Source organism: Salvelinus namaycush, chromosome 15, assembly GCF_016432855.1.
Source record: "Salvelinus namaycush isolate Seneca chromosome 15, SaNama_1.0, whole genome shotgun sequence".
NCBI lineage: Eukaryota > Metazoa > Chordata > Actinopteri > Salmoniformes > Salmonidae > Salvelinus > Salvelinus namaycush.
This window is the reverse complement of record NC_052321.1, coordinates 9,173,133-9,245,073: the sequence shown is the minus strand read 5'-3', so window position 1 is coordinate 9,245,073 and position 71,941 is coordinate 9,173,133. Positions and strand designations below refer to the sequence as shown.

General features: G+C 42.7%; 4 protein-coding genes across 5 annotated transcripts; 1 reads left to right on the top strand and 3 right to left on the bottom strand.

Annotated features, from left to right (window-relative positions):
- Positions 1–21,521: 21,521 nt before the first annotated feature.
- Positions 21,522–28,382, bottom strand: mtfr1l (mitochondrial fission regulator 1-like). The gene is made up of 8 exons (XM_039009302.1): positions 28,279–28,382; positions 27,218–27,366; positions 26,893–27,000; positions 26,640–26,752; positions 26,200–26,411; positions 24,811–25,186; positions 22,963–23,113; positions 21,522–22,767 (listed from the first exon to the last, which is right to left on the bottom strand). The coding sequence occupies exons 2-7, from the start codon at positions 27,230–27,232 to the stop codon at positions 22,990–22,992; spliced, it is 948 nt and encodes a 315-aa protein (XP_038865230.1). The 5' UTR covers positions 27,233–27,366; positions 28,279–28,382; the 3' UTR covers positions 21,522–22,767; positions 22,963–22,989.
- Positions 28,383–28,894: 512 nt separating this feature from the next.
- On the top strand, positions 28,895–57,513 carry si:ch211-15d5.11 (nuclear receptor coactivator 7). The gene is made up of 16 exons (XM_039009300.1): positions 28,895–28,983; positions 30,486–30,699; positions 32,914–33,104; positions 34,513–34,592; positions 39,509–39,619; positions 40,211–40,384; positions 41,056–41,187; positions 46,440–46,624; positions 47,995–48,407; positions 48,555–48,717; positions 48,944–49,127; positions 49,709–49,825; positions 52,279–52,431; positions 52,771–52,866; positions 53,333–53,406; positions 56,593–57,513. Exons 2-16 carry the CDS (start codon positions 30,635–30,637, stop codon positions 56,726–56,728), a joined length of 2,274 nt encoding a protein of 757 aa, XP_038865228.1. The 5' UTR covers positions 28,895–28,983; positions 30,486–30,634; the 3' UTR covers positions 56,729–57,513.
- A 1,081-nt stretch (positions 57,514–58,594) lies between these two features.
- On the bottom strand, positions 58,595–64,543 carry selenon (selenoprotein N). The gene is made up of 12 exons (XM_039009301.1): positions 64,081–64,543; positions 62,770–62,887; positions 62,521–62,651; positions 62,007–62,219; positions 61,628–61,752; positions 61,405–61,542; positions 61,153–61,234; positions 60,122–60,310; positions 59,852–59,957; positions 59,465–59,577; positions 59,005–59,106; positions 58,595–58,803 (listed from the first exon to the last, which is right to left on the bottom strand). The coding sequence occupies exons 1-12, from the start codon at positions 64,300–64,302 to the stop codon at positions 58,636–58,638; spliced, it is 1,707 nt and encodes a 568-aa protein (XP_038865229.1). The 5' UTR covers positions 64,303–64,543; the 3' UTR covers positions 58,595–58,635.
- A 2,242-nt stretch (positions 64,544–66,785) lies between these two features.
- On the bottom strand, positions 66,786–68,888 carry znf593 (zinc finger protein 593). Of its 2 annotated transcripts, none has more exons than XM_039008871.1 (4): positions 68,793–68,888; positions 68,226–68,443; positions 68,058–68,120; positions 66,786–67,876 (listed from the first exon to the last, which is right to left on the bottom strand). In XM_039008871.1, exons 2-4 carry the CDS (start codon positions 68,423–68,425, stop codon positions 67,750–67,752), a joined length of 390 nt encoding a protein of 129 aa, XP_038864799.1. In that variant the 5' UTR covers positions 68,426–68,443; positions 68,793–68,888; the 3' UTR covers positions 66,786–67,749. The 2 variants fall into 2 exon arrangements, with proteins under 2 accessions (XP_038864799.1, XP_038864800.1); XM_039008872.1 differs by having other exon boundaries at positions 68,736–68,879.
- Positions 68,889–71,941: the final 3,053 nt, after the last annotated feature.

The following is a 71,941-nucleotide window of genomic DNA, read 5'->3' as shown; positions in this document are numbered from 1 at the left end:
TTTGCCAACACATGGCTAACCTTTGTTTACAGTACTGCTTATTCTAATTGTGTCTTGTTGGTCAAATTCAGTGTCAGACCCCATATTCATTTGTGGATAAATCAAGCACATAGTTAACGTGAAGGCAGACACAAACACTCATGTAGTAGGTGATGTCACAAAAGCATGAATCATCTCTGACTGGAAATGACTTATTTGTGTTCTGATGCAAGAAATTACCAATTAGTCACCAGTAGTTATTATTTATATTAAGACTAAATGGGTTTATTTGTGTGTACGACTCTGGAAGCTATGACTGAATCATCAGTGAGGAGGGGAGTGAATCTGCCACATGCACTGAATAATCATCATTTGATTGGTTGCTGAAGAAAGAAGCATAAATATTTCCACTTGGCTTCTGTAATTGTTTCTTCATTAACTCAATTTACTCTCATTTGTTGTCTCCAGGTAGCATCAATTCTCCTCCCATGTCATCTTCTTCCCAAAGAAACCTCATTATTGTTTTGAAAGAAAGTGTTATTCCTATCTGACAAAGAAGATGAGAAACTCAGTCGCATGAAACACATTATTTTGGCAATGATCCACAATCACACTTTAACTATACCCTAAAAAGGAACTATTTAATAGTGAGATGACACTTCAAGAATATCAGATCGTTCTCATATTTCCCGCCATAAATGTGATCGGTTTATTAATTTGGCCTTTAGTATTGCGGCAACATATGGACTTCTAACACAGAAGCCATGTTGCAAGAGTACCTTATGTGGAAGGCAACTGCCTCGCATCAATTTCTAACCAAAACGTGACCCTGAGCTGAGGAGGAGGGGAAAAGACTTCACAATTACTCCCATTCTCTCTCTCTCTCTTCTCTTCTCCCTTTTATGAGCTATGGGAGGCAGCTGGGAGCAGGAACTGGGCCCCAGATCAAACCGTTTGCTACGAAGGTGGCAGATTAACGCCAAATGCCCCCCACGAGAAGATGACTGCCTAGAACAGGACTTTGATGATGACATGCTCCAATTAACGGTATAACTGATGGTTTTGAGCATCCCAAAATATATGAGTAGGTAGTTATTGTTTTCAAACAAGCCCAGCAAGCCCTAAAACATACAAAAACAAAATCAAGCGTCATGAACACATTGTGAATCTAATTGAGGAATTTTAGGCAGACTTGGGGTCAATTTAATCTTACGACGGAACTTCCCTGACTGTCCTGAGACCTTTGACTATTATTGGTCTAGAAAGGTAATTCATGATGATACCACAAAATACTAAAGTTATGAATCACATGTTTGGTTCAAGTGATAATCTTTATCAAAATGTATTGATTAAATATTGCACACCTATACAGAAAAGATAAGAAGTATGGAATACATGTTCAAAATACTTTCAAATCAGGAAAGCCTTAAGGCTATGTAGTGAAGAAAGCACTGTTAATTTCTGAGATCTCAGCACAATTAACATGTAATAGGAGGATTAATGGAGCTCTGAAGAAAAAACTATGAGTTATTGTGGCTGCTTCCAGCCAAGACTGAGTTACAACAGCTATTTGGAAGGTCAACAACATTTGCAATATACAAAGCAATATTTTGCGATAGTTGCCTAGTGTGAGTCCATTTCCTGGTTGCTATGGACCTGATCCAGATATAGTAATGTATGCTTTTCCTACACACCTCTCAGTGTTTGGTATTCAGACTTACATGTACCTTATTCAGTCCCGTAACGCGCTCTGCAGGTGTGGCTACCTTGTGCGCTCGGAATGAATTTCATTCAACCACTGAAAACCCTCCCACTTGCTGGCCAACGGATTTTGTCATGGAGTTTTCATTAGATGGGGTTTTCAGTACATTTATCTTAAGCCATTCCTTTAAATACAGTGTACCTTTAATTAGAATTTTCGTGACATACTCAATAGAATATATTGAGAGAACGGGGTCAGATTATAGAGATCAATGAAAGAAAGCCATCTATGCATCTTGGTCTCCGTTTCAGCACCAACTGATAGATAATAAAAATACTACGATCTTGTTGATTATTTTGGCAAATTTTAGGGTTAGGAATGTCTGTATAAATAAAAATAAAAAACAGTTTGGAGAGCTTTTAAGCACTAAATACTGTACTATTCCAAAATGATTCAAATAGCCTACATGTCCCAAATTATTGCACAACGTTAGCCTAATATGATTCATTAATGCTCGACACCCTCTTGGACAACTTACACAGATGTGACAGAGGAAAGAAAAGTAAACGGAATGGAATGATGCATAAATAAATGAATGTGGGTATTATTGACGGTGGCTCTTGATAGTGGCTAATATTTAACATGCTAAAATAAAATGTAGAAAAGCCTGGGCATATAAACAAAACATTCTAAAGCGCATACATCACCTCGGCAGGTTCAGCCCTACAGAAGCCTATAGCTTGGGTCTCCAAATTTCATCCACGCAAATTATGAAGCCACACATTTAGAATTCAGAATAACGGCAACAGCTATTTATATCCTACTTCACTGTGGAAAAGGGGCTGTAATACATAAAATGTTGATACGATTTTCAGTTTGCTTCCATGTGGCTGGTTTCACATTCGTCTCCAGGGATCATAAGGAGAAATCATTTAAAACAACTGCTATGTGTATTTGCAATCCCCTTCTCCAAACAGATTACTCATTTACCTAGCTCTTATCAAATTATAGTGCATGGAGAATGGTGTTATTTCTATCGGAAAAAAGAAACTAGATGCTTTTTCCACTTGGAACCGGCAGGTTCGCTTGACCTTATTCATTGCACGTAAAGGTGGTGGAATTATGATTTTTGTTATTTGATTTATTAGGATCTCCATTAGCCGACGCCAAGCTAGTCTTACTGGGGTCCGACACGTAATGAAAAAACATTACAGACAAAATATTTAACAATTTACATACATTTAAAAGCATTAACATATAGTGTGTGTGTGTGTGTGCATCTATCAATTACACATACACACAACAAGTAGGTCACATGGGGGAGAGGTGTTTAAGTCATGAGGGAATTAAGTCAAGGTCAGAATATGGTTTATCTGTAGACACACCTCCACCTCTGCTTCATTTATTCCATCTCCACCCAAAATGAATAGCATGCTATTCTCCTGCTTAAGTTCAAGGTCAGAATACGCATTGAGAGAAAAGCGCATAAAAAGGGAATTCTATTCCATTTACCCTTAACACCCTTAACTCGGGTCAGAATCGGGAATATCCGAGTATCAACAGAGACACTTTATTTTCCATTATAAAGCATCAAGAGAAGGCGGCAAACACATTTTCAAAAGCAGGAGAAAACAGTACATTCAATATGGAGATCCTCTTTGTTGTTGAGGCTTTCTTGTCTTGGCTGTGACTCACAAGCATTTAGTGTTTTTAGGCGGCTGAGGTGGGAGCTGAGGCGGTGGGGTGTGTTCCACAAGACTGTTTTCCTCCATTTAGTTTAACAACATCCAATTGGCTGTTCCTACAATACCTCCTCCGATGTGTGATGTCAAGAGGAAAGAAATGACTCCTCGGGCAGACACATAAATTACTGCCAACTTTTCATACTCATCCTGGGAACCTTTTATTGCATGGCAACAGACCTGCTCATCACGCACATCTTTGAATAAGTCATGTAGGCCTATCTGTTTGAAGCAAATGGGGGGTGATCTTGATTCAAACCAGTCCATAGTGTATAATCTTGTCATTATAAGAATCTAGAAGTTGTGCCAACGAGTCTGAACCCCTTTGAGGGATTGTTTTAGTTATAATTCTGGCATTTTAGATATTGTTAAGTGAGTGATTACTTTATGTAACCCATGGATGATAGCACTGTATATTCCTGCGCCTCCATCTAACCCAGAGAGGGGGGGGGGGGGTGATTCTTTTAGGAACATCTATAACCAGATAGAAAGTATGTAGAACTCATAATGGACATATGTATTTTTAAATAACTGCTCTTTTTTTGGGCCGCAAATTGATTTTGACAAACAAATTGGTCAACAACAAAAAAATATGTGGCCCTCGGTTGAATTTCAAAACGTTTCCCCACCCCTGAGCTAACCATTTAGTAGACAGCTGGGCCCTATAAAGCAATCCTAATAAGACAGAGGGCAGAAGCAAGGTGCTGTCAGTGGATTTAATGAATATGAAATACTGGCGGAGGGTGCGTTCTTGAAGGTAATGTTCTCCTGCTAATCTGTTGCTATGGGTATGGTTGAGACAGAGTTCAGACAGTAATGCTCATTAAGCTGGCAGCTCTCTGTCTCTGGTATTTTCATATTGGCAAGTCATTCATACTCATCTGGACAACGGCATCATTACAAGAGCATTGGATCCTACGGAAACAGATATTGTTTCCAATTATTGTCAGACGCAAGTGAATTTTAGCAATTGTTTGTATAAATCGCACTTTCTTATCGCTCTTTTGAGTTTGATATGACATTGTGATAAAAAGACAATATGACTAATTTACAAAAAAACAGAGCTAGGGTACATTAGTACAAACATCATGCACAGTTAGTTTCCGCTATAATGGGTATGAACCACGGATGAGGACATTCCACTGCACTGAAGTGACTTTCCCCGAAAGCCCAGAGAGGGTATAAATCTTCCTAAATGACACATTCCCTGTGACACCCGCCCTGCAGCTTGCAGTTTTACAAGACTGATGACCGTTAGGGCAATCTCTCTTCCCCTGGTTGGAGCAGAGACGTAGAGCAAATCGCTCTTCACCTCAGCCAAGCCTAGCAACGGCTCAGAATTACCTCTCTGCTCAGTCTGCTGCACTGCCGTGCCTCAACTCTCTACACATTTGTCAGAAAGATTAATCGAGGCTAAAGTTTCCACTTCATCACTTTGCTGAGCAAGTGTCTTGTTCCCTGGGCACATTGAAGACCGACAACTAGAGAACAACACTTACAGTCACAGTGTGGGACTGGGAGAAATGGACAACTTGTAAAATGGTAGTGGCAATGTCTGGGAAGCGAGGAGAACTTTGAGAACATTGGGAAAGTTTCCCGCTTAATGACTTGTCTGTTTATAAAAGGTTTCCGGCAAACGAAAGAGGCATTCATGAAAAACACTGTAGTTGAACAAGTTCAAAAATCATGTTGATTTATATGACAGATAGGAGCACTCAATTCTGGAAACAACTAGCTAGCCGCCTAGTTGAAATAGCAAAGGGAGTGTAGGAACAGTTACGGTGTTGGCTTGACAGTTGCTGGAGACAGGGCTACCCCCCGAATTCGCTACAATATACTTATAGCCCTTTCATTGACTCTCCCCTTTAACTGCCCCTAATTTACCTATTTTTAGCTACAACTGCTGAGTCCGTTGGAGAAGATCAGCTTGAGCAAATTGAGGTGTAGTATCACGGATCTACAAATAGTATTCCCTGACAAATAATAGGTTGTTGTTTGATTATGATTTGCAGAGCTACCCATCTCCTAGCTTAGGCAACCCCCCCCATAAACACACACACACACAACCAGACATTGATTGATTGATTGGAGACAGCTTGCATCAATTACAGAACATTTCCTAGGATTTCCTACCTGCGGCAACACTAGTGGACAAAGCTGGAAATACCGGTAAAAAAATTGGGGCATTCAAAAAGTGCCCCCAACCTCCTGGCCCTACCTATATGTAACATGGTGTCAAAAGTGGGATCCATAGTGATTTGGGCAAAATATATTGATGAGGCTGAGAGAGATGAGTAAAGTTAAGATGTTTAGAACTTTAACATGGATTATTCGAGAAGATAATATGGCAACAACACACGTCATGCATCCAAGTCTTTGAACGAATTGACCCTTTACAGGACAAGTTTAAATCAAAAGACCCAAAGCTCCATGTCACATTATTGCACCCACTTTGTGTAGAAGGCCTACCTGGCAAGGGAAATAAGTTTACTAGGGCAGACTCATAATGGGTTCCGAAGCATTTGGAATATCTCTCGTGGGACTTCTCATGTCACGGTCCGTTCATTTTCTCTCAGAAGCACAGTAAGCTTCTTTGAGGAGCTTTACATATATATTGGATTACGAAACCGTCTCAATGTCACCCTAAGGTCGATAATAATAGTTTTAACAATGCCACGTTGACACCGAGCCATATCAGATCAACTCTCCACAGACATCTCCCAGCATCTAAAATAGCTAGGAAGGTCTTAGTGGAGGTGAGGGAGGAGACAAAGTAGGCCAAGGATTAACATGGAAAATAGACTGGCCTGGATCATCTTGGGCATTTGAAAGAGAGAGAAATAACGAGGTTAACTAGAAAGTTATTAGCCTCCCTAGGGAATGAAGGAGAGCTTTCAAAGATTGTTAAAGAACTGACGGTGTCATGGTGGACAGGTTTTTAGGGCAGGTGACAAAAGATCATATCAACAACAGGGCAACAAGATCTGAGAAAATTACAACTGACTTGTGTTTTCCATCTGTAATTCTGCTCTAGTGTGCTACTGTCGCGTAAACAGAAACCACAGGAGATTTTAGATTGGGGCCTTGCCATTTCAGAACAAGTCCGCAGAATGTTTTATGTACAATGGTACTACTGTCACTATTTATTTTTTATTAGCATTGTGTATCACAGTACATGCTTACACGCTCAAGAAGAGAAAGGGGATATACATTATGATACAAAAGTATGTGCATTACCACATGTACCACCGTTACATGTAAGGGATTACAAAAACCCGGTAACTGTAATCCATTACGTTACCAGCTAAAATATTGTAATCAGATTACAGATACTTCTGAAAAACTAGATGATTACTTTTAAATTCAGAAAGGATGTTTGCGAGAAAATACATCTTTGACACTTCTGTTCTCAATGACATTAAAATCAGCATTGAAAAAAGGAGCAAGTTTAAGTTAGTTCCACCTGAGCGAGTCTGACCACAAGTCAGAGAACACTATGATGACACACCAAATGTGTTTGAAGGATTGCGGGAAAAGAGCAGGAATAGGCTTCTATACAGTCCAAACTATGTCTTCCAATGGTGCGACTGCTGTCGGCATCCAAAGATTATCCAACTTGAATAAGCGCTTGGAGGTAAGGATGACAGCAGTGGATATCTACATAGCGCATTGATGTGAATCACACTGCTGCTATCATTTAGCTATTTGCGCCTTAAGGATTGTGGTTGTTGTGGATGGCTGTTCACAAATCTAAATGTGTATTTGAACCCAATAATGGTTGAATTCAAGATGTTTAAGCTGCCTATCAATCATTATTTTTGAAACCAGTGGACAGCCAGTGAAAATGCGCTCTTACAACAGCTGCATAGTGCAATTCCCAGCCTATGGATTAAAAGTGGGGCTTTAATTGCACAATCTAATTCATGCTGATAACAAAAAAACATCCACAGGCCTAATGAACACATGCTCAAACTCGCATACTTTTGACAGACTTAAAGGGGCAATCTGTAGTTGCTACATCAATTTTTGGACTTATAAATTATATATACACACAATACCAGGCAAAAGTTTAGACACACCTACTAATTACAGGATTTTTCTTTATTTTTACTATTTTCTACACTGTATAATAACTGTGAAATAACACATGGAATCATGTAGTAACCAAAAAAGTGTAAAAGAAATCAAAATATATTTTATATTTGAAATTCTTCAAAGTAGCCACCCTTTGACTTGATGACAGCTTTGCACACTCTTGGCATTCTCTCAACCAGCTTCACCTGGAATGCTTTTCCAACAGTCTTGAAGAAGTTCCCACATGTTGGCTGCTTTTCATTCACTCTGCGGTCCAACTCATCCCAAACCATCTCAAATTGGGTTGAGGTCAGGTGATTGTGGAGGCCAGGTCATCTGATGCAGAACTCCATCACTCTCCTTCTTGGTCAAATAGCCCTTACAAAGCCTGGAGGTGTGTTGCGTCAATGTCCTGTTGAAAAAAAAATTATAGTCCCACTAAGCGCAAACCAGATGGGATGGCGTATCGCTGCAGAATGCTGTGGTAGCCATGCTTGTTAAGTGTGCCTTGAATTCTACATTAATCAGTGTCACCAGCAAAGCACCCCCACACCTCCTCCTCCATGCTTCATGGTGGGAAGCACACATGCGGAGATCATCCGTTCACATATTCTACGTCACACAAAGACACAGCGGTTGGAACCAAAATTCTCAAATTTGGGACTCCTCAGACCAAAGGACAGATTTCCACCAGTCTAATGTCCATTGCTCATGTTTCTTGGCCCAGGCAAGTCTCTTCTTCTTATTGGTGTCCTTTAGTAGTGGTTTCTTTGCAGCAATTCGACCATGAAGGCCTAATTCAGGCAGTCTACTCTGAACAGTTGACGTTGAGATGTGTCTGTTACTTGAACTCCATGGAGCATTTATTTGGGCTGCAATCTGAGGTGCAGTTAATTCTAATGAACTTATCCTCTGCAGCAGAGGTAACTCTGGGTCTTCCTTTCCTGTGGCGGTCCTCATGAGAGTCCATTTCAACATAGCGCTTGATGATTTTTGCGACCACTTTAAAATGAAGGAAAAAGGAAACCGCACACTGCTCTTGATAGTATCACCGATATTTAATAAGCTTACGTATCGGCCTCACAGCCTTCGTCAGAGCTTTTGTGATCAAAATTTTTTTTGCACCCTTATGTCGACCTGGCCCCACCCACATCCGTTCTACACATCGAAGGGGGTTGGAGGCAAAGGAAAAACAAATAAGTGCTACCAAATATAACAATATGCATTTCAAAGAAACATTCAAGAGTTCTTGAAATGTTACGGATTGACTGACCTTCATCTCTTAAAGTAATGATGGACTGTCATTTCTCTTTGCTTATTTGAGCTGTTCTTGCCATAATATGGACTTGGTCTTTTACCAAATAGGGCTAACTTCTGTATACCACCCCTACCTTTTCACAACACAACTGATTGGCTCAAATGCATTAAGGAAAGAAATTCCACAAATTAACTTTTAACAAAGCACACCTGTCAATTGAAATGCATTCCAAGTGACTACCTCATGAAGCTGGTTGAAAGAATGCCAAGAGTGTGCAAAGCTGTCATCAAGGCAAAGTTGGGCTACTTTGAAGAATCTAAAATATTAAATATATTTAGATTTGTTTAACACTTGTTTAGATACTACATGATTCCAAATATGTTATTTCATAGTTGTGATGCCTTCACGATTATTCTACAATGTAGAAAACAGTAAAAATAAAAATCCTTGAATGAGTAAGTGTGTCCAAACTTTTGATTGGTACTGTAAATATATCCATTGATTCGTGAAGACTATAACTTATAAATGCCTCATGAGCTTAGTTCAACTGTCACACTACATGATAACCCAAAATATAAACTTGTTTTTCTCCAATATTTGTAAACAGAAACACACACTGTATAGCCTCATAACATGGTTAAAACAATACTTTTGATATCATGGATAGTCAATCTTTGCATCCATAGCTCTGTCTAGTAATCTGAGAGTGGAAACATTCCTCCAGGCCCATCCCTCAGCTTTTTACCAAAACAGAAGCAGGGCGACTGTTTTGCTATTGTTTCATCTGTAGATTTGTCATTTAAACAGCTGCATATTATCAAGATGTCAAAGTGTCAGCAACAAAAAGGTAAACAATAGGCCTATAGCAAATGCAGCATATGGCATTCATTTTTCACATGTACATAGCACTTTTCAGTAGTGCTCAAAGCATGCCATTCCATGAGCGATGCATTTATTTTTCAACTCGAATCAATGAGCCCAATCAGTCCGCCATTATAACAAAATCATAATCAACAGAGTAGGGCTGGCTAATACGTCCTTAGTTTTGGGGTTATGCTCAGGTAAAACAATTTGGCTAATTTATACATCCAAGTCCTATTCTTGAAGATCAAGGGGTATTATAAGGGCACAAGGCCAGACCCAGATGCAGACACAGGAGGCAGATGGTTAGAGTCCAAGATGTTTATTAACAATCCAAAAGGGGTAGGCAAGAGAATGGTCATGGACAGGCAAAAGGTCAAAACCAGTTCAGAGTTCCAGAGGTACAGAATGGCAGGCAGGCTCGAGGAGCCGTACAGGCAGAATGGTCAGGCAGGCAGGTACGGAGTCCAGAAAACAGGCAAAGGTCAAAACCGGGAGGACTATTAGAAGAGAATAGAAAAGCAGGAGCATGGGAAAAACCAAGCTGGTTGACTTGAACATACAAGACGAACTGGCACAGAGAGACAGGAAACACAGGGATAAATACACCAGGGAAAATAAGCGACACCTGGAGGGTGTGGAGACAATCACAAGGACAGGTGAAACAGATCAGGGTGTGACAGTACCCCCCTCTAGGGGCTCCACCTGGCGTCCTACCTGGGCGCATACCTGGTTGACCGGGGTGTCGGCAGTGGAAGTTGGCGATGAGGGCTGGATCCAAGATGTCTCTAGCAGGAACCCAGCACCTCTCCTCCAGGCCGTAACACTCCCAGTCAACCAGGTACTGGAAACCCCTACCCTGTGGTCGGAACACTCAGGAGGCGTTTTACCTTGTATGCCGGATGGCCGTCAATGATACGGGGAGGGGGGGGTGTGTCTGGGAACAGAAGACAAAGAACAGTGAGACACAGGCTTAATCTTAGACACGTGGAAAGTAGGGTGAATACAGAAGGTACGGGGTAACAAGAGACGGACAGCAGTGGAACTAAGGACTCTCGAGATGGGAAACGGACCAGAGAAACGGGGGGGACAGTTTGTGAGACTCTACCAGAAGGGGCATGTCCCGTGTAGACAGCCATACCCTCTGCCCAATGCGGTAGCGGGGAGCTGGAGTCCGCTTGTTAACGATACCTAGAGTTGGTCTTGAGAAGTGCTACCCGAACTCTTCTCTAGGTACGTCGACAGCGGCGGGCGAACATCTGGGCCGAGGGTATGTTGACTTCCGTTTCTTGTCCTGGGAAGAGAGGAGGCAGATTCCCCTTTTGAGTGCTCCATGGGGTGAGTCCCGTGGCATAACAGGGAAGGGTGTTTCGGGCATACTCTACCCAGACCAGTTGTCGGCTCCAGGTAGTGGGATTGGTTGAAACCAGGCATCTTAGGGTGGTCTCCAGGTCCTGGTTAGCTCGCTCCGACTGGACGTTCGATTGGGGATGGGATCCGGAGGATAGGCTGGCCGACGCCCCAGTAAGGGTACAGAACGCCTTCCAAAACTGAGATGAGAATTGAGGACCCCGGTCAGAGACCATATCCACTGGGAGTCCATGGATCCGGAAGACGTGCTGCACCATGAGCTGGACCGTTTCCTTGGCAGAGGGAAGTTTGGGGAGAGGGATGAAATGAGCGGCCTTAGAGAACCGATCCACTACTGTCAGAATGATGGTGTTGCCATCAGACAGAGGAAGCCCAGTGACAAAGTCCAGAGAGATATGGGACCAGGGACGATGAGGGACCTGTAGTGGCTGAAGAAGGACAGAAGGAGCTTGCCGTGGAGTCTTGTTCTGGCGCACACCTTGCATGCGGCGACGAAAACAGAGACGTCAGGAACCATTGTGGGCCACCAAAAACGTTGTCGGAGTAATGCTAGGGTAGGGCGGGAACCTGGATGACAGGTTAGCTTGGAGGAATGAGCCCATTCCAGGACCCGGGACCGGACTGAGTTAGGGATAAACAGCCGATTAGCCGGGCCACCTTCAGGTCCAGGCTGGGAGCATTGTGTCTTGCGAACCAGGGTCTCAATACCCCAACCCACTGTGGCTGCAAGGCATGAGGTAGGGAGAATGGTTTCAGAGATCGAGGGTGTGGCAGAGGAACTGTATAGGTGGGAGAGAGTGTCAGGCTTCACCTTTTTGCACCCTGGGCGGTAGGAAATGGTGAAGTTGAATCTAGTAAACAAGAGAGCCCACCGGGCCTGCCTGGAGTTAAGACGCTTGGCTGTACGGAGATATTCCACATTTTTATGATCGGTCCAGACCAAGAATGGCTGTTCTGCTCCTTCCAGGCAGTGCCTCTACTCTTCCAACGCCATCTTGACCGCCAGGAGCTCTCGGTTGCCTACGTCGTAGTTCCTCTCTGCAGGATTGAGACGATGGGACAAGAAGGCACAGGGATGAAGCTTTTGATCGTGGGCAGATCACTGGGACAAGATGGCCCCCAATCCAACATCAGAAGCATCAACCTCAAATTGACGAAACAGGTCCGGATGGATGATGATGGGTGCTGTTGTGAACCGATGCTTTAGGTTCACAAAGGCTTCGTCGACAGCTGAAGACCATGTGAACTTTGGGAGAGGCGGGCCGCCAGGGTGCTATAACCCCGAATGAAACGGAGGTAGAAGTTTGCAAAACCTAGGAAACGTTGCAACTGCACCCTGGACGTAGGTTGAGGCCAATCCACCACTACTTTCACCTTTCCAGGATCCATCTGGGCAGACCCTCAGCAATGACATATCCCAGAAAGGCGATTGTAGAGCGGTGGAACTCACTTTTTGGCTTTCACAAACAATTGGTTCTCCAGGAGGCGCTGAAGGACCTGCCGGACACGAAGAACATGTTCTTGGGCAGACCGGGAAAAAAACAGGATGTCGTCAAGGTAGACGAACACAAAATGGTTTAGCATGTCCTGGAGAACATCGTTTACCAAAGCCTGGAAGGCAGCGGGGGCGTTGGTGAGTCCAAACGACATGACTTGGTACTCATAATGTCCTCTGGCTGTGTTAAAGGCTGTCTTCCACTCATCCCCTTCGTGTATCCGAACCAGGTGGTAGGCATTCCAAAGGTCCAGCTTGGATAAAATGGTGGCCCCCTGGAGAGGTTCAAAAGCCAGGAGAGGAGTGGTATGGGGTAATGATTTTTAACAGTAATGTCATTCAGTCCCGGTAGTCAATGCACGGACGCAGGGTCTTGTCCTTCTCCACAGTACAGACAACAGTTTGAAATCTGCCTACGTGAGCATTCCCCAAACGATAACCTAGTTCTTCCCAATTGCATAGGCTGAGGAGTATCCAACTAACCAGTCGTTAATTATTCACAAGGGAACTCGGGTGGCTTCGGATCCTCTTGGAAAAACTGCCTTCGGGAACTTCCGGAATCCTTTGAAGGTGAGCGAGCCATAGTGGAGGAACAAGTGTGCCCGAGGCCAGACCTCCGCTCACTCCTAAGTTCCCTTAAGCGTCCATCAATTCTAATGGTTAGGGTGATGAGGGAGTCGAGGTCCACCGGCAATTCCCGAGCAGCTAGCTCATCTTTGACCACCTCAGATAATCAGTGAAGAAAGGTATCAAAAAGAGACTCTGGATTCCTGTCACTCTCGGCAGCCAATGTGCGAAAATCAACCGCGTAGTCTGCCACACTGCGGGAGTTTTGACGTAATTCAAGAAGTTTACTGGCCACCTCTCTCCCGGATACCGGAAACTCGAATACCATCCTCATATCTGCCATGAAATCCTCCAGATGACAACAAATGGTGGATTGTTGCTCCCAAACTGTCATTTCCCAGGAGAGCGCCCTTCCCTACATTAGTGTAATAATATACACTATCTTAGATCAGTCTGAAGAAAACGAAGATGGCTGTAGCTCAAAAATAAGAGAGAAAGAAAACCCCAGCAGGTACCAGGATCCCCATAATATCGCTCCGGAGGAGGTAAGCGGGGTTCTCGGGGAGTCGGAGTAGGCTGTACAAACGCACCACAAATAGGGATAAAGTTACTGGGTGGTTGGGGTTTCTAACTCCCTGATTTGCTCCATTATAGCTTTAAACCCTTGGTCGTGGCGTTCCGTCAAGGAACGGAGCCCTTCCAGAAGGTCCTGTAACAGCTCCTCATGTCTCCCAATGGTGGCTGCCTGCAGGGAGACAGCGTGGTGGAGCTGGTCCAAGTCTGCTGGGTCTGTCATGGCCAGTTCGTACTATAAGGGCACAAGGTGCAGACACGGGAGGCAGATGGTTAGAGTCCAAGATGTTTATTAACAATCCAAAAGGGGTAGGCAAGAGAATGGTCGTGGACAGGCAAAAGGTCAAAACCAGTTCAGAGTTCCAGAGGTACAGAATGGCAGGCCGGCTCGAGGTCAGGGCAGGCAGAATGGTCAGGCAGGCGGGAATGGAGTCCAGAAAACAGGCAAATGTCAAAACTGGGAGGACTAGTAGAAGAGAATCGAAAAGCAGGAGCATGGGAAAAACCACGCTGGTTGACTTGAACGTACAAGACAAACTGGCAGAGAGAGACAGGAAACACAGGGATAAATAAGCGACACCTGGAGGGGGTGGAGACAATCACAAGGACATGTGAAACAGATCAGGGTGTGACAGGTATAACATTTATTGGAATGACTGGAATTCTGATATATTTACAATAAAAACCAAAGTCTATCATTTAATTTTGGATGACCTATATATCGGAATCAGCCGATTATAGCTAAAAATGTCTAGTTTAACGCCGATGGGCAAAACCAATGTCAAAGCTGACGTGCATACCTATAACGTAGGTAGATGAAATAATGACGCCATGAAAAATATAGCGCTACACGTGCAACACAGCATTCCTAACCTAGGCCACAACGTCTGCTGTGTGGATCGAGCAGTCAACAAGTCGAGCAATCATTTGAAAGATTAAGAACATTTCAGCGAAACAACTCAAAGGCAAAATCCATTAACAGCAAGATAATGTAATTCATAGCCCTTGACAATCAACCATTCTCTGTCGTGGATGATGTTGGCTTTCGCCGACTGGTCGAGCACTGGTACACACTACCAAGTTGCCGCTATTTTTCAGATGTTACCCTCCCGGAGTTACACAGAATTGTTGAAACTCACATCCATGAGCGTCACTACTATTAGCTTCACGACTGACATTTAGACCAGCGATGTCAGCCCCATGAGCATTATGAGTCTCACAGCACAGTGGGTCCACGAGGATTTCATACTGAAGAAAGCCGTATTGCATGCTCAAGAATGTGCTGGTTCTCATACCGCTGCTGCCATTTCAATGGCATTTGAGAACATGTTTGAAACTTGGAAACATGAACACTCCTAGCTCCATTCGAACAACTGACTGGCGAAATAAGCTCAACTGTGTCCGCAGCAGATGTGATACCCTGTCATGGCATTGAAACGCCTGCTCAACAAAAAATACAACACAGACCGTGGGGTTAACTTGGAAAATAACTCTACTAGAGGCTGTGAACAAGCGATTTGGTGGCATTCTCTCTGAGCCTCTACCGAGTCATGCTCGATGCTAGGTACAAGGACCGCTACGTCGATGCAGACAAGAAACAGGGTTTAAGTGAAATGTTAGAGACACAGCTGGACAAGATGGAAACGGACACAGTGACAGTGCGCACCGCGGAAGAGAGGCCACGGACAGCTGAAACTTCACTGCTTGACATGTATGATGAAATCCTGGTTGAGACTGAACAAATGAACAATGAAACAGCACAGCAAGTAAGTGAAAGAAATTGGTTTTGATTATGTTTTACGGGTAATGGGGACATACGTAAATGCCAACAACATAACTTTTTGGTCAGTGTGTGTGTGTGTGTTTAAACTATTTAACTGTACTAGAAAGCCTAAAAGGACGCATTATACCGATTTATCGGTATCAGTTTTTTTGGCAAGGAAAATATTGGATATCGGCCAAAATGTTTATATCGGTACATTCCTAAATTTAATCAAATTATTATATGTAGTAGAAATCGATGGGTTAGAAGAAGCCTACATAACCAACACAAAGTAAAATGTAACATCCAAATATGGCCAGCTATGTAAACTTTAACACTGATTTATCCTGCAATAGATGTCATTCAATTGGTAACATACATTTTTATTCTAATGCCTCTCAAGGGGAAAGTAATCTAAAAGTAACTGAATGTAATCAGATTATGTTACTGAGTTTGGGTAATCCAAAAGATATGTTACTGATTACAATTGGACAGGTAACAAGTAACTAATGGATTACACTTAGAAAGTAACCTACCCAACCCTGTTGGCTACATATGAATAATATGTATACTGAACAAAAATAGAAACGCAACATGTAAAGTGTTGGTTCCATGTTTCATGAGCTGAAATAAAAGATCCTATAAATGTTCTATATGCACAAAAAGCTTGTTTCTTTAAAATGGTGTGAACCAATTTGTTTACATCCCTTTCAGTGAGCATTTCTCCTTTGCCAAGATAATCAATCCACCTGACAGGTGTGGCATATCAAGAAGCTGATTAAACAGCATGATCATTACACAGGTGCACCTTGTGCTGGGGACAATAAAAGGCCACTCTAAACTGTGCAGTTTTGTCACACAACACAATGCCACGTCTCAAGTTGAGGTAGCGTGCAATTGGCATGCTGACTGCAGGAATGTCCACCAAAGCTGTTAGAGAATTTAATGTTAATCTCTCTACCATAAGCCACCTCCAACTTCATTTTAGAGAATTTGGCAGTACGTCCAACCGTCCTCACAACCACAGACCACGTGTAACCATGCCAGCCCAAGACCTCCACATCCAGCTTCTTCATCTGCGGGATCGTCTGAGACGAGCCACCCAGACAGCTGATGAAACTGAAGAGTAAATTTATGTCTGTAATAAAAACATTCTGATTGGCTGGGCCTGGCTCACCAGTGGGTGGGCCTATGCCCTCCCAGGCCCACCCATGGCTGCACCCCTGCCCAGTCATGTGAAATCCATATATTAGGGCCTAATTTATTTATTTCAAATTGACTGATTTCCTTATATGAATTGTAACTCAGTAAAATCATTGAAATTGTTCCATGTTGCATTTATATTTTTGTTCAGTATAAATAAATTTACTGAATTAATTCTTGATTCAGCATAACAGTTCAGGCAATAGTGAACCTACACTGCCACCCAGTGGTGATTTAGTGCTACTACAGTGAGCACCATAATTCATTAGACAGTAACCATTTTTTGTTATTTTGGTTCTGTACTCTAGCACTTTGAGTTTGAAAGGATACAATGAGGGCGAAGTGCAGACTGTCAGCTTTAATTTGAGGGTATTTTCATACATATCGGATGAACCGTTTAGAAATGTCAGCACCTTTTGTACATGGTCCCCCCATTTTAAGGTACTACAAGTATTTGTTGAATTGGCTTCACATAGGTGTCGTTAGGCAGGTGTATTTTTTGGTGTCGTTAGTGAATGCAGGAGAGCTGTTGATGAATAGTTTTGATTCTAGACTTTGCTATTGCCTTTGGATGTTGTTGTTGGGGTGTGACAACATGAGGAAGACAGCAGTGTCGATGCAAATGAAGCTGGCAGTCATAAGGCTCAGAAATGAAAATCAATCAATCAGGAACATTGCAAAACCCTGGGCAAAACCCAAGTCAACAATTTGGTTCATCATTAACAAGAAAAAAAACAACCGGTGAACTCAATTATGTCAAAAGACCCGGTAGACTGAGGAAGACCATTGTAGTGGATGACCGGAGAATACTCTCTATGGTGAAGAAATCCCCCCTGACAACAGCCCAACAGATCAAAAACACTCTCCTGGATGCAGGTGTAGATGTGTCAAAGTTTACCATACGTGGAAGACTACACCAGCAGGACTACAGAGGGTACACTACAAGATGCAAACCACTGATAAGCCTGAATAACAGAAAGGCGAGATTACAGTTTGCTAAAAAGCACCTAAAAGACCCCCAAGAGTTCTCGAAAAAAATATTGTGGACAGATGAGACAAAGATTAACATGTACCAGAGTGATGGAAAGAAGAAAGTGTAGGAAAGAAGAAAGTGTTTTTTAATTTTTTTTTAAAGACATGCCCATGATCCAAAGCATACCACCTCATCTGTGAAACATGGTGGAGGGGGTGTTATGGCTTGGGCCTGTATGGCTGCCCGTGGAACAGGCTCACTTGTCTTCATTGATGATGTGACTGCAGACAGAAGTAGAACAATGAATTCTGAAGTCTACAGAAATATTTTATCTGCTCAGATAAAACCAAATGCCTCCAAACTCATTGGACGGCACTTCATCATGCAACAACTCAATGACCCTAAACATAGTGCTAGAGCAACGAAGGGGTTTTTGATGGCCAAAAAGTGGAAAATCCTTGACTGGCCGAGTCAATCACCGGATCTGAATCCAATTGAACATGCATTTTACATGCTGAAGAGGAGACTGAAGGCAATAAGTCCCCGAAACAAGCAGAAACTGAAGATGGCTGCAGTACAGGCCTGGCAGAGCATCACCAGGGAAGATACCCAGCGTCTGGTGATGTCGATGCATCGCAGACTACAAGCAGTCATTGCATGCAAAGGATATGCGACCAAATATGAACAATTATTACTTTATTCTACATTATGTTAAACTGTCCAATGTTTGATGCCCGAAAATGGGGGGGGGGACCATGTACAAAAGCTTCTATAATTTCTAAACGGTTCATCCGATATGTATGAAAATACCCTCAAATTAAAGCTGACAGTCTGCACTTCACCCTCATTGTATCCTTTCAAACTCTAAGTGCTAGAGTACAGAACCAAAATAACAACAAAAATGGTGCTCACTGTATATAGAAATGCACAACTATACCAAAGGTTGTCATTTTGGCCTGTTATGTGTTTACAATCAACCATACAGCCAACCATACCATCAACCAACTGTCCACACTATTTATAGCAATGACAGCTTGTATGGATATATATATATATACACATTACAACATTGTAAAGGCAGCAACAAGAGTTTTTGAACAATGGTCAACTATCAAAGGGGGATGATAAAGAATGAGTCTGGAGTTTAAAACATCAGCCCATCTTTATTTACGTTTCAAAACAAGACAGACAAAGAGCTCTTTCTTCCATTTGGCAGAATAAAACGGACAAGTATGGTGGGCATATTATCAGAGACCATTATGTGGCATGGTCAATAGTTATCCAAAACAAAAATGGAGGCAAAGCAGAATAAAAACAAAGCTGGTGATTGAAATGTTCAGTAAAGATGGCCAGCTCTTGAACGCCGGTGCACCAAGAATAGTAATAAGTGCCCTGGTTCCGTTCCCTATGGGGTTCACAAAACGCCTGTAAAGACAGATTACATGAGTAATGCCAAACCTTAAAAAATAAATCTGAAACATACTTTGTGAAATGCTCAGCTCAAAGCTTTGCTTCTCTTGATTTTGCACACTTAAAATGTGAATATTTGTTAAAGACCTAAGAGGAGCCAGACACTGAAGAAAAAAAAAAAGACGAGATACAGACCTTAACACACAGCTGGGCACGTCCTTATTTCACCCCATAGATAACTTTGTGGGACCTCGCTTTCACTGCAAACTAAACTACAGTTCCACTGCCTAGACGCAAGTTGGTATTCACACATCTCAACAAAGAGTAGAGTAATAGAATTATCTTATCCTGATATGATAAGAACTCAAAATGAGTGGAGAAGCATTTCTTCTGTGAAGGGGGAGGGGTTTCATGATAAAGGAGAAGAAATTACACATGATTGGCTCCCAAAGCAGTCAAGTCAATCACTTGATGTATGCAAATGTCAAAAGTGTGGTTGTTGACAAAGAGATTGATAGAGGTCTCTAGATGGATAAAACACGTTTTTTCATGGACATTGCCATTGAGGGCTCCCATCATTTTAAAGTAGTAAACTGGGTGGGGATTCCTATGGCTTAAGGAAGGATCACATAATTAAATCCAGGTCACCAGGAAGGATCAGCCAATGAATTATACTTGTGCGCAAACATTCCATAACTGCAGGTGGCAGTAAATCGCCGAACCTCGTCTTTATACCTGTTCAAACACACTCTAGGCGGCAGTGTGCACCCTTTCAGTTTGTTTGCCAACTCATAGAAGTAGAATGACAAAATTGACTACTTCAAAATGGAGATGGCCTCAATGGCGCTGCCGGTGCTCTCACAGACGCCATAATGGGACAGATACAATGTGTCTATGGGTGGTTGCGTAAAAGTTTAGGGGCTCAAGAGGTGGGGCAAACTGAGGAAAAAGACAAAAACAGTGAAAAGTTACGGCACACCAACCAATAAATAAAAACAACAACTGCAATATTGGAAGAGGCAATAGGTTTTGTTATAAGGCGTCAACAGGAGACCGTTTTCAAAAAGACACAAGAGTCACTCATACTCGTATCTTTTAGTGTATCGTGACAGTAAACATGCACATTGTCACATTCCCAAGAGCCACGCATTCTACACCATAGGGAAATCTGACATTTTGTATCTACATAAAAAAACCTGTACAGTTGTTCTCTGGTGTCTTAACAGGCAGATATAGCTCAACATCACACAAGGAAAGAGAACTTTCATTCACATTTTACCGTAGATGTATAAGTCTTCCAAGCTTTCCTTGTATCACACAAGTCCGAAGACTACACATCAAAAACATATCATTCATATTTAGCCATGGCCGTCCACTGATTTTAATTGGGATTTATTTATCTGTATCATGTTTACCAAAGGGCCATCAATCAAGCTAAATTCTGAGAATCATTACCAAGGCCAGCAATAAAGTTTTCTCGTATTGATGCAATGGGTTAAATGAGTAGGTCCTGAAGAAGACTGCAAATAAATAAACCTATGTTGTACACATTGACTATGACCGCAAGGTCATTATTGTATTTCTAATGCAACTATACACTGAAAAACATGAGATTTTTAGCTGTAAATGAACAGAGTATTAAGTGTTTTGTAGTAATCCGTTACTCTCCGCAGTCTTATTTGTACATACAACTTCAAGTATGTATTATCACGACTATACAGAAACAAAATGAGAAAAAAATACAACTATCCCACTCCAACAAATGCATCCATCCACAACTCTACTGTTCAAAGTCTAAGCTTGTCAACAACAAAAAAAGAAGTGGGAAATGGTTTCTCTCGTGGTACTAGGACAGGTACTATATCCTAGAGAAACCCCAGCCTGTACATAAAAAGATGACTAGGCAGCACTGGAGTCAGTCTGGTGATTAGCGAGAGCCATCAAAGTAGGTGAATCTGTAGGGCATGTTATACAGCACCCACAAAATGACGTTGCCATGACGTTGCTCCTGAAGCAATGGGATAAGGAATCTACCTTTTTGGGAGGTGTGTGGGAGCAGACAGTGAGTGTAAACAGAGTGTTGATTGAATAACAGGAGGGGTGTGGTTTAGCTAGCATATTGTAATGGCTAATGTGACGCTCCATCAGCCGTTACAGGTTAGGTTCTGTTTGGCATAGCACATAGAATTTTCAACCAACGTTTACTTGGCGAGACTTCCTCAATTCCTGACTTGGAAGACCAAATGTATTCTAAAACATCCATATCTAGTTGCAGGGGGTTCGTTTGAATTTAGAATATGCCGTTATATATTTTTTGATCTATGAAGTAATCCAACAATGTGTACGCCACCATCTTGACTATTTCAAAGTCATGTGAGTTTCATCATGACATGCGGCACTACAGGGTGGACACCCACCTGACTTAATCAATGAGAGAAGATGAGCACGATGGCAGTGTACACATTGTTGGATTACCTCATGGAGCAAAACATGAATTCACTTTTCTTTCTTTTTTGTGGGGGGGGGGGGGGGGGGGGGGGGGGGGGGGGGGGGGGGGGGGGGTAGATCAGCTTTAATATTGCAGATAGATTGTAGGTTCTATCCATGAAATTGTCTGCATCATTTCCAATCTCCTTATTTGTTAATTTCCCTACTCTGATTGGAATAAACAGACTACAATACTTCTGCTATTTACAGCTGTTTCGCTCACATCTACGGTACCTGTCATTAAATAACTATACATTTATATTTCTAATTTAATCTTCAAGTGCTGGATTTTCAATCCACCATTCATTGTGACCTTAACTCCAACCCTCCGGTGTCCACAGATTAACCCATCTTTCACAGTATAACGCCATTTAGCAATTTCCTTTTGCAATACATCCCTCCATTTTACTATGATGTCTTACGAGGCTCCTGAACCTCCCTATTTGTAATATTTCTACCGATATTGCCTTGAAAATAAATACTTTACCCAAGACTACAATGATATTTCCCCATTGACTGATCGTGGTTGTTCCGATGCCATAACAATAGTCGGCATGTCCATCTGAACCCTGATATGACATAACCATTCCTGGACCTGACTCCAAAAGCGAGCCACTGATGGACAGTACCAGAACACATTATATAGATTCTGTTTCCTTGTGGCAGAGTCTGCACAAGGCTGACTGTTCTATTGATTCTGTTTCCTCGTGACAGAGGGTGCACAAGGCTGACTGTCCAATGCCCCATATATTGATCATTCTTTTGTAGTAAGTATTTTATATAATAGCTTAAATTAAAATTAACAGATTGATGTCAATAATTGTTTTATATGTCAGTTCATAGACTCGATGCCAAGGTATGGGACATCAAAAACCTGTTCCCAACTGACTTGCATTTTATATGGTACTGCTGTCAAACCTTTTGACTTTTCTTTTTAATCATTATTAATGGGTGGCAGACAAAATTGATTTTTCTAAATTCAAACCCCCTGAAACTAGACATGGACTTTTAAAAGACATTAGTTGTCTTCCAAGTCTGGAATTGAGGAAGAATCGACAAGTTAAGGTTGGTCGAAAATTCTCTGCTACGTCAAACAGCACCCATCTAATAGTGCCTATCAGCCAGCTGCTACCATGGTCTGACTTGGCAATATTTTTAATAGCTAGGGTATGGTTTAGATTTGGTTGGGTTCAGACTGACTGGGCCTGCTGGGAGGTGGTGGTTTGTTTTTCCAGACATCTGGTTTAACCGTTGCCACGGTTGATGAGGTGCAGCCGGGTCTCCACGGGACTGGGTCGTCAGGCACAGGCCTGGCAACAGAAGAGAGAGACGCAATGAGAGACAATCCTCTGTGAACCAAGAGTAAAATGCTGTCATGCAAATCACATTGGAAAGTCCACTGGCATTTGAACATTTTCAAAATAAAGCTTGATAGATGTTTCTGTCTAATCTTGCAAGCCTGAATGTCTGTGGAGAGGGACTACTTTCTGTGTGGCCTGACTTACGTGGGGAGGTGGAGGACTACGGGGGCTCTAGTTGTGTTTCTTCATCCCCCTGATGTCTTCATCCTTCAGGGTAAACTTCTTCCTCAAGGCCTCGGAGATGAGCGAGGCGGAGTCCGACTCCCCCATCAGGGAGGTGCAGCCTCTGTTGCACCTGCATGGACACACACATTAAGAGCATGGTCTGGTACAAAGACAAACTGAAATCCATGACCTAATTCAGCAATGGCAACTGGCAGCCAAGGCATCCCTGTTTGTAGGCCCACAGATTTTCAGAAACGGGATAAAATATATTAGTAGCTGTCAAAAGGTTGGAAACACCTACTCATTCCAGGGTTTTTATTGGTACTATTTTCTACATTGTAGAATAACAGTGAAGACGTCAAAAGTTTTTTTTTTTTTTTTAAACACATATGGAATCAATGATAGTCCCACTAAGTGCAACCCAGATGGGATGGCGTATCGCTGCAGAATGCTGTGGTAGCCATGCTGGTTAAGTGTGCCTTGAATTCTAAATAAATCACTGACAGTGTCACCAGCAAAGCACCCCCACACCTCCTCCTCCTCCATGCTTCACGGTGGGAACCACACATGCAGAGATCATCCGTTCACCTACTCTGCGTCTCACAAAGACACGGCGGTTGGAACCAAAAAGCTCAAATTTGGACTCCTCAGATCAAAGGACACGTTTCCACCGGTGTAATGTCCATTGCTCGTGTTTCTTGGCCCAAGCAAGTCTCTTCTTCATATGTGTCCTTTCATATTTGTGTCCTTTACTTTGCTGTGGCGGTCCTCATGAGAGCCAGTTTCATCATAGCGCTTGATGGTTTTTGCGACTGCATTTGAATAAACTTTCAATGTTCTTGAAATATTACAGGTTGACTGACCTTCATGTCTTCAAGTCATGATGGACTGTCATTTCTCTTTGCTTATTTGAGCTGTTCTTGCCATAATATGGACTTGGTCTTTTATCAAATAGGGCTATCTTCTGTATACCACCCCTATCTTATCACAACACAACTGATTGGCTCAAACGCATTAAGGAAAGACATTCTACAAATTTACTTTTAAGAAGGCACACCTGTTAATTGCAATGCATTCCAGGTGACTACCTCATGAAGCTGGTTGAGGGAATGCCAAGAGTGTGCAAAGCTGTCATCAAGGCAAAGGGTGGCTACTTTGAAGAATCTAAAATATATTTTGATTTGTTTAACACTTTTTTGGTTACTGTATACACTTAAATGCTGATACGATGTTATGCAATTCTCACGATTCTATATGCATTGTGATTTTGTGATTTGATTTTCCAAACATATGGCTCACTATATGTCTGCTGCAGAGACAAGAGAGCATGAGAAAAGGAGTTACAAGCTATAGGATGAAAAATGTCAGAGTTTTGGCTCAGATACAGCCGACTAGCACAATCTAACTTTACTTACAGTAGCAAAAATAGTTTATATTTTCAATTCGCAGTCAAATATCGGTATAATATCGTCCCAAAATAATATTGCGATATGTAACTATTGATTTCGTCCCCCATTACTAGCGGGTATGAATGTGGGAATGCAGACCGGCAAGCCACTGTGGCCCCTCATTATGAGTTCAGACATTTTGAGACGCCACCCATCGAAGTTGCCGATCCTTGACCTAATTGATTCCTCTTCCTTTTTTCTATCTGTGGAAAACAGGACAACGACCAGCTGTCCTTGTGTTTCCTGCCAATGCATTATCATACACCTTCTGCTGACATGGTATTTACACTGTGTGTGTGTGTGTGTGTGTGTGTGTGTGTACTAAGAGACATGAGAGGAAGCCATTTTCTTCCGTATCCTGACTCGCCCTTTAACCTACCTGTCCTTACTCATCTTCATGCGGTTCATGTCCTTCAGGATGTCCATGACGTCAGCAAAGCTGGTGGACTTGGACAGCGACACTGTGTCCTCCTCCGCCTCCCGGAAGTCCATGCTGGGATGGTCCAGGTCAAAGGTCGCCGAGGCCGTCATGGAGGCAGACATGTTTGCGGGCGGCATGGGGTCCGGCATAAGCTCCGAAACCACAGACACCACATCCTCCTCCTCATCTTCCTCCTCTTCCTCTTCCGTCACATCACTGATGACGAAGGAGGCTGAGGCGGCGGGCTGGTAGGGCGCCGTCTCGAAGGGCGCCATGGAAAAGCTCATGCTGGTGTCGTCGGGGGACAGGAGGTCAGGGGTCAAGGGGTTAGAGCCTTTAGGGTGACAAACAGAGCAGAGACAGACTAGTTATCACACTTATCAGATTTTATTATTTTCCCATAAATAAACCTCAGAATTGGGACAGACAGAGCCTTAAAGGGATGCAGATTGGCAATCAACTAATCTCCTGCACTGGGGTCACATGGTCAGGCTATTTAAAATACAGAGTCCTCTGATGAGCTTCTGAGGCATGGGCAGGCAGGTTAGTGTGCTTTCAGTTTTAATCCCAAAGCCCATCACTTTCAGTGGGCGAGCCCTACCCTCGTCTAGGAAAATCAGGTTATCTGCCTGATAAGAACTCCAGTGTCATCTAACAGCGCATGGCTATAGCATGTGACAGTGTCATCATAATTTCTGCAACAATGACTATATGCTAATGCATCCACGACATAAGACATACAATCCCAAGGACCAATAAGACACATACGTCTTCTAAAATATACACATGGTAATATCCGAGGTTGATTATTACAGGAGGCTCTTATTACACATCACTGCATGCGGTAGCCATACTGAAGATTATGACACTTTAAAAGCAACACATAAAGCCAAGCTACTTCAAGACAATCCCCTTGCTGCATAAATGACAAAGCGTCAGATACTGTATATAGGCACCAGAGGAAGCTAGCGGGAGGAGCGATAGGAGGACAGGCTCATTGTAATGGCTGGAATGGAATAAAATGGAATGGTATCAAACATATGGAAACCACATGTTTGACTGCATTCCATTGATGCCATTCCAGCTAATACGATGAGCCAGTCTTCCTATAGCTCCTCCCACCAGCCTCCACTGATAGGCACTTAGGAAGGGCTCTACCTATTTTTACAAGGAGCATGTGTGCTCCAGGTCGCAGAATATTTAGGCACATATGCAAGTAAAATGGTCGCACTGTAGAGCTCTGATAGGCCTAATATAGCTAGCTAGCTTTGCCAGAGAAAAAGCCTCTTTCACTGGTGAATTGAACTTAATGACAGCTGTGGGGAAACTCCTTGACAAATTCCCTACCAGATTCTGTGGCTACGATCTTGGCGATCTGGGAGCGGAGTCTGCTCAGCTCATCCTGCAGGGAGGTGGTACGGTTCATGGCCGTCACCGCAGGCTTCCTCAGCGTCTCCACCTTCTTGACGTCGCGGCGGAAGTTGGGAACAGAGGAGTTTCTGTGCATAACCAGGAGAGGCGTGGGTCGCCACTCATGTCTAAGAGGGCGTGAATCGCTCCTGAGAAAAGAAATGGACCACAAGAAAACGCTTGCATTAAAAGAACAGGAGGTGAAAGCCTCTATCACATCTTCCAGAATCCTTTGTCATAAGTAATGCTAGCATAAACAATAGGCCAATTATTTAGATCCCAGGATAGCTGACATTTCTGCGGCCTCAGTGAAGGAACATACTCAAGTTCAGCAGCCACATTCTTCTGCACTGTGGGTGAGAAAAGCACATATTTACCGCACTCTGGCATAGGTCTCAGACTCCTCATCTGCTGCGATCCAGGCAATGTCTGCCAGTGTGGGCACCATGGGGCCATCCATGGGCCGCAGAGGAGGGAGACCTGGGAGTTCCTGGTAAACAGGTGCAGGTTCCCTTTGTTAGCACCTTTAATGCAATTTGGCCACAAGGTCGGCCTTCTGACAGAAAGTCATTGTCTGTACCGTTTACTTATGCTATTGCATGTGTTGAATTTGATAATGACCATATTTACCTGGAAACATGCCCTGGGCGGTGGTTTCATGGGTACAATAGAGCCTATTCTCCTCACCACACTGCGAGTCGACCCATGAGGCTTGTTCTGCCAAATAGGAATAACCTCCTGAATAGTGTTAAGAAACGTGCTGTTAGTTTTTCCAACACACCACAACTTAGCCTGGTCCCAGATCTGTGGTCTTGCCAGCTTTGCTGTCATTGTCAAGCCAATGAATGGGATGGAGGATAGAAACAGACTGGCACCCAGGCTACCACAAACTCTTGTTAGTACACTTCAGAATGCATGCTTTTAATCTATAAAAAGGGCTAGCAAGCTAACTTACTGCTTCGGTTTCCATGGTGAATGATCTTGCTCATACAATGTGCAGAGGACACCTAATCAGCGCTGGGCTCAGTTGGCTAATGTGTGTTTAGTAAACAAAGGACATGCCGTAAACAGTCTTCAGACGCTGATACTGAGGTCTTCCAACATCTGTGAGGGAAACAAAGACACATGTTGACAATTGAAAATGTAGATTAGACAGCAGGACACACATTCAGCTGAAAGTTATAAACGGCTTTAACAAGCTACATAAAGTTAGAAGACTTTATGTACGAATGGCTAATGTTAGCCATCCAGCCTTTTCGAGCCAACTCGGTAGCTATGAAATTAGTAGACGAAGTTGCCTCAAAAGTGTGTTGAGGATAATATTAAAAGGCGTAGTGCAGTCAAAAACGTGATTTTTTTTTTCACACCGAGGTTGGAATAATACTGTGAAGTTGTGAAAACGATTATCGTGCCATTTTAGTGTAAAAACTGTTTGAAAAGACCACCTGACAGCCTGTTGTGGTGGGATGGAGTTTGTTTCTTATTGATATATCAGCAAATTGACAGAGTTCTAAACCTCTTAGCCAATAACAGCTAGTTTTCCCCTCCCTACTCAGACAGGCATAGCGAAATTCTTGCTTGAGTAATTGCTTTTTGCTAAGAAGCTATTTGTTTCTTTTTGACCATTTTAATTTAAAACAATCACAGTAAGGTACTTAATTATTACCCAGAGATTATTTGACATAGAGATAAATACGGCTGTATTGCATTGGACCTTTACTGTTGCTGTAAATGAGGGTGACCAAATGGCATGAGTGGATTTTCAATGAGCAACAGTTCCAAACACCAAAAGTATAATCCTAGCATATCACGCAAAGCAAATGGTTAATAATAAATTGACTAGCTAACCGGTTCACAATAAATTGACTAGTTAGCTGACCGCAGTTTATCTGTTAGCTTGTTAGCTAACAAGCTTCAGCCGGTCCTTTGATTGACCCTCAAGCGTACATCGAAATTATACCATATATTTCGGTTATCTTAACACAAAATAAAGACAATTATAAGCATGCAACTCACATTTGTTAATGCAACGTCTGAGAGATTTCAATAATTATTTTATTTTCGACTAACACGTTCTCCTTTTCGTCTTTCAGACTTCAGCAATGTTATCGTTTTGCTAGGCCCGGAAAAAGCACTCTATTCTATAATGTGATTGGTCGGATCCTTACACGTGCCTTTTCTCCAGCCAATAAAATTTGAGCATCAACAAGCGAAGCGATGTGATGACAGTGCCTCGTGTGGCAGGAAAAGCAAGTGCGAGGCTTTTTGCAGAATGGCTGCGGACCCACTTATAAATATGGGTAATATTTCCCTAAACTGGAAATATTCTCTAGTTTTCTATTCTAAATTGAGGAAGGCCATGCTATTTGCTCCGACTGTTTTATGCATAGGCTATTTCTCTGCAACGAATGAGTGCCACAAACCAAATGAATTTTGAAAAGTTACGATTGTAATTTAAACTGTTTGCATGGGGGTGAATGAAAACATTGGGGTTGGATTGATGATTACAGAAAATAGTTGTTCTAGCCATGCAATGATTCTACATATCTGCTCAAAGACTCCTCAATCTCCAGCCCCGGAGGATGGATGAAATGGGCGGAGCGTACGTGCTCAACTTTTTGCTGTTGTCTGCAGTGATATCACAAAACAACACCGTGCGTAATATGAAGCCTTCCGAAATCACTCGCTTTCGATCAACATTCCGGGCAATCTTTTTGACAGGTCAGTCCCTAAATCCTTTCAATATTAACATTTCTGAATTCAGTGTACCCCACTGCTACGTTTTATTGTCGCATGCCTCGAATTTTCGATATGGAAGTGAGGAACATCCATGTTTAAAAAGACTACAGTAATCTATTGCAATATTCTCCAAGACAGAATGATTTGTAGGAATGCTTCCTTCTACAGTAAGAACCCGTATCCCTTACGTACTTAAGGTTAGAATAGGAACAGATCTTCTGGTGAAAGAAAGAAAATGTAAAATATAGTTCCATTCATTGCATCAGAACTCGGGCCCAAAGGAATTTAAGCGCTAGCCCTAATAGACTGTGTTGCAAATAAAATATGTTATGTCTGCTTGTCAAGAAATAAGGCAACAAAAATACCATTCAATATCTATCAATCAATCAAATGTATTTATAAAGCCCTTTTTACATCAACAGATGTCACTAAGTGCTATACAGAAACCCAGCCTAAAACCCCAAACAGCAAGCAATGCAGATGTACAAGCACGGTGGCTAGGAAAGACAGGAACCTAGGAAGAAACCTAGAGAGAAACCAGGCTCTAAGGGGTGGCCAGTCCTCTTTTGGCTGGACCAGGTGGAGATTATAACAGTACATGGCAATGAAGGCCAGATCGTTCTTCAAGATGACCAGCAGGGTGAAATAATCATCACAGTGGTTGTAGAGGGCGCAACAGGTCCGCACATCAGGAGCAAATGTCAGTTGGCTTTTCATAGCCAAGCATTCAGAGGTGGAGACCGCAGGTGCGGTAGAGAGAGAGTCGAAAACAACAGTTCCGGGACAAGATAGCACGTCTGGTGAACAGGTCAGGGTTTCATAGCCTCAGGCAGAACAGTTGAAACTGGAGCAGCAGCACAACTGGGAACAGCCAGGAGTCATCAGGCCAGGTAGTCCTGAGGAATGGTCCTAGGGTCTCTGGGAGGGGAGGGAGAGATAGAGAATTAGAGGGAGCGTACTTAAATTCACACAGGACACCAGATAAGACAGTATAATTACACCAGATATAACAGACTGAGCCCCCCCCAGCACATAGACTATTGCGGCATAGATACTGCAGCCTGAGACGGGGGGGACACTGTGGCCTCATCCGACAATACCCCCGGACAGGGCCAACCAGAAAGGATATAACCCCACCCACTTTGCCAAAGCACAGCCCCCACACCACTAGAGGGATATCAACAGACCAAGTATGCATGTACATTCAATATACATGCATCCACTTCCTGGCTTCTCTTCCCTTGCATGTTTCTTGCATATAGTCTTTGAGAGCATTGTCTCAATACTAAATTTTATTTTTCTCAGAGGATCTACATTGCTGGAAAAATGGACAAATAAGCATAAGCTTATACCCCTGCTAAAATGCTCTGAGTCATCATTGATTCTCGAGTTGAATTGAATTGAAAGACCTGACTTCATTACTTGGAGTTTATGCACTCAATCTCACTCCCATTCTTCATGGTGCGCTAACTTTTACTCTCCAGTAGGTATGATTACAGGAGCTTAATAAGCATGGAGACTGAACGGAGGGATGCCAGCAGAGCCCCTCAACCTACCAGAATATTGCTGTTGTCAACATCACAGTAGTCGCCAATAGGTCCCTGAGAAGGCCTTCTTGCAAACCCTCGGAGCCATGGAACATAAACTACAACAGAGGGACAAAAACAGGCCCAGCTACTTTGGCAACGTCAAGACCAGGTCAGACCTGCGATTAAACGTTTTATTGGCTAAAAATGAAGAAACGCACTGCTTAGACTTGTTGTGAGAGATGCGTTGTTTAGTTATTCGCAGAATGTGTCAGCCTATACAGTGCTTCTCTCCTGACATGTTCTGTTTCTCTCCCGAGATGTTGTGTTGAGGTGAAAGGAGCACTGCAGGACAAAACAGGAGATGTACATTGCATTCGGAAAGTATTTAGACCCCTTCCCTTATTCCACATTTTGTTACGTTACAGCCTTATTCTAAAATGTATTAAATACATTTTTTCTCTCATCAATCTATACACAAATTTATTTAATACATTTTAGAATAAGGCTGTAATGTAACAAAATGTGGAATAAGAGAAGGGGTCTAAATACTTAATGACAAAGCAAAAACAGGTTCATAGAAAGTTTCGCAAATGTAGCAGAGCCTTTGCTATGTGACTAAAAATTGAGCTCAGGTGCATCATGTTTCCATTGATCATCCTTGAGATGTTTCAACAACTTGATTGTAGTCCACCTGTGGTAAATTCTATTCATTGGACATGATTTGGAAAGGCACACACCTGTCTATATAAGGTCCCACAGTTGACAGTGCATGTCAGAGCAAAAACCAAGCCATGAGGTCGAAGGAATTGTCCGTAGAGTTCCGAGACAGGATTGTGTCAAGGCATAGATCTGGGGAAGGGTACCAAAAAATGTCTGCAGCATTGAAGGTCCCCAATAACACAGTGGCCTCCATCATTCTTAAATGGAAGAAGTTTGGAACCACCAAGACTCTTCCTAGAGCTGGCCGCCCGACCAAACTGAGCAATTGGGGAGGTGACAGAGCTCCAGAGCTCTTCTGTGGCGATGGGAGAACCTTTCAGAAGGACAACCATTTCTGCAGCACTCCAACAAACAGGCCTTTGTGGTAGAGTGGCCAGAAGGAAGCCACTCCTAAGATAAAGGCACATGACAGCCCGCTTGGAGTTTGCTAAAAGGCACCTAAAGGACTCTCAGACCATGAGAAACAAGATTCTCTGGTCTGATGAAACCAAGATTGAACTCTAGGGCCTGAATGCCAAGCATCACATCTGGAGGAAACCTGGCACCATCCCTAAGGTGAAGAATGGTGGTAGCAGCATCATGCCGTGGGGATGTTTTTCAGTGGCAGGGACTGGGAGACTAGTCAGGATCGAGGGAAAGATAAACGGAGCAAAGTACAGAGAGATCAATGATGAAAACCTGCTCCAGAGCTCTCAGGACCTCAGACTGGGGCGAAGGTTCACCTTCCAACAGGACAGTGACCCTAAGCACACAGCCAAGACTACGCAGGAGTGGCTTTGGGACAAGTCTCTGAATGTCCTTGTGTGGCCCAACCAGAGCCCAGACTTGAACCCAATCAAACATCTCTGAAGAGACCTGAAAATAGCTGTGCAGCGACACTCCCCATCCAACCTGACAGAGCTTGAGAGGATCTGCAGAGAAGAATGGGAGAAACTCCCCAAATACAGTTGTGCCAAGCTTGTAGTGTCATACCCAAGAAGACTTGAGGCTGTAATCGCTGCCGAAGGTGCTTCAACAAAGTTCTGAGTAAAGGGTTAGACCAGTTATGTATATGTGATATTTTCATATTTTTTCTTTCCATTTGTAAAAATGTATAAAAAACAGTTTTTGCTTTGTCATTATGGGGTTTTGTGTGTAGATTGATGAGGGGAAAAAACAATTTAATATATTTTAGAATAAGGCTGTAACGTAACAAAATGTGGAAAAAGTCAAGGGGTCTGAATACTTTCTGTATGCACTGTATATGCGTTAGAGCACTCCATCACCATTTTTCATATAGTCACCCTTGTGAATGTACTTCTCCTTTGAAGAAACTAACAGTCAAGGGCATTACGTGGGAGAGAGGAGTGGAGGTGCTTGCCAGGAACAGCAACAGCCTATTCTGAACTCCCACAATCCTACCAATATGCACTGAACCAAAATATAAACGCAACATGCAAGAATTTCAAAGATTTTACTGAGTTACAGTTCATATAAGGAAATCAGTCAATTGAAATACATTCATTAGGCGCTAATCTAAAGGTATGGGCGTCGATCCATAGCATTCCAAACATGCTCAATCGGTGACATGTCTGGTGAGTATGGAGCCCATGGAAGAACTGGTACATATTCAGCTGCCAGGAATTGTGTACAGATCCTTGCTACATGTCTGTCTCCCCTCCAGACTGGGGTCCAAGCTCCCTCCTGGTGTTGCTCAGCCCCCCGGCTTCATCGCCGGCCCCTGGGAGACAGGGCCTCAGACCGGCCCAACCAAGGAGGCCAGGGACAGCAGTCAGTCCCACCGTGCCGTGGAGCGTCCCTTTGACCACGTCCGCCACATCCGGAACCCCCAACTGCGCCAGTATTACCTCCAAGGTGAGGTATCTCTTAACACGATTATCTCGATATCTAGGTCAGCCTGTGCTTTGTTTGCCCCAGTAGGGGCTTGGTAGCTGCGTTAGTTCCCTATCCAATTATTTATATGGTGTTTATAAATGTGTTGTGTATTTTCATAGCAAACAACCTACAGAATGACAGATAACACACTCAAAGGAAGGTTGGTAAGGAGAATTCCTCTCTCTAGCATTTATTTATTGGGCTCCCGAATGGCGCAGTGATCTAAGGCACTGCATCTCAGTGCTAGAGGCATCACTACAGACACCCTGGTTCGAATCCAGGCTGTCTCACAACTAGCCGTGATTGGGAGTCCCATAGGGCGGCGCACAATTGGCCCAGCGTCGTCTGGGTTTGGCCGGTGTAGGCCGTCATTGTAAATAAGAATTTGTTCTTAACTGACTTGCTTAGTTAAATAAAGGTTAAATAAAACATTTAAATGACTTATGAGGAATTGCAAAACTGCAGCTAGGAATGCTTGGGAACTTCTCTCAGGATGACATAGATACAAAATACCCGTGGACTCTGTCACTCAGAAACATTCACTCATAAGCACATGATCCTATTGTCATTTCCTCATGCCATCCATAACTGAGGGGACAGGTTTCGCCAACACTCACAGTAATACAACAGTGATTCTGAATGTGATTGTCAGTGGTTAAATGGCTTATTTTTGAGTCCCTTTTACAGAGCACAGCAGTATGCTTTTAGTGATATCCATTTAGATACGATTATTAGTATACCTGAAAAATCACTTGTGTAAAATCTGTTAACTTACTTGTAACAAATTATGTTTGTGACATGTAATTGGTAGCATTTTCACCATAGACAATGTTTTTTTAGCTCAAATACTTATGACCTACTTGTTTTCCCTAAATCTCATTATGCATTTTTGTAATAAGTCGCTCTCTTTCACGCGAGGAAACAATTATCCAAGAACTGTAGAGGTGCAAGATGCCTTCTGCCTCACGTATTCTAGATTGTAGTATTTCTTTCGGATTATATTCAGTACTGGGGGCACCCACACAGAACTTTGATATTCTATTTGGGGATTTTACTTCTGGTCTGGCCTAGGTTGTAGCACAAGTGTACACACGCAGTGTGTCAGCGCCAACACAGCTGCCTTGTTGCAGGCAGGCCTGACATTCAAGGAGAATCCTCAGTACCTTAATAAATCTCCAAAACATCCATAATGCCTCATGTAGGTATTAGAGAGCAGAGACCAGTGCCACATTTTGTAAAGATGCACGCACACACAGGGCTAGATTTAAGAGGGAGTTGTTTGGCATTAATTAAAATGATTTACAGGACCGCAAACAAGTAGATTTGGAGAAATAGCTGTTGGATTTCAGGAGCAGAGAGACAATGTATTTACATCTTGCCTTCATAGAAGCTACATGGGTACCAGAGCGCGCCACAGCTAAATCCAGGGAAGAGGGTCAACCGTCTGATGACAAAGCAGACTGTATGGTGAGTCACATCTCATGTAGACCTACTCATAGATCAATGATGATAACATATTTAAGACCTGCTTTACCCACACACTTGATAACCGATACATTGCATAATACTGTATATATGGTATTGCAAGATGCTGGTAATAAATGTTCAAAGGTCAGACAAGCTGTATTTCAGTGAAACAGTGTTCAGAGATCAGTCCCAGATCTTCCCCTATTTCAATGGGTATCCACTGGTATATTCAGAAGCTCTACAACAGTTATAATGGGAGGACGGTGTGTTCCAAGGTATGTGATGAAAATAAATGCTGGTAATTCTATTATATACAGATTTAGAAGCTTCTATTACTACAGCTTTTATACGTTGTTATCAGATCATGTCTTTCGTAAAGCAGATATGGATATGTGGAACTACTGTAGTAACTTAAAAATACTTTAAAAAATCAAGGCAAAACCATGTATTCAATAACTTTTTTGGGGTGTCTAAAATCCCTTTCTAATGCATATCTGTCTAGAAAATATACATTGAAAAGATATACAGCATATTAAGAGACTTTTAAGGACCAGTGTTGCTCTGAATCTGGAATCATAGTGTGACAATGATGTTAGAGAGTGTTGATAACTGAATTCGGACGGAATATGTAAAGTAGACAGAATGTCTATGATCCATTTAGACCCTTTGTATTCTTTGCAGTTAGGTACTTGGACTATAGACTTTTGTTTTACAGTTATGGAAATATGAATGAGTTCTGTGTCTATCTGTCATGTAGGATGTGAAGTGGATTCACTAAACCAGTGTTAAAATAATGCCGAACTTGTAGCCTGTATCACTATGGCTTGCCATCAGTTTAAAAATGTTTTAACACTCAAAACACACACACGGAAGGCATATTTTCAACAGTATAGTTTGCAAGGATGCACACACTCGCACACACATAGCTGTGTGTGAATAATGACTGCATGCAGGGGCACAACTTTAGTTTTAGAAGTGGAGGGGACATAATCTGGTAGATGGTCCTCCCTCAGAATGTTTTGGGGCATCTAAAGCTAATTTTCTGCATTCCTACCAGGACTGTCCCCGACTGTCCATCAATTGGTTGGAATTTTAAAACCTGTATTTTTCCATAGGCCTATATAGACACACCCTATGTTTTTTTCATTTTTATGTATTTTTTACCTTTTATTTATACTCCAACGAAACTAGATCATCAAATTTTATAATGTTCTGGAGAGAATTCCAGGACCACGGAGCTAAGTAACTAAAACTATTTCTACCATGACCTGTTCTAATTTTTGGTACTGTTATAACCAAATGAGAATGGGACTGTCATTGTTATTTATTTACCGACCTGACTAAAAAAGAGCAGAGATAAAATGGCTTTTTACCCAATATGGCCTTATGTGTATACCAGTGTTTAAGCCTACGCAAGGTCAATGACGACCATCCAACAGCACTGTAGAGATCGCAATGATGTGTTAGACGTCTTTGATTTGTAATGTACCTGAGGGCTGCATGATACACTGAATCAAGTGCTCTCAGGGTAGTGGTTGAGGCCTGCATGTATGTTTAATAAAATCAACTAGGCTATATGTACTGAACTTGTCTGATGCTTTATGCACGCACACAAATTACTTGAGGGACCGCATAACCAGAAGAAACAAAACCTGTTCCCAACCCGGCCTTCTCCCGCTGCTGCTGTCCTTGGCAGAGTTACTCTCCTGAAGTTGCCGGTAATAGGCTACACCAGCGGTGGGCAACCTTTTCCATTTGGAGTGCCTGATTATTGTACCATTTCTACCAATCTGCATACCAGTTATGATTTTCATATGCACATTTTCATGGAACAGTTTCATTTAATTTCTAATAGTCTTTGTATCTCACAATCATTGTCTGTGGTTAATCTACATTCTATCTAAATGAAAATTAAAAGTAACTTTTATTGCCATTGCCAATTATCTAATACATAATAACCTACATAAAGCCAACACAAAAACATTGCAGCATGCAGGTAGAAAATATCCTGATAAAAATAGATATCCTATAAATCACATTGGCTACGCATGTCCTGTCTCCAACTATCTTGAAACATTGTATCAACTCGGTCACCCAAAAAACTTATACCGGCAAACATTGTATAAAATATTCTGGGCCCTCAGTTTCCCACTCCAGTGAGCTCGGGAGAGAGACAGCTGTAGTTGCAAGGGATGAGAAGTAATCAGGTATTTTATGACATTTCCACTGGATCAGAGAATTACATTTTTCCCTTTCATGCCGAGTGGTTATCAAAAAGGAGAGAGCTGGAAATATTGTTCAAATAGTTTGAGAACTCATTCTCAATTGATTCTAAAAACAGACTTTGTTTACTTGCTGTTTGAGGTGAATAGAAATTACTTTGAGAAGCTCCACAGCTCATTAATGGTGGTGAGTTAAGACAATCGGAAATATTGTTAGACATCCCCAAAATGGGCACATTTATCGTCCTACATTTGCGCGTAGGCCAGGTAGACTTATTCAACCTTGACAAAAGCATTTCAAACAAAGGACGATGAATAAATTGACAACTCATAAATGTGATGAAATAAACAACAACTTGTTTCCCACAAGTGTAGCATAGGTTGTGATTTCTGCAAAACACATTTCCACTCCGACAATGAGAACGGTAAATGACTGGAATAATAATCTATTGAATGCATTAACAGAAATTACCATTACCAAACAAACATTGCAGATTAGAAATTATGTGAATTAAAGGTTAATGTAGGCTACTACTGGTGATGTATGTAACGGGGAAGTGATAGACGTAGCAAGCAATGAAGTTATGAAACAATGAATACTCACAAAATGGCAGGAGAGAGCGCATTCTGGATAGAGACGTGCATTGTGCATCTGAGCCACAATCCCCATATTCTTGGACCGTGGCCTCCACTAAGACAGGCGCAAATCACACAGGCGTCTCGTGTGCCATGACATTTTTGTTTCTATTTGCGACTGGTCGACTAAGAAAATCTCATGTTTTCAATACAGACCCCTTTCGTCATACAATAGGCTATTCCATATAAGGCACCCAGACTTTATGAGTTGCACAATGTACCCTTATTAATCTAGTAATAAATCAAATATAGTGATACATTACTTGATATTTCTGCCATCCATTGTGATATTGTGGGAGGATAACCAACCTTCCAATTAATGGCAATGCATTTCTTACCTGCTATAAATGCTAGGTTCTTCTGATAACAGTCTTCAGTATGAACATTTCCAAGCAAACAAAAACAGGGAGAAGGGAGAATCTGTAGACATGCTGATCTTGTGAGCCTTCACAAGACCATAAAATAATGTCAATGTGTCCCCTTTTGTGTTTTACACCTCCGGCACAGGAATTTTATTTCTGAGTGGAATTTTATTTCTGAGTGGAATTACATTTCTGAGTGCATGTAATTCAGTTTCACTGGCATATAGTATGTTCTATGGACGGTCTGAAACTGCAGTAATTTATGTCTGAGATGATATGAACGTGACTGGGCATTCAGACATATCTGTATCCATTCATCATCATCATCATCATCAATATTGTGGTGTGTACTTACTGTGCACCATGACAGTGTAGTCTGTAGATATGTTTATACCGTGTCAGTGTGAAAAGTAGGGAATTAGCTAGGGAAACTGACAGATCAATAACGTTACGTTGCTATACTGACAAAAAAAAACTCAGTGCGCTGTCAAAAAACGTCAGAATATCAGTCTTTCATTGTTTTGCCGCAGGTTTCATTGTTTGATTCAGATCTGATGTGATTGGAGCAAAACTAATACCTAAAGTTAGTGAGCTAGCTAGCTAGCTAACCTTAGCCAAGTTTTGGCTGGCTCTAATGGTACATCAACTGGCAAAAACTAGCCAAGTTAATTTTCTTCTATTGAACCTTGACAAAAAGGCTAAAAAAACATTTCTATACACACAACAGCTGTTAGATACTGCTATCTGACAGATAGCTAAAGGCGAGAGCTGAACTGTCCATGGTAGCTACCACCTAGCTAGTTCATTCTCTTCAGACAGAAGTTTGTTCGAGAGGGGATGAATTAATTAGCTAACGTTACATGTCAGTTACACTACTAGCTCAGCACAGGGAATAAACACTTTTTTTGTTAAGTCAAACAGAAGTTACCTAGCCAGCTACATCAGTCAAATAGAGTAGCCAGTTTTTGCTCTGCTTGCTTTTACAACTTTTACAACACACAGACAGCATCTGCAGAAAGTAGCACCGTGCTGGTGAGAAGCTATGCCTTCACACAGCCTGTCTGCACGCTCTGTGGTGTCTGCGCGGTCCTAAATCTAGCTGGCTGTAACCGCCAAACAGCCTACCCGACCACTCTGAGGCATCCGCATGGTCCTAAAGCACACCGAAGCCGCGTTTTTGTATCCCAGTGCAATGATATAACTGCAATGATAAAAAATGCAATTTTAGAATATGGTGGGGGTCATGTACCCCCGTCCCCAGTGAAAGTTGCGCCCCTGTCTGCCCCATCTGTCAATAGCTGAGTTTTGGTTGTGTTGTGTGGGAGGCAGCGGATGGAGGATTCGCATTATATTATTGGGCTTGTCAGGGGGCTGTGGCGCTTCAGCAAGACAACACCTACCTACCTACCTACCTACCTACCTACCGACCCAGCAGTGGTGTTCAGTAATCTGTAATGATAGGTGTAGTAGTAAGTAGCCTTACACAAGCCTTGACTGGTGTGAGCCGGAACACCTCATAGGGCAGGAGCCCTATCTCCTGTGTCTGTAATCATAGGTGTAGATCCAGTTAATAAGCGTTCGGAAAATAAGTAGGCCTCAATTTCAAATTAATGGAAAAGATTGGTATTATTTGGTCTGATTTTATTTTCATATTGGAGTACCTACGTGGATTTCTGCACTATGTGTGTACTCACAGGCCCACCATGAAGACACTGTGTTCAGTGTCACCTCCCAGTACAGTAGCCTGGGAGATCAGACCAAGCTGAACAGGCATCTCTCCACCTCCTCCTCCCTCATCTCCCGGCAGGTATGAAGACGTCACCATGGTTCCCAACCTTATCAGATGCTACATACATGCATACATACAGTATATGACATTGGAATCTTCTGTCATTGTATCAGCATTCTGAACGTTCTCCTCACCGTGAGATGTGACAGGTTATTTCTGTCACATCTCACGGTGAGGAGACCTGACACACTAATTGCAGGCCTGCGGGTATGATCAGCTTCATACCATTTCAAGAGAAACGGACAAAATGTGTACATTGTCATCTTTTATCTCCATACGTGTGTTTTTCTTCCAGTATAATGATCAAAAGTCAGCGTAGTGACATTATATGTTGCTGTTTTGTTTGTCCCTTCCACTATGGATTTGACATGCAAAATGAGTAACAGAGCATAGCCTTCACCACATGGCATTCTGGGAAAACCTATTTGCATGGTTACCAATCAAGCGTCCATCCCCCCACTCCAGTAGGCTACAGATGAGACCGCATATGTAAAGTTCAGTTAGAAAGAGGAAGTGGTAGGTCCTAGACTTGGCAGAGTATTATTAACAGAAGTGCCTGAGTTTGTGTTGTTCTGTGTTGTGATGTTTCTCCGCTCTTCCATTTTGAAGCACCTCCGCGTTCCCAAGAGTAAAGGCTCTGGCCAAGGCTCATCTCCCGTGGCGACGCACCCTGACCCCGACCTCAGGCTGGAGCCAGAGTTGGACACTGACCCAGGGCTTTCTCCGGCCCCATCGCCCAGCCCTCACTCCCCGTCACCGGACGCAGAGTATGACAAGTTACTGGTAAGGACAATGTGGATGAATTTATTCCACAATCCACACCGAAGAGGAAGTAAATTTAACAATGTTTTTAAATGATTTAACCATGTTTTTCTGTGTCATGTCAGGCCTTTAATGGAGTGTGTTATTGCTTTTGGTGTGGTGAACCTGCCTGTTCTTGTTAAGAGAGGCTAAACTAGCTTAGCAGAGCTGAAATTGTTCAATAGAACAAGAGTCAATGCAGGACTGGAAAAACTTTTAGCTAATGGCAATGATTGATTGTTTCTTCAAATGCTGTTCTTTTGGAAGCTGCTTAGTTAGCTTTCAATGTAAAGCACTGTTTTAACGAGTGGATAATGCCTTCTTTAAACATTGCTAACTTTTATTTAAATTTATTTAACCTTTATTTAACTAGGCAAGTCAGTTAAGAACAAATTATTATTTTACAATGATGGCCTACCCCAGCCAAACCCTCCCCTAATAACCCTGGACGATGCTGGGCCAATTGTGCACCGCCCTATGAGACTCACGATCACGGCCGGTTGGGATACAGCCCGGGATCAAGCCAGGTTCTGTAGTGACGCCTCTCGTACTGAGATGCAATGCCTTAGACCGCTGCGCCACTAGACTTTAAAAAATTGAATTTCCTCTGCTGTGTTTAAAAAAAAAAACTGTGCTTGCTTTGATTCTCATAGGATGTGGAGGCGGTGCCAATGCCTGATGGACAGCTCTGCCTACTGGCCCTCCCACCTGAGTGTTCCCTGAGGGAGGGAACAGCGGCAATGCCGTACCTCAAGCTCTTCTGCCGCTACATCACTGACCGCAAGGTGGGTGGAGACAAGTCATTCTCGCCCACTCCTCTCTAACCTCTTGCTGACCTCTGTTTCACCACCCACTCACCTCTCTCACCACCCACTCACCTCTCTCACCACCCACTCACTTCTCTCACCACCCACTCACCTCTTTCACCTCTCACCACCCATACCTCTCTCACCACCCACACACCTCTCTCACCTCCTGGAATTAACAACATAGATGGAAAGCTACTGAGGATGGTAGCTGACTCTATAGCCACTCCTAACTCATATCTTTAAATCTGAGCCTAGAGGAAAGTCTTTGTCCTCAGACGTGGAAGGAAGCTAAAGTCATTCCGCTACCCAAGAATGGTAAAGCGCCCTTTACTAGTTCTGTCAGCCGGCCAATCACTTGCTGCCGGCTCTTAGCAAACTTTTGGGAGATTTTCTTTGTGGACCAGATACAATGCTACTGTATTTCTCTGACTTTGAAATTGGTAATAAGAAGATTGTTGGAGCTGTACTGTTAGACTTCATTGCAGTCTTTGATATTATTGACCATAATCTGTTATTAGAAAAACATATGTGCTATGCCTTTACATCCTCGACCATATTATGCGTTGAGAGCTATCTATCCAATAGAACCCAGAGGGTTTTATTGAATGGAAGCTTCTCTAATGGAAAACATGTAAAGTGTGGCATTTCACAAAGCCCTCTAATCATCTATCACTAGCATGTCACCTTAGACTGTAAATTGTCACGGTCAAGGCATATTGATTCAATTGTTGTAGAGATACTCAGCATTTTTAACACCACAGTCGACCAAACAAGTCCTGCAGGCTCTAGTTTGATCTAAACTTGACTATTGCTCGGTGATATGGTCAAATGCTGCAAAGAAGGACCTAGAAAAGCTGCAACTGGCCCAGAACAGAGCAGCACGTCTTGCCCTTCTACGTAAAGGGCTAATGTCCACAGTATGGCTCAAAATAGAGGAGAGATTGATTCCGGGTTGGGTGGTATCTAGATGGTGTCCAGATTTTCTTACCGTCATATTGTTTCTGTACCATACCTGGATTTACGGTATTACCAGAAGTGCACACAAGGGGCACTATATATACACTGCTCAAAAAAATAAAGGGAACACTTAAACAACACAATGTAACTCCAAGTCAATCACACTTCTGTGAAATCAAACCGTCCACTTAGGAAGCAACACTGATTGACAATAAATTTCACATGCTGTTGTGCAAATGGAATAGACAACAGGTGGAAATTATAGGCAATTAGCAAGACACCCCCAATAAAGGAGTGATTCTGCAGGTGGTGATCACAGACCACTTCTCAGTTCCTATGCTTCCTGGCTGATGTTTTGGTCACTTTTGAATGCTGGCGGTGCTTTCACTCTAGTGGTAGCATGAGACGGAGTCTACAACCCACACAAGTGGCTCAGGTAGTGCAGCTCATCCAGGATGGCACATCAATGCGAGCTGTGGCAAGAAGGTTTGCTGTGTCTGTCAGCGTAGTGTCCAGAGCATGGAGGCGCTACCAGGAGACAGGCCAGTACATCAGGAGACGTGGAGGAGGCCGTAGGAGGGCAACAACCCAGCAGCAGGACCGCTACCTTTGCCTTTGTGCAAGGAGGAGCAGGAGGAGCACTGCCAGAGCCCTGCAAAATGACCTCCAGCAGGCCACAAATGTGCATGTGTCTGCTCAAACGGTCAGAAACAGACTCCATGAGGGTGGTATGAGGGCCCGACGTCCACAGGTGAGGGTTGTGCTTACAGCCCAACACCGTGCAGGACGTTTGGCATTTGCCAGAGAACACCAAGATTGGCAAATTCGCCACTGGCGCCCTGTGCTCTTCACAGATGAAAGCAGGTTCACACTAAGCACATGTGACAGACGTGACAGAGTCTGGAGACGCCGTGGAGAACGTTCTGCTGCCTGCAACATCCTCCAGCATGACCGGTTTGGCGGTGGGTCAGTCATGGTGTGGGGTGGCATTTCTTTGGGGGCTGCACAGCCCTCCATGTGCTCGCCAGAGGTAGCCTGACTGCCATTAGGTACCGAGATGAGATCCTCAGACCCCTTGTGAGACCATATGCTGGTGCGGTTGGCCCTGGGTTCCTCCTAATGCAAGACAATGCTAGACCTCATGTGGCTGGAGTGTGTCAGCAGTTCCTGCAAGAGGAAGGCATTGATGCTATGGACTGGCTCGCCCGTTCCCCAGACCTGAATCCAATTGAGCACATCTGGGACATCATGTCTCGCTCCATCCACCAACGCCACGTTGCACCACAGACTGTCCAGGAGTTGGCGGATGCTTTAGTCCAGGTCTGGGAGGAGATCCCTCAGGAGACCATCCGCCACCTCATCAGGAGCATGCCCAGGCGTTGTAGGGAGGTCATACAGGCACGTGGAGGCCACACACACTACTGAGCCTCATTTTGACTTATTTTAAGGACATTACATCAAAGTTGGATCAGCCTGTAGTGTGGTTTTCCACTTTAATTTTGAGTGTGACTCCAAATCCAGATCTCCATGGGTTGATAAATTGATTTCCATTGATAATTTTTGTGTGATTTTGTTGTCAGCACATTCAACTATGTAAAGAAAAAAGTTTTTAATAAGAATATTTCATTCATTCAGATCTAGGATGTGTTATTTTAGTGTTCCCTTTATTTTTTTGAGCAGTGTATATATATATATGTATATGTGTGTGTATACACACACACACACACACACACACACACACACACACACACACACACACACATGAATAAATAAACGATGGATATAATTTATTTGACACATCTTAGATTTCATATAGTTATACTCAATTTATAGTTAAACTGTCCCTTTTTCAGGACCCTGTCTTTCAAACATAATTCGTAAAAATCCAAATAACTTCACAGATCTTCATTGTAAAGGGTTTAAACACTGTTTCCCATGCTTGTTCAATGACCCATGAACAATTAATGAACATGCACCTGTGGAACAGTCATTAAGACACTAACAGCTTGCAGATGGTAGGCAATTAAGGTTACAGTTATGAAACGTAGGACACTAAAGAGGCCTTTTTACTGAATCTGAAAAACACCAAAAGAAAGATGCCCAGGGTCCCTGCTCATCTGCGTGAACGTGCCTTTGGCATGCTGCAAGGAGGCATGAGGACTGCAAATGTGGCCAGGGCAATAAATTGCAATGTCTGTACTTTGAGACGCCTAAGACAGAACGGACAGCTGATCGTCCTCGCAGTGGCAGACCACATGTAACATCACCTGCATAGGATCAGTACATCCGAACATCACAGGTAGAGAATGGCAACAACAACTGCCCAAGTTACACCAGGAACGCACAATCCCTCCATCAGTGCTCAGACTGTCCGCAAAATGCTGAGAGAGGCTGGACTAAGGGCTTGTAGGCCTGTTGTAAGGCAGGTCCTCACCAGACATCACCAGCAACAACATCGCCTATGGGCACAAACCCACCGTCGATGGACTAGACAGGACTGGCAAAAGGTGCTCTTCACTGACGAGTCGCAGTTTTGGCTCACCAGGGGTGATGGTCGGATTCGCGTTTATCGTCGAAGGAATGAGCGTTACACCGAGGCCTGAACTCTGGAGCGGGATCGATTTGGCGGTGGAGGGTCCGTCTGGGGCGGTGTGTCACAGCATCATCGGACTGAGCTTGTTGTCATTGCAGGCAATCTCAAAGCTTGCGTTACAGGGAAGACATCCTCCTCCCTCATGTGGTACCCTTCCTGCAGGCTCATCCTGACATGACCTTCCAGCATGACAATGCCACCAGCCATACTGCTCGTTCTGTGCGTGATTTCCTGCAAGACAGGAATGTCAGTGTTCTGCCATGGCCAGCGAAGAGCCCGGATCTCAATCCCATTGCACATGTCTGGGACCTGTTAGATCGGAGGGTGAGGGCTAGCGCCATTCCCCCCAGAAATGTCTGGGAACTTGCAGGTGCATTGGTGGAAGAGTGGGGTAACATCTCACAGCAACTGGCAAATCTGGTGCAGTCCATGAGGAGGAGATGCACTGCAGTACTTAATGCAGCTGGTGGCCACACCAGATACTGACTGTTACTTTTGATTTTGACCCCCTCCTTTGTTCAGGGACATATTATCTGATTTCTGTCCGTCACATGTATGTGGAACATGTTCAGTTTATGTCTCAGTTGTTGAATCTTGTTATGTTCATACAAATATTTACACGTTAAGTTTGCTGAAAATAAACGCAGTTAACAGTGAGAGGATGTTTCTTTTTTTGCTGAGTTTATAAGCAGTGGCGTAGCAAGCACAGTATTATATACAGCCATGATCACATGGAACTCCCTTCCATCTCAAATTACTCAAGCAAACAGCACGATAACTAATACAACGCCTCACAGTACAGCGCATCTCCCCTATCTATCTGACCTAAATAACGCGTTTGCATATGTACACTGAGTGTACAAAACATTAAGAACACTTTCTAATGACATAAACTGACCAGGTGAATCCGGGTGAAAACTATGATCCCTTATTGATGTCACTTGATAAATCCACTTCAATCAGTGTAGATGAAGTGGAGGAGACAGGTTAATGAAGGATTTTTAAGCCTTGAGACAATTGTCATTCAGAGGGTGAATGGCAAGACCAAAAAAATGTAAGAGCCTTTGAACGAGGTGTGGTAGTAGGTGCCAGGCGCACCGGTTTAAGTGTGTCAAGAACTGCAACGCTGCTGTGTTTTTCACGCTCAACAGTTTCCAGTGTGTATCAAAAATGGCCCATCACCCAAAGGACATCATGTCAACTTGACACAACTGTAGGAAGCATTGAAGTCCACATTGGCCAGTATCCCTATGGAAAGCTTTCGACACCTTGTAGAGTCCATGCCCCGACGAACTGAGACTGTTCTGAGGGAAAAATGGCGGGGATGTAACTCAATATTAGGACAGTGTTCCTAATGTTTTGTACACTCTGTATATGTACTAATGTATGTATGTATGCAACTGTCCGTAGAACCTCTTTTGGGTCTATTGTTCTTATTTAAAATGTGTGTAGTTCAGTCCTTGAGCTGTTCTTGTCTATTGATGTTCTGTATTATGTCGTGTTTTGTGTGGACCCCAGGAAGAGTATCTGCTGCTTCAGAAACAGCTAATGGGGATCCTAATAAAATACCTGCTCACCTCTCTCACCTCCCACTCATCTATCTCATCTCTCACCTCTCTTTCTTCACATACTCACCTCTCTCACCCGTCTCTCTCTCTCTCTCTCTCTCTCTCACCAGGGTGTGGTTTCTGGTATCTTGCTGGTGACATCCAATAAGATGTTCTTTGACCCGTGTAAGACTCACCCGTTGGTGATAGAGCACGGCTGTGAGGAGTACCTGCTGTCCTGCTCAGTGGACAGCCTGGCCTCGGTCTCCTTCTACTCTGACATCTCCCACGTGCACTTCAACTCCTCCACACACAGGTCAGCACTAAATGGCTATGTGCACGTTCAAGGCACACACCGATTTGGTGTAGCTCTGCACAGATCAACATATCTTCACAATGCCTTGGATGGCGTTTAACTTATGAGGTCACTATTATGATCCTATATTCTGCGCAGACCTGTGTTAAATTGGTGTATCTCGAATACGCACTCTGACTTGTGTAGTGTGGGTCTCTGACATTTTTAGTTTGTTACAAACAAGCAATGTAGAGAATCATTGTACCATCTAAACCGCTGTGAAATATATTTTCAGTAACCCAAAATATTGTATTTTCAGCTGTTTGAAGCTGGTGTACAAAAGTGAAAGACACAAAAACGAAACTTAAGAACAGGAAGCATAGAAATAGCACACACAGAAATAGCTCGCATAGAAATAGCTCAGATAGAACAGATCTACCACTTCTTCGACTTTCTTTCAATGAGAATGACAAATCTATAACTCACATTTCTATGTGAATTTGGTCAGGTCTCCCAAAAAGTTAACATATTGCAGCTTTAAATACTGTATAATCTCTAATATCTAGCAGTGGAAATGGGGTATATGATACGATACAATATACTTTATTGTCCATTTACATGGAAATTTTGTGAAGCCAGCATACAGATACACAAGAAAGCAATATACTACAATACATTGAAAATGGGAAACACTGGAAAGATAATAATTAATACACACATCATTATTCAGTTTATGCTGTCTACTGTCCGACCGTGTATTGGGCCTACATCTGTCCTAGGACCACTGTTCAGCATCCTAAATATGTTCTAGGACCACTGTTCAGCATCCTAAATATGTTCTAGGACCACTGTTCAGCATCCTACATCTGTCCTAGGACCACTGTTCAGCATCCTAAATATGTCCTAGGACCACTGTTCAGCATCCTACATCTGTCCTAGGACCACTGTTCAGCATCCTAAATATGTTATAGGACCACTGTTCAGCATCCTACAGCTGTCCCATGGCCCACTGTTCAGCAGCCTACATATGGCCCACTGTTCAGCATCCTACATCTGTCCTGGACCTTGTATCTCCTTCCAGAGGGCAGCAGTTCAAAACATTTGGCAAGATTGTGTGTAGGGTCCTCTATGATGCACTTGGCCTTGTCCCTCTCCTGTCTATCATAGCCAATGAAATTGGCCCTTGGACATCTATGGTGTCAAGGAATGTTTGCTGGGTCAGATATTGCAAAACATGCAACATACACTGAGTATACTAAACATTAGGAACACCTTCCTAATATTGAGTTGCACACCCCCCATTCATTTTGTCTTGCCCATTCACCCTCTGAATGACACACCATGTCTCAATTGTCTCGAGGCTTAAAAATTATTCTTTAACCTGTTACTAGGTGGAAAGGAACTAAAAACATGCAGAAAACTGGCTCCAAAACTGTCAAGATGCTCGGGCAGTGTGGGAGGCGAAGAAGCACTAGCCCTCCACACCACAAGGGGGAGACTGTCCCAGCACTGGTGTCTGCTGCTACATCGGAGCTGAGGTCTGCCCTGGCTCTGAGCCTGGTCCAGGGGTTCTCTGAGGAGGAGAGGAGCAGTGACATGGCTGAGTGGCAGTTGGAGGGGAAGGGTAGTCCGCTGGAAGAGCTGGTTGTGCAGTCATCCAGGACTGTGGGAGGATCCGTGTTGAGCAGTGCTGCCACCTGGTGTGGAGGACAAGAGGCAGCAGGGACAGGGAATAAAGTGAGGATGGAGCTGGTGGACAGAGAGGGGACGAAGAAGCAGCAGTCTGTGAGGAATCAGACACCAGGTAAGGAAAGGAATCAAGTCAATAGGTTTATATCATGGTTTTATCCCAAGGAGTACTGTTTAGTTAATTTTTCTCCATCCTTCCCACTCTCTCTTTCCACCTTTCTCTCATTCTCTCTCCCTCATTCTCCCCCTCCCTCTTCTCCAGGCCCCTCTAGACTGTCTTCAGGGACTTCTGGAGGTCTGATGTTCGTCAGGCTGAGACTCCAGCAATCCACTGGGAAGAAGAAAGGTGTGGCTGCAGGCTTGCTGCTGGGGACAAACAAAACCTTACCCCGGAGGGACTCCTGGTTCGCCTTCTCCCAGGAGAGGTAACCGTCTGCAGTCTGGAGCCACAGAAACAGACTGTTTTAGTTTAACATTAACATTCTGTTTAGATTCTGTGAACATTAACACCTCACACTGACAATGTCTAACATTAACATCAAGTTTAACATGTCTCCTGTAGCGATTTGAAATGCTATTGAATGCTGAGGAATGTAGAGGCTTCAAGTTCAAGAAGTTAATCAAAAGTCTGTCGTGTCTTGTTGCCTGTAGCTCAGATGAGCTGTACGCCTACATGAACCACTGGAGGCCTGGTCTGTGCATGCTGGAGGGAGGGTCGGAGGAGGGCGACGAGGAGGAGTTTGTACTGGTTGAAGACAGAGAAGAGGAGGAGGAGGAGAAGGAAGAAGAACAGGAGGTGTCCAAGAACCATGGGCGGACTGGGGAGGACTGGGAGGTAAGTCTGTATTTTACTGGGGAGGACTGGGAGGTAAGTCTGGCTTTTAGACTGGGGAGGACTGGGAGGTAAGTCTGCATTTTAGACTGGGGAGGACTGGGAGGTAAATCTGTATTTTACTTGGGAGGATTGGGAAGTAAGTCTGGATTTTACTTGGGAGGATTGGGAAGTAAGTCTGGATTTTACTGGGGAGGACTGGGAGGTAAGTCTGGATTTTACTGGGGAGGACTGGGAGGTAAGTCTGGATTTCAGACTGGGGAGGACTGGGAGGTAAGTCTGGATTTTACTGGGGCTGACTGGGAAGTAAGTCTGTATTTTAGAGTCTTTGAGGAGAGTCATAAAGAAAGGCTGGAGTGCCTGATGTGGACATACAGGTAAACAGCAATAAATTGCTTTTGACTATAGCGTTAAGTAAAGACCCCTTGTGCACACCATGGCCTGGGAAAGTTTGGGCAAATGTTTAAAAGTTTGATTAGTGTTTAGGTGGGGTCAGGGGTTATTGTTTGACGTGTGTGTGTCAAGTTTTGGCGACAATGGGATTTTAATGGGTTTATAACTAGGTTGCATGTCTTGTGTTGCAGCTGGTGACAGTGGAGGATGGTAGAGGGAGACTACCTCTGGACATGGACAAAGATCCAGAGGGACTGTGTGAGATCGTAGCCCAGAGTCGCATCTTAGACGCATCGCTTGTCAGAGAGGTGAGTGTGAGCACATATTCATAGACAGAACTTCACAAAACACACACTCTTGTCTCATCTAATCACACACAAATTCACAATCGAAGATCATTCACAGATCTCATCCATTCTTGGATAAGAAGGAGAGACAATTACTTAATTAATCCCAAATGGGAAATGAATGACTGCTTCTCATGACGTGTCGCTGGCCAGCGCCACACATATAGAAGAAATTGCGCACGTTACTCTTCTTGCCCCTAGTTCCACAAATGTGTTGACTGGTCTGGGTTTAAAGTTAAATCCAGAGTCTGAGACTTAACCTAACTTTCCTACTTCTGCCTCAGGCTCCCTTGAGCAGCACTGGCCTTCAGTCAAACACAGTGCCATTCATTTACTGAACCTTCGTGCTGAGTACTGAAAATATTCAAAACCTCTACTGTGGCCATGTTTCACGATGGAGGGTCAAGTAGGAAGGGATCAGGTATAAAGGTCCAATATAGCCATTTTTATCTCCATCATATTATTTCTGGGTAACAATTAAGTGCCTTACTGTGATTGTTGTTAATTAAAATTGTCAAAAATAAACATATAGCTTCTTAGCAAAGAGCAATTTTTAAGTAAGAATTTTACTAGGAGTGTTCTGAGTGGGGAGAGGCAAACTGAAAATGAACTGTTATTGACAGAGGGGTTTGGAACTCTATTGTATTATTGTGTCTATTAACAATGTTCCCTATAATTTTTTTGAGGCACTGAGAAAATTGTAGGTCTTGTGAGCAGAAACTTGAACATTGTGGGAATTATGTGCAACTTCCGGCGTGCGTTTACGGTGAACACTGAGGCTGTACCCTTACAGTTTTACACACTATTGTAGCTATTTGAGTATATTGTTGGCCTACCAACAAAACCAATGGAGCAAATCTCACAACATAGCTTTTGATTTTAAAAAGGTTTTTACATTAGGAAGGGCCTGTAACACCATGGGCCAAATAGGTGACTGTAAATTACAGTCACCTACTTCAAACCACTTTACAAAATAATAATTATTACCATACAGAGAATAAAACAATGTAGACTAACCCTCTGCATATTGGCTTATTTACATATTCAAGCCTGTCTCAAAATACAAGAGCTTTTTACCGGACTGGTCTTTCAAAGACAGCTTGAAATATAGAGTACACATTTTGTGCTCTTGTAGGATGCAGTAACTCCCCATTGCTGACCTATACTTATCTATAACTGGGGTTATAACTCGCTAACTAGCAAAGAATATCCACTGATATGCACTCTGATCTGAAAAGCTCATTCACTCGCAGGTGATTGAAAGACTGCTTGTGGTCTACCCCCGCCAATAGAATTCTACTCCGTTGCGCTCTAGCTCTGCCTACAACAAAATCATAGACTCAATCTTGCAAAGTTAGATTTGGTTTGGTTTGTTGCATTGAAGAGGGGCTGATATAATGTTGATTCGATCACAGAAAAAAACATTGATCTATATAGCACAAACCTCATGGGGCGAACTCTGTGAATTTTAATCTCTTGCGTCTCAGCGCGGCCTGGCATTTCTTCTGTGTGGCATTCCTGGAATAGATAACCGGTCACACACGAGTGCAGCGTAGAGGGGACATGATCTATTATCTAATTTACCGCCTGGTGATGTCACCAGACAGGCCAAAACTCCATCCCACCACAATAGGCAGCAATTAGCCATTTTAAGCGGTCTTTTCAAACAGCTCTTACACTAAAAGAGCATAATCATAATTTTCAGAGGGTGAATAGGCAAGACAAAAGATTTAAGTGCCTTTGAACAGGGTATGATAGTAGGTGCCAGGCGCACCTGTTTGAGTGTGTCAATAACTGCAACGCTGCTGAGTTTGTAACGCTCAACAGTTTCCCGTGTGTATCAAGAATGTTCCACCACCCAAAGGACATCCAGCCAACTGGACACAACTGTGGGAAGCATTGAAGTCCATATTGACCAGTATCCCTGTGGAATGCTTTCGACACCTTGTAGAGTTGAGGCCGCTCTGAGGGCAAAGGGTGCTACTCAATAGAAGGTTTTCCTAATATTTTGTACACTCAGGACACAGGAAAATCACGTTTTTTTTTTTACTTCACTTGGCCCAGCGTCGTCCAGGTTAGGGTTTGGCCGGGGTAGGCCTTCATTGTAAATAAGAATTTGTTCTTAACTGACTAGCCGAGGTAAATAAAGGTTAGATAAAAAATTCATTAAGCAGAGCAGTGCTGTGATCACTTTGAACCAATACATTAGCTAATGAGACCTGCAGGTCGGCTCTGCAAGTTGCTTATTGTTTCCGGTCTCATTCACTTAGATACCAACTATCTCCCTTTCACTTTCTTTTCCGCTCATTTTATACTTGTAATAAGTGTATATTCTCCTATCTTTTTGCCCCTTCCGTCTCTCTCTCACTCTCCCGCCACTCTTTCTCCTTCTCCATCCGTCCGTCTTTCTCCAGCTCTCAGTGGAACTGCCACCCAGGACAGTGGGCCACACGTGGCAGCTGGCTTACAGCACGTCTCGTCACGGCTCCAGCCTCAAGTCCCTCTACCGGAGGCTGAAAGGCAGCGACTCGCCTGTACTCATGGTCATCAAGGACTCACTTAATCAGGTGTCCTTTTTATATACTCGTATTTGTTATTTTCACGTTACAAACGACACCCCTAATGTTCCACGCACCATATTTTGAATATCTATCTGACTTCGGTGTTAGAGATTACACAGAATGTGTGCCATAGACTACCTGCTTTTCATTTCATTTGCACTATTAACTTGGACACCCACAGGTCAAGACGACTGTGGGGTTAGTTTGAATAACATACCGATTTTCCAGGAGCCACAGAGTTCGTTGTGGTCACCTATGAAGTCCCCCATTTTATGAACTCTGTCTCGTTTGGTTACCAGAGAGTTGTATTTTGTTTAATGGTAAGTTTGTTTCTCTGTGCCCCAGGTGTTTGGGAGCTTCCTCTCTCACCCTCTGAGGCCGAGTGAGACCTTCTACGGCACAGGAGAGACATTCCTCTTCATGCTGCTTCCTCGCTTCAAGGTCAGCCAAGACACACACACACACACACCTTATGACACACACGCACTATGACGCATACACTACACTCACAACCAATGCCATACAATTCTTTCCCACATGTTCTAATCTGAAATGTGGCTTTTTAAGGTATAGGTGCAGAATTGTTGTTTTGCCAAACTAACTGAAAAGACGATACTGTTTGTTGTAAATCTTGCTGACATAATATTGCAGGAGTTTCCATAGCAACCAAATTACTATTCACATCAAGGTCTCTACCAACGTCACGTAAACGATTAGTGCATGAATGTGGATTAAGAAAAAGGTACCTTTCTGCTTTTTTATGCACAAACAACGTGTAGGAACTCATTGCTATCAATAGTGTACTGTATATGCATAGCATTACAGAAGGGCAAGGTCATTCATAAGCACAGAGGGGTACTCCTGTGTTGCTATCCTATACTGACTTTGTCCTTGTCACGTCCCACAGTGTTTCAAGTGGACCGGAGAAAACTCCTTCTTCATAAAGGGAGACCTGGACTCTTTTGCTATCGGAGGAGGAAGGTGGGGTCACTCCGAGTCATACCAATATGTCTTAGGTTATGGTTTTCTTGATGCTGATGTTATTTCTGTTTGCTTGACACTTACTGCATGTTGGTGCTACACTACCTGACCAAAAGTATGTGGACACCTGCTCGTCAAACATCTCATTCCAAAATCATGGGGGATTAATATGGAGTTGGTCCTTCGCTGCTATAACAGCCTCCACTCTTCTGGGAAGGCAATCCACTAGATGTTGGAAAATTGCTGCAGGGACTTGCTTCCATTCAGCCACAAGAGCATTAGTGAGGTCGGCACTGATGTTGGGCAATTAGGCCTGGCTCACAGTCTGCGTTCCAATTCCCCCCAAAGGTGTTCGATGGGGTTGAGGTCAGGGCTCTGTGCAGGCCAGTTAAGTTCTTCCACACTGATCTCAACAAACCATTTCTGTATGGACCTCGCTTTGTGCACAGGGGCATTGTCATGCTGACACAGGAAAGGGCATCCCCAAACTGTTGCCACAAAGTTGAAAGCACAGAATGTCGTCTAGAATGTCATTGTATGCTGTAGCTTTAAGATTTCCCTTCACTGGAACTAAGGGGCTTAGCCCGAACCATGAAAAACAGCCCCAGAACATTATTCCTCCTACACCAAACTTTACAGTTGGCACTATGCATTGGGGCAACTAGCTTTCTACTGGCATCTGCCAAACCCAGATTTGTCCATCGGACCGCCAGATGGTGAAGCGTGATTCATCACTCCACTGCTCCAGAGTCCAATGGTGGCGAGCTTTACACCACTCCAGCCGACGTTTGGCGTTGCGCATGGTGATCTTACGCATTGATCACACCGACAGTGCTTTTGTGCAAAATGGTATGCAGCATCATCTGGATATGTGTGCAACAAAAGTTAAACATTCACCTTCTGCTACCATTTCGGTCAAGCCATCTACGCATACAGTTTGACGAAAACATTTTACATACACTTAAGCCAAATACATTTAAACTCAGTTTTCACAATTCCTGACATTTAATCTGCATAAAAATTCCCTGTCTTAGGTCAGTTAGGATCACCACTTTATTTTAAGAATGTGAAATGTCAGAATAATAGTAGAGAGAATGATTTACTTCAGCTCTTATTTCTTTCATCACATTCCCAGTGGGTCAGAAGTTAACATACACTCAATTAGTATTTGGTAGCATTGCCTTTAACTTGGGTCAAACGTTTCGGGTAGCCTTCCACAAGCTTCCCACAATAAATTGGGTGAATTTTGGCTAATTCCTCTTGACAGAGCTGGTGTAACTGAGTCACGTTTGTAGCCATCCTTGCTCGCACACACTTTTTCAGTTCTGTCCACAAATGTTCTATACGATTGAGGTCAGGGCTTTGTGATGGCCACTCCAATACCTTGACTTTGTTGTCCTGAAGCCATTTTGCCACAACTTTGGAAGTATGCTTGGGGTCATTCTCCATTTGGAAGACCCATTTGCAACCAAGCTTTAACTTCCTGACTGATGTCTTGAGATGTTGCTTCAATATATCCACATAATTTTCCTCCCTCATGATGCCATCTATTTTGTGAAGTGCACCAGTCCCTCCTGCAGAAAAGCACCCCACAACATGATGCTGCCACCTCCGTGCTTCACGGTTGGGACGGTGTTCTTCGGCTTGCAAGCATCCCCCTTTTTCCTCCAAACATAATGGTCATTATGGCCAAACAGTTTCATCAGACCAGAGGACATTTCTCCAAAAAGTACGATCTTTGGCCCCATGTGCAGTTGCAAAGCAGTGGCTTCTTCCTTGCTGAGCGGCCTTTCAGGTTATATCGATATAGAACTCGTTTTACTGTGGATATATATACTTTTGTACCTGTTTCCTCCAGCATCTTCACAAGGTCCTTTGCTGTTGTTCTGGGATTGATTTGCACTTTTCGCACCAAAGTACGTTCATCTCTAGGAGACAGAATGCGTCTCCTTTCTGAGCGGTATGACGGCTGCATGGTCCCATGGTTTATACTTGCGTACTATTGTTTGTACAGATGAACGTGGTACCTTCAGGTGTTTGGAAATTACTCCCAAGGATGAACCAGACTTGTGGAGGTTTACAAATTTTTTTCTGAGGTCTTGGCTGATTTCTTTTGATATTCCTATGTCAAGCAAAGAGGCACTGAGTTTGAAGGTAGGCCTTGAAATACATCCACAGGTACACTTCCAATTGACTCAAATGATGTCAATTAGCCCATCAGAAGCTTCTACAGCCATGACGTCATTTTCTGGAATTTTCCAAGCTGTTTAAAGGCACAGTCAACTTAGTGTATGTAAACTTCTGACCCACTGGAATTGTGATACAGTGAAATAATCTGTCTGTAAGCAAATGTTTTACAGAAAAAATTACTTGTCCTGCACAAAGTAGATGTCCTAACCGACTTGCCAAAACTATAGTTTGTTAACAAGAAATGTGTGTAGTGGTTGAAAAACGAGTTTTAATGACTTCAACCTAAGTGTATGTAAACTTCCGACTTAAACTGTACGTTCGATAAATCCAACGTATGCACCACACAGAACGAACTGACACTGCAACGCAATGCTGCAAGGCAAACGCAGCGTTCCATTGGAAATGAATGTACTTCTGGAGTACCAAAATGCAATGACGCTGTCGATGTGACCGAGGGCATTAGGCTTGTGTGCGGCTGCTCGGCCATGGAAACCCATTTCTTGAAGCTCCCGACAAACAGTTATTGTGCTGATGTTGCTTCCGGAGGCAGTATGGAACTCTGTAATGAGTGTTGCAACCGAGGACAGACGATTTTTACATGCTTCAGCACTCGGCGGTCCCGTTCTGTGAACTTGTGTGGCCTACCATTTCCACTTCACAATAATAGCACTTGCAGGGCAGAAATTTGACAAACTGACTTGTTGGAAAGGTAGCATCCCATGACTGTGCCAAGTTGAAAGTCACTGAGCTCTTCAGTAAGGCCATTCTATTGCAAATGTTTGTCATTGGAGATTGCATAGCTGTGTACTCAATTTTATACACCTGTCAGCAACGGGTGTGGCTGAAATAGCCAAATCCAGTCATTTGAAGGGGTGTCCACATACTTTTGTGTGTGTATATACAGTATGTGTCAATATGTTTAGGAAAGTACATCACTTTACTCTATTCTAAAGCAATGAACAAGGAACTGAGTTTCTATCGCTCTCTCTTCCCCAGTGGTCACTTTGGCCTGTGGCTGGATGAGATGCTGTACCTGGGCAGGAGTAGCCCCTGTTACACCTTCAACAACTGCTGCCTCTCGGAAAGAGACGACTTCCACGTCATGGAGCTGGAGGTGTGGACATTCTGGTGAAGACATGAACTCACCTCGCCTAGCAACACATACTGACTCTCTCTGGCTGTCCAATCACTGCATTAAACAGGACTCTAAAACCATTCTAGAACAGGACTCTAGAAACCATATACTCTAGTACAATAAGTTGTTGAATGTACCTGACTATTTTGACTTAATTGTGTGGTTTTGGGCTGGAAACTCAACTGTGAATATTCTGAACGTGGACCAAACTGTTACGTGGAGGGGTATTGGTGGTTTGGGACAGAGATTGTAGCCTCACTGCATTGGAAGACTTGTCCTGTTGCAGCCCCTCCACTCCTTCCACAGGTTGGTATGGTCCTCACTTTCAGGTGACTCTGCATTGTGGATACTGTTGTTCTATGGTGGAATTCACATGTCCTAACAATGGATCTCCCCATCTAAAGGCCTGCCTGCATGTGAAAGCCTGCATTTCCACCCCAGCACAACTCGCACTGTTATTCTGGCACCATAGTTTAAAATTAATGAATTCATTAATTGGAGGAACTGAAATTACTACCCCTTGTTGCATATGGACAAACTTATATGAACTGGGGGGGTAGGGGGTCTTAACTTAGTATCTTTAGAAATGTTTCATGTTACCCACATACAACCTAAGATTTACTCGGATCAATGTTCATACAGTACAACACGAATGGTTATTAATGTTATAACATCTTTATCTGATACTTCTGGGACACATCGGTTTCATCCAGTGTTCAGCGCAAGCTCACTCAAGACTACTTTTTAGTAAAGATCCATTTTTATTTTTTGCAGACAATTTGCCACTGTCAGTCAAAAAGCATATTTCAAGGGGATGACTCACCTTTGCAATGGCTAAATGTGCTGCCTACATTGCAGCACTTAAGAGGCTGATGGAGAAACAGAACACTTTCCTAATATATGACCCATTTCAAAGTTTATCACATGTACACGTGGTAGAATCCACAATGATTAACTTCTTCTTGCCTCCAAGTTCATTTTTTAGATAATGTTTGGTGTAGTCACCCCTTAAGTTCTGATCTCATGGTCAAGAAATAACTAGTCAGTCAACATAAGACTGTTGGCTTTCATTAAAAAAATATAAAAAAACAAAAGTATTACATTACACATTGTGCCACCATACAGCTTTGTTTCCAGGTTTCCATGACAGCTGTTGGCAACCTCGGGGGAACAGAGCGGGGGTGTTGCCTGCAGAAGCTTTAGCAATGACATCAGGCCCTACCCAGCCAACTTTGGACTTTCAGGCAAGGCCGTCACAAACTGCTGAAACTCTAGAGGAAACGACTTGACCAGCCCTGCCCCTCCAACAGAAATAAAACGTGTGGTTCTTTGCATATTGCGAGATATAACCAATAAAACAGAATAATGCATTATGGTGCAGTCTGTTTTGATATGAAAATGTAGATATAAAGAAAAGTTTGAGCAAAGCAAATCTCACTCACTGTTATCACATGATAACAGAAGCATAAATAAGTCAAATTAATTAGCCACTAGTGGGTGAGGCCAAAGCAATGTTCGAAACCTGGCCACTGTTCCGACCCTGAACATTGTACTTTAAAATAGTTGGTAAGTAACAGCAACATTAGTGATTATATGGAATGGGATTAGAAGCATGTTAACTTGAAAGAACATCTACCAACTTGAGTATTGAGTTTAGTTATATATATATTTTTTAAGTTGTCTAAAGCATATGTCTTCAGAAGGGCTCAACTGGTATAGCGGCCACTGTCGTTTGAAGAGGTTGTTGTAATACTGATCATGTTGGATGCTAGTAAAACAACCTGAACAGCTGCCAGCACTGTAGGAATCTGATCCCTACACACAAGTTAACTTTTTCTTTGATCATTATCCTTCACAAAGGAATTACTCTAGTTTTTACACACACTTTTGACCACCGTTCGTCTTTACTGTGCCAGGTGCTCCTTGGCTTTCTCCAGACCCTCTTTGAGGAAGTTGATGTACGTGGCAGTGGATGGGTCCTCGAACCCCCCAGAGAAGCTAAATGTGGCAGCTTCCTCCTCCGGCTTCATGGACGTCTGGTCCAGGAAGTAGTTAGCATTGATGTGGTGAACCTAGATAATTTAAGTCATTAGAGATTCAAGTCATTTTCAACCCTCCATAAGCTGTTGTCATTTCCTCCAAACCCTTTTTTAAATTTGTTAGCTGGTTATTTAGCAATGCCCAGAATCAACAAAGTGAAGTATCCACTTAAAGGTTGTTGATAAACAACTGGGATGTTGAGATGGAAACATGATGGAACTGTAAGGACTTACGATAGTGCCGTTGGGCAGCGCCACCATCATTTCTACTGGAAAGTTGTACTTCTCCAGGTGTAGGCGGGCCCTCTGACTCTCAACCGGGTTCTGCTCGTTAGCCTGAGATTAAGATTATTAGGATACATTACCACCACATCAATCAAAACAGACAACAAAACCTCAACAACAGATGGTGTGGAATATGTTCAACATTAGGTCACTTGAGATAAACTTTGATTTAGTAATGAACACTATCCATTTAAAGTGGTATCATTATTTTAGGCTTGAACCTTGATGAGCCAGTGGTGGCTGGTGTCACTTTAAATCGAAGGATGGGCTCATTGTAATATCTGGAATGGAACAAATACATAGTTTCCATGTTTTACACCTTTCCATCCATTCCATTACAATGAGTCTGTCATTCGATTAAACTGCCTACCAGCTGGGCTGGGCTGAGCAATATGGGCCTCTCACTCACCTGCATGTCCTCAAGCTCTTTGACCAGGGACCAGCTGCTGACGAAGCTCTGGTTGAGCAGGGCCAGGACGGGCGAACTTTCCAGGACTGTCTCCCGGAGAGTCCGCCCAGAACCTGTGACAATGTGTTTGGAGGAAGCAAAAAGGTCAGATGCAAAGCTAAAGACATTGTAATATTCAGTGCTCGAAAAGGTAAGGCTATGCTGCTTTAACTGGATGTCTTTCCCTTAGTCACTCACTTCAACCCCCCCAAGATGACACCCCTTGACCCCCAGGTACAGGATATACTTTGTAAATTCATCACTTAAAATGGCCCTAAGTGAGCACTACGGTAGATTATAATCCTTATTATCTTCATAGAGCACAGTGTCACAGGTGAACCATCTCACCTCAGCAGGATTGGTCATCTAGTGCCCCCCAGAGGAGGATGGAGTGCACCAGCTTGCTCTCTTCCTGCGCTCGCTGAAAGGCCTCCGAGAAGGGCAGGTATGACACCTGTGGACAATGGAAGAAGAGATGTACATCATCACAATAGTGTGGAGTCTCAAGTTATTTTTGAGAGAGCTTGGGAACTACCAAGTTCTGACCGAAGTTCAAAGGTGACTAGAACAATCCCCTAAATAGATGGGACAAAACTGAGCAGGCGTATTGAGCCGTACCTTCTTGAAGGGGTAGAAGGTGACCTCGAGGCGGCGAGCAGCCTCCTCACGGCTGATCTCAGACGTCCAGTGGATGTCCTCGAAGACAAACTGGACAGGGTCGCTGCCTCCCCCTCGGCTATCGATAATATTCCCCTCCTCATCCTGGATGAAGGAGGGCGTGGATGGACCAGCGGCCCGCAGCTCCATCTGACAACACACACAACGTTTCTTAATATGAATACTACCGTGCTCCACACTCATGCTACGAGTGCATTCTCTTGAGTACGAGAGTGTGGAGAACGCATAAAACATTCCATTTGAGAAGCACTCGCACGCCCCTGACTGTATTACCTCACGCTGCACCTCCCCATTCACTGAACTTGCCTCCAGCCAGGACATTGGCAATAGAGACGAAAAAAGAGTTCTACAAAGCCAACGTTTTACTTCATAATTATCAGCTAGGTAGTTTAACAGGCAACGACGTACAACTATTGTTATGCAAGGTAGATGACTAGCTGTCAATTTTTTGTGGGTAGCTAGCTAGCCTGTTAGCCATATTTACTTACTATGGCCTTGAGATCTATGCACATGCCACAATTAACACAGTGTGTATTTATTAATGTATCAAGATAAAATATTGTTGTCATGCAACATATGAGATGTGAATGGGCACCATTTCATTCCGAAGTCGGAGTTTATTTTCTCTTGCATCAGCTAAAATATTCTCTGCCATCGATTTCAAGATATTTTGAGTTGTTTTTTACATGGTTGTGTCATTTCTGTGCATACTTTCCGTTGAAGCTTGCGTCGATGCATGCTTCAAAATATGTACAAATGGAGTATGCATCCGAGAAGTGCCCTCTGTGCTCCGTGTCGCATACTTTGATTTGGACTTATGCTCTGACAGTCCCGTGCTCGGAGCACGGTAGTATGCATATTGACAAAACACCCACAGAGATCCCCATAACAAATACAACACATCCTACTATGTCACATTACACCAAATCAAATGTTGGTATGCCATAGCATGACAAGGCACAGTAACCTACCTGTGGCAGGTATCCAATGTCCACCTCCATATTACTGTTCTCAGTGGCTCCATAGAGCCACTCCATGTCCACATTCAGAGTCCTGTGAGACCGGGAGAAGTCAGTGTCTGCCATCTTACATTCACTTACGGATATATCAGTAGCATTACTATCATCCTAAAGGTCTACTCTGAATGGATAAGACACAAAGTCTGTAGACTACAGAGGTAATTCTGCTTATCAACAACAGAGTCAACCATGTTATTCACTGACCTGTCGTTGGGGACGTAGAGGGTGAACTGTCGGACGTGGGATGAGTCCCGGGAGAGGATGATGTTGCCAGTGAACTGGCCCGGGGTGAACCAGAAGGGGAAGTCTGGGACATCATTGAGCTGGAACTCTGCATGGATCCTGTCGAGGTACAGGGGTAATAACATGGTAACTAGTTGTAAACTCAATGGACTAGGCTTGATGAGGAATCTCAGAGTTCCCTCACCTGAAGACAATGTCCAGATAAAAGTCACTGGCGGCTCGGATGCAGGCCACTGTTCCCTGAGGGGCAAAACGGGACTTGATGAATGGCCGTGGGTGGAACATACTTAGCAGGGAGTGAATAAGAACCTGTGGGGAAACAAATACAGTCACTGCTAGGTTCATGTATTTCCTTCAACCAAGTTGTGACATTTTACGTTTTCTACTGATAACACTTGACAGACTATGCTGTAATATCATCTCATAGTCAAAGTAACACTTGGTTTTCGCCAAAGATGTATATATAATCGTCGCCAAGAGTTTGAGTGATGAACAAGTGTATTAGACAGTTAAAGTCAAACTGAATATAAAAGATCAGATACAGTCACTTCCTAAAACCGTACCTCTTTTCCTCGTGGTGCAGGAGGGTGGTAGCGATTGTTTGGCAGGTACCCAGTGAAGATGTTGAGCTCACTCTGAATGACCCACCAGGTGTCCCCCACTTCCCCTTTGTTTTTGGGGGGCAGGAAGGCCCTGAACTGGCTGGCAGAGAAGGACATGGAGGGCACAGCAGGACTCTGCCAGGAACGCAGCCCACTCAGGGAACTATGAGTAACCTGGAAAGGCGGAGACTAATTGTGATATCTGAGGCTTTCTCTGCTAAGCCTTGGACTGTCTATTTGAACCTTTTTCTCCATTTTCTGTAATTTATCACCATAAGTCCTTTTATAAAAGCAACTTACTGGTAGGTCATCTTTCGAATTCACTCAGAGACACAGCTTCGAAAGCAGTAAAATGTTTACAAGGTAGAGTGTTATCTATTCAAACCACCCAGCTTATAATTCAGTGTAAAGCACAGGTAAGGTAAGACATCACTGTCATTATAACGTGAGTGTTGGGCTGGTCTACTCTTATTACCCCAAGGAAGCCGTCCTTGCTCTTCGTCATTGTGTCAAGCTGCAGAGGCCGCATCTTGGCCTCCAGGGTTAGGGTCTCTCCATTGGGGTCATGGGTCACTTCCTCCTCAAAATCTGCTGGAGGTGAGATCCCTGCAGGGAGGCAGGCAAAAGGTTACAAACCAATGACTGTGTATTCATGTTGGGTTTGTGGGGATGGAGCATTTTGGATTTGAATGTGTTAGGGTGCATAAGAAGGCTGGTGGTGAACCTGTGAGTTTCTCTGCGACGAGTTTGAACTCCTCAGGACTAAGGTACAGGTCATGGTCTGTGTCCAAGGAGGAGAAGAGAAAGAGGCCCTCGGTACCCAGTGCTTTCAAGGCCACTTCCTGTTGGAGGAACACACAATAAGAGCTCCTTATTGTGTCTTACTGTGTCAGTTCTCACGCTCCAGTGACATTCCTGGACAATGTCTGGGACAGATCAGAGTGAACCTTTTTAACACAAACCTCTAAGCACACTACAATTTTTAAAACATTGTTTTGGATAAAGAAAGCAGAATCAAATATATCAGTTTATCAAATGAGTGTACGTGAAATTAAACATGCCAAGGAAGTGACGGGATTAGTTTCCCAAAAGAATGTTGTAACCTTGAGGCCCTTCTACACAAAAATACACTGACTGCGTGCTCTCTTATGTTAGCTCAATGGATGGAAGAAGGAGAACAACTTGTGAGCCAGACAACTACTTCTGTAAGTGGGGTGTTGATTGTGGGACCAGCTGTGGCAGACATCCAACCCCCTAATAAAACGATTTTGGGTAAAAAAAATAAAAAGTTTTAAAAAAAAAAGTTAACGTGTTTGATCCCACAAAGACAATACGTGGCATGCAAGGTATGTGTTCAATTTCTAATGTCAAATAAAATAAGCCCCATGATTTCAAATACTATGAATAACTTTTAACAGTTAAGAAGAAAAATAACTGCCATCAGCACAAGACTTGGCAGAGAAAATGCACTCTTTGCGATAATTTCAAAGGTAATTAATGTTTTATATCACAGTCAATCAGTTGTGGAAAAAGTACAAAATGTTCATACTTGAGTAAAAGTAATGATACCTTAATAGAAAATGACTCAAATAAAAGTGAAAGTCACCCAGTAAAATACTACTTGAGTAAAAGTCGAAAAGATTTGGTTTTAAATGTACTTAAGTATCAAAAGTAAATGGAATTGCTAAATTGTGTTTAGTGAGTCCGCCAGATCAGAGGCTGTAGGGATGATCAGAGACGTTCTCTTGATAACTGTGAATTGGACCATTTTCCTATCAAAATGTAACGAGTACTTTTGGGGTGTCAGGGAAAATGTATGGAGTAAAAAGTACAATATTTTCTTTAAGAATGTAGTTTAATAAATGTAGGCAAAAATATAAATAGTAAAGTAGAGATACTACTAAAGTCGTTTTTTGGGGGGTACTTAAAATATTTTTACTTAAGTACTTTACACCACTGCAGTCAATTCAGATGCAGAACTAAAGACATCTGCTGAAAAAGATGCGTAAAACATGGATACAGATGTTGAACTTACATGACGTTTAAGTAGCTGTGAGTCCTGATAATATGTATAACCAAAGGCAAGAAGGGGAACAATAATGAACATAAGCAATGTTGACATTGCTCCAATGATCCAAGATCGCTTGGACCTGCCAGGCGCCAGTCGTTCACCGCCTTGAGATTTGTCCAGACGCTCATCCTCCCCCAAACTAGCTTTCTTGTCCTCCGGGATTCTTTTATCCACGTCCGCGGCCATTCCCTTCTCTCGCCCCTACACAAACGCAGGCATGCTCTCTAGAAAGACAATCAGCGCAAAGTACCTTTATCTATTGGAAATACAGCTACCAATTACGGTTAAAATGTACTCTACTCGGTAGAACTATCCGCGACTTCCCGATCGCTACTCTGTTGCAACCAACAGCTAGCTATATATGTATCGACATTCATGTTTGATATTCTCATTTCCCACATCTCTTCTTCTCCATTCAACGAATACATTCCCTGAGGGGCAAGACAGCATTAAAGGGCCAGTGTGCTATTTTGTTATTCGCTGGAATATCTGCTTGGTTCATCATAATCATAATAATATGTAGGACTTGCCAGAGAACATTGGATGAATGGAAAGCCGTTTAAACATATATTCATATAAAAAAAAGTATCTATAATTGTATGTTTTGATATCAATCATTCAAAAATGTATATCAAAGAAATTATTTTATCAATATCAATAATTTGAATAATATATATATATGTATATATATATATATATATATAACCTTTATTTAACTAGGCAAGTCAGTAAGAACAAATTCTTATTTACAATAACGGCCTAAGGGACTTCCAATCACGGCCGGTTGTGATACATTCTGGATATCAATAATTCCCCATAGGATTCAATGGAAAAATAATTAAATTATCGCCATCAAAAATCTAAATTTTGTTATATAAAAACGAATTATCGATATAAAAAAATAAGTCATTTCAAATTCTATTAATAATTCATTATATCAATAATTGCTGGATTCCGAATATATTAGTATATATTTATCTTCATTAACACTGAAAATCAATCAGCTTCGATTCGCCACTTTTTACATAAAGTACCGTCACTCGCATGTGGTAGAAGCCGCTAATGTTCTGTGCTACCATTTTTTTTTAGATGCGGTGAGATCGAGTCCCCCTGCAGACAAACATTTCCCCCCCTTAAAAATACTATCTATTGCTGCTCCTCCAGAGTCCAATAATACATATGTGACGGTCATTATAACAATGTCGCTAAAGTTGTATTCTCTGGCACGAAATCAATAATTACGTGTGTATTTCATAACATCAGTAACTATTTTTTCCCCTTTTTGACATGACGTAAACTCTTAATGCATTAAAGCCAATTTATGCTTGCTCTGGCAATGCGATCTGGAGGCTCGGTAGAGGTTTTTGACACAATTGCGGAGCCTCTGGAGGCTTGCGGAGGCCAAGTCGAGCTCTGTACCGCATCGCCTTGCGCCTCCCAAATGTTTTTTGCACCTCATTGACATGATTGGTTGACGGTAGTTGGGGGGCGGAGGTCCTGTATAAACACAAACTCACTTCCTTGACCACTTCTGTCACAAAAGTTCTGCTCTGCTCCCGAAGCATGAAAGCTCTGCCTTCTGCAGAAGCCCCATCGCAGTAAATGTAGTAAGGCCACTGCAGAGTCCAGATTGACCATGCAGAGCCTTTAACACCAGTCTCAACATCAACAATGAAGAGGCGACTCCGGGATACTGGCCTTCTAGGCAGAGTTGCAAAGAAAAAGCCATATCTCAGACTGACCAATAAAGATGGTCAAAAGAACATACACTGGACAGAGGAACTCTGCCTGGAAGGCCAGCATCCCGGAGTCGCCTCTTCACTGTTGAGACTGCTGTTTTGCAGGTATTATTTAATGAAGATGCCAGTGTAACAGTTTTAACTTTACGTCCGTCCCCTCGCCCATACCCGGGCTCGAACCAGGGACCCTCTGCACACAACAACTGACACCCACGAAGCATCGTTACCCATCGCTCCACAAAAGCCGCGGCCCTTGCAGAGCAAGGGTAACCACTACTTCAAGGTCTCAAAGCGAGTGATGTAACCGATTGAAACGCTATTAGCGCGCACCACCGCTAACTAGCTAGCCATTTCACATCCGTTACACCAGTTGAGGACTTGGTGAGGCATCTGTTTCTCAAACTAGACACTCTTAATGTACTTGTCCTCTCACTCCTCTTTCTATTCTGGTTAGAGACAGTTTGCGCTGTTCTGTGAAGGAAGTAGTACGGAGCGTGGTACGAGATCTTCAGTTTCTTGGCAATTTCTCACATGGAATAGCCTTCATTTCTCAGAACAAGAATAGACTGATGAGTTTCAGAAGAAAGGTACTTATTTCTGGCCATTTTGAGCCTGTAATTTGAGCCAAACCCACAAATGCTGATGCTCCAGATGCTCAACTAGTCTAAAGGCCAGTTTTATTGCTTCTTTAATCAGAACAGTTTTCAGCTGTGCTAACATAATTGCAAAGGCTTTTCTAATGATCAATTAGCTTTTCAAAATGATAAACTTGGATTAGCTAACACAGCGTGCCATTGGAACACAGGAGTGACAGTTGCTGATAATGGGCCTCTGTAGATAGTAGATTGTCCATTTTAAAAAATCTGCCGTTTCCAGCTACAAGTCCTTTACAACATTAGCAATGTCTACACTGTATTTCTGATAAATTTGATGTTATTTTAATGGACAAAAAAGGGATTTTTCTTTCAAAAACATTTTTAAGTGACCCCAAACTTTTGAACAGTGGTGTGTATATATAGAGAATTCCTTTAAATCAACAAAATGTACATAATACAATTATTGATATCAAAAAATTCTATGAATTTATGTTAAAACGGCTTTCCGTATTGGATGTGCTTGTCCCAAAACATCTGTGGCTTCTTGCTGCTACAAATACATTTCTGACATTGGTGCCAATAATAAACAGAACGCAACTGCTCAATAAGTTGAAACCTCCATGACAACACATTGTAAAATCCATGAAAGTGTTAACAAAAATACTTCCTAAACACTGACGGAATGGTACTATAATTGGATTTAAGGGTAACAGTGAATTATAGGAGCACAAACTGCTTTACAGTAGCATTTCATCTCAAATGACAAGCTCAAGCAATTTATTGAGTTGGTCTATACAGTGTATTCTAAATTCAGAGCTATATTTAATGTTTTACGGGTTGCACAGGCATTTAATACAGACTGTATAAACATTTTGCATTTGTCACTAGATTGTCTCAAGCCTGCTGCCAGAATGACAAATTATTTTGTAAATTATTATTTTTTTCACCTTTATTTAACCAGGTAGGCCAGTTGAGAACAAGTTCTCATTTACAACTGCGACTTGGCCAAGATAAAGCAAAGCAGTGCGACAAAGACAACAGAGTTACACAAAAACAAAACGTACAGTCAATAACACAAAAGAAAAGAAAAATGTCTAAAACAGAAACTCCATTTCCTTTTAGTTTATTATTGTTTCTGTCAACAAGTTCACATTTTGCGCCACAGACATTACATATCTACAGGTGCATGTACATATATATATATATATATATATATGGGTAATGCATTTATGTAAAGCAATGTCCATAGTTCAGAGTCACCAAAAAGTAAGACGTTCTTAAAGAACGGCAGTCCACATTCAGTCCATCTTCTCTTCCACCTCTTGTGTTTTCACCTCTACGGTTTTGTGAGGTATATAAGAACCCATACCTGCAGCTCTATCTGCTTCTGCCTGAGTGTAGGGTTCATCCTTCAACAGCTTAATCCTGAACAGAGTGTTGGACAGTGAAGAAATGTAGCTGCTTAGTCATCACAACATCATCAACATGCCCAGCTACAAAGTTATACTACTAGGATGTTGGGGGGAGGGACGGTGTGTCACAGGAACTGTATCCACATTTATTCAAAGAACAGTTGTCTGCTTCAAAAGAAAAGTGAGGATCTTACCGTTTCTTGTGCACTTTGGTTTTAAAGTGGTCCTTCAGGGCTTTCACGTCAATAAAATATCGTCTGTAAACAAAACACACGCACATTAAATTACGGCTTTCAAGTTGCCACATTTTTTTTTATGTGAACCTTTTGGATAGATGCAAGAAAGAGCATAAAAGTGCTTACGCGCAATGTAAACAGTAGTGCTGGGCACTGCCAGTGACATCATAGTCCACCTCCTGTTTGAGCAACTTGGCTGCAGCTGAGGGCTTCATGTCTGCATGGATTTCGTCCAAGTGCTTCTTATAATTCTTTGTCTTCCATGTCTTGCCAATACTCTTCTTCCTGGTACTGTTGTGGTTTCCGATCTGTTTGGATTTCCCCATGGTGGTGCTAGATGATACCTATTGGAATAATATAATGGGTGATTGCAAAATCGTTGCTATTCTATTGCATGGATTAATATGTACGCAGGCTGCTTTACGTTTACAAGCAATTTACAACACCATTGGCATATTGTCTGACTTGACTGTCAAAATTGCCATATGTTAAGTTTTTGACTTGATATAAACATTAACTAGCTAGTTATCTAGTAGTAGCTACGTTAGCTAGTTTACAGCAGTTACTGAGACAGTCTTCTAATCAAAATCTTAATCTACGCGATAAATAACACTTTTCAAAACGAGTTTAACGTACCTTAGTTAAAAATGATTGCAAGACCTTTCTGTTGTCATAACACAGTATTAAACTCACCCTGTCGATAATTTTTTTCCACAAAACCGTGCTGTTCGTTTTTTAGCTTGGCTAACTAGCTTGCTAGAATCTTTCACACGTGTTTGTTGACGGAATCATATCCGGGTCAACGTGCCGTGGTCAACATGCTGTACCTAAACACGCCACTAGAGGAAGCTAGAACACAGCCTAAAATGTTATTAGTAGGCCTGTGTGCAAACGGGCGGTACAGCAGGTCTCCTGCACGGAGGAGCGGGAAATATACTAATATACTACTATACTAACTAAAATATACGATTTCAACGATTTTCCTGAGTTACAGATCATATAAGGAAATCAGTCAATTGAAAAAAATTAATTAGGCCCTAATCCAGGGCTGCCAACTTTTGAAGAAAGCTTGGGGTGAAATTTGCTATGTGAATTTCATTTCCCCCTGGCACAACCCCTAGAATGGAAAATATTACAGTTACTGAAATTCTACATCTTTAACATGGTTTAAGCTATGACCAGTGTGGAAAATAAAACAATTAAAAGCACAGGTCAAGCGTATATAGGATGCTTTGAACATTAAACGAACCACTCAGAATTAGACACTTTGCGATTTTGGGGTGATGAAATTTAAAGTAAAATTGTAATATTTATGGTTGAGGCAGTGGATAACCAAATCATAGATTGCGGTCTCCTTGTCCATAGACCGCTTTCAAGGTAAGGACACAAACATTTTGTATTTTTGTAACACCTCGCTCTTTAAAATAGGGCTGGGGAAAAATCCTACTTGCTCTACAGGAGGTTTGGCCTCTTAAGTGCTGGGTGTTTGAAAATGTCATTGTTGTAACAATTCATTTCTCAAAATCGAATGAATATCAATATTCATGTGGTTAATTCCTACTAGTTGAAGATCCTTGCCTTAATTTTACCTTACATAAACATATGTATTTATGATTTGTGAGTACACCTACCATTTCTGCCTAACATGTGCACAATACTACAATTATATTTCATTCCTGCAGCATTTATCATCCAATGCTTATTGGTATGACTTATTCAATACTGTCCATAAATGGTTGCAAAAATTAATTGCCTCATAATTCATTTTCAAAAGACAGCCATAGATTTCAAATATGTAATTACGCTGGCAAAATTATGAAGAAATTGAATTAAATACGTGTGGAATAACAGTGTTCTTGCTTACTAGCACAGTAATTAACCTATATTTTAGCCTACTGTTAAGAATGAGAATTGTTCCACTGATCAGACTAAATAAAGTAAATGTTACACAGAGTGGAACCCAAGAGCAGACTCAGACGAGGAGACTGGGATGAAGTAACCAAGGTATTTATTGAAACACAGGGGGAAGATGGAGTGCAGGCCAGGGGAAGCTCAGGTGGGTTGCAGGAAACCAGGTGCAGAGGCTGAGGCTGGAGCGAGAGGGGTTGGGACAGGGTAAGCAGGTCTGGGGTGGGGGGGGTCCAAGGGAGTAGTAGAGTGGGGTATCCAGGACAGAGTAGCAGGATGACGAGACGTGGAACTGGAGACAGGGACCAGAGTCAGAGGCGAACTGCAGCGGAGAGGAAAACAGTGTCAGGCAAGGAAAACAGGATCTAATAGTAACAATGGCTAGAAGGACAGACAGACAGACTGACTGACTAGAGATTACAATCTGGCCATGTGGAAGTGGCAGGGCTGAGTATTTGTAGAGGTCGTGATTATGGAACAGGTTGCAGCTGGTGGGGATCTGCTCTGACTCCAGCACACCTGTCTCCGCCCACACAATCACACACACAGAGAGAGAGGGAGAGAGTACTGGGGGAGTGGTGGCAATTCAGGGAGACAGAGGATGAGCAGTAGAGGGCAATGCAGGAGCAGATGTCTTCAGGAGATTTTATTATTTATTTACTGTCACAAAATTACATAAATCTGCCCCTACACCCTGACCAAATTATTTTTCTATTTATTGTGCCCCCTCTGGAAGAAAAAAAACATACACTTTTGGTTCACAATCTGTTTGACAAAATTATTTTAATAGTTACTAATCAATTACCCTACCAAACTTCCCTGCTAAAACATACTGTAGGTCTGTCTGCTGACTTTTCATTGTCACAGCCTAAATGCCAATCACCAAACGAGGGGACTGGTGCAAGTGTGTATTATGTCGACTAGTACATGCTGTCAAAAGAATGCATTCTGCAATAGGGAGTAACAGCAACCTAATTTTGTTGACAAAGTTGTACATAAAACAGCGCTACTGTGCTATTCTTTTTGGAGTTTTATACACTCAGCAAGAACGTTCACTCTCTCCATTCAGCGCCACTCTAATCTTGAGGGGCGTTTCTTTAAAACATGCATCCAATCCCCTTGATCCCTTACATAAGTAGCCCAATCAATGTGCCGCTCTTCACAGTGCTGTGGCAAGACAGAACAATGATAGAGGTTCAGCTCGTGATGTTAAGGATCGTACCCTTTTTCCAATTTTCGCCTAAAATGACATACCCAAATTTGACTGCCTGTAGTTCAGGACCCGAAGCAAGGATATGCATATTCTTGATACCATTTGAAAGGATACACTTTGAAATTTGTGGAAATGTGAAATTTCTGTAGGATAATATAACACATTAGATCTGGTAAGAGAATACAAACAAAAAAACACTTTTTTATTATTACTTTTTAAATGGAAGAGAAATGCCACACTTTCAGAAAGGATTCTAGGTGTAATTTAGATTTTGGCCCCCAGATAGAAGCAGGGTGTGTGCAAAGTTTCAGACTGATCCAGTGAAGAATTATGCAGAATATTTTGTATCAAGTCTGCCAGGAGTTTGCCCAAAAAGTGCAGAACTGGTCAATTGATACATTTTCAAGTACATAACTATAGAGAACATACAATGCTATGGTAATAACAAATAAAAAATTAGTTTGCACACTCCCAGGAATGTCATACATGATGGATCATTAACTTATACACTAACTTTCACACATCTTGATGGCTGGGCCAGATGAGTGTGGAGCCATAGACAGCAGTGGTGTCAAACTGTAGACACCAGTTCCTACATTTGAACATAAACATTTATTTTATCAAACAAAACTATTCTACATTTTATCTCTGGGACCCTCAGGATGACAAATCAGAGCAAGATTGCTGAATGTAAGTACATTATTTACCTTCAGAGGTGAAT

What these genes read in the sequence shown, in the direction of transcription:
- mtfr1l (XM_039009302.1), bottom strand. An exon ending in CGCCCAGGGCATGTTTCCAG is followed by an intron (nt 26,753 to 26,892) that starts GTAAATATGGTC and finishes CCTGTTTACCAG; the next exon opens with GAACTCCCAGGTCTCCCTCC. An exon ending in GATCGTAGCCACAGAATCTG is followed by an intron (nt 25,187 to 26,199) that starts GTAGGGAATTTG and finishes GTCACCCTAAAG; the next exon opens with GCTCTAACCCCTTGACCCCT.
- si:ch211-15d5.11 (XM_039009300.1), top strand. Translation starts at nt 30,635, where the DNA reads ATGGAACATAAACTACAACAGAGGGACAAAAACAGGCCCAGCTACTTT. An exon ending in TTCGCCTTCTCCCAGGAGAG is followed by an intron (nt 48,718 to 48,943) that starts GTAACCGTCTGC and finishes TGTTGCCTGTAG; the next exon opens with CTCAGATGAGCTGTACGCCT. An exon ending in GGACTGGGGAGGACTGGGAG is followed by an intron (nt 49,128 to 49,708) that starts GTAAGTCTGTAT and finishes CTTGTGTTGCAG; the next exon opens with CTGGTGACAGTGGAGGATGG.
- znf593 (XM_039008871.1), bottom strand. Translation starts at nt 68,425, where the DNA reads ATGGGGAAATCCAAACAGATCGGAAACCACAACAGTACCAGGAAGAAG. An exon ending in CACTACTGTTTACATTGCGC is followed by an intron (nt 68,121 to 68,225) that starts GTAAGCACTTTT and finishes TTTTGTTTACAG; the next exon opens with ACGATATTTTATTGACGTGA. An exon ending in ACCAAAGTGCACAAGAAACG is followed by an intron (nt 67,877 to 68,057) that starts GTAAGATCCTCA and finishes CACTCTGTTCAG; the next exon opens with GATTAAGCTGTTGAAGGATG.